This window comes from Rhea pennata, chromosome 2 (genome assembly GCF_028389875.1).
Source record: "Rhea pennata isolate bPtePen1 chromosome 2, bPtePen1.pri, whole genome shotgun sequence".
NCBI lineage: Eukaryota > Metazoa > Chordata > Aves > Rheiformes > Rheidae > Rhea > Rhea pennata.
The window spans coordinates 80,725,252-80,797,340 of record NC_084664.1 but is presented as its reverse complement, the minus strand read 5'-3'; positions in this window follow the sequence as shown (position 1 = coordinate 80,797,340).

The following is a 72,089-nucleotide window of genomic DNA, read 5'->3' as shown; positions in this document are numbered from 1 at the left end:
AACAGAGCTTTTATTGATCCTCACAGTGATTTTTAACAATTAATGATAAAACTCCCCATTTTTCAGAATGGCTGGTAATAAATTTATTTTTTTTTCAGTTAGGGACTCCTAATACTCTTTTCCCTTCCACCACTTCATTTTTAAATCAAACTAAAAAACCAAAAGCACTAAGAGCTACAACAGTAACTGAGATTAGTGGGATTTAAGCAAGGTTTCATGGGAATTAGGTAAGGGAGGAGCTTAATCATAAATATTCCACATCTTCATGTACCACATCTTAAAGAAAGCTTTTCAGCATGAAACAAAAGATACAGCTCTACTACAAAAGATACCATTCTAGTTATTCCAGTACTTTTGGAGAAATAATCCAGAGCTGCAGCAGAAGCAGGGTGAGGTGAAAGCATTACCTGCCACAGGACCTAGATCTAGTGGCCACGTTACCCAGGCCACTGGCATACACCTGAAAAGGTGCACTGAAATAAGCCCTCAGACTGCTCTGAGCTATTTTCTAAAATATGTCAGAAGAGACCACTGTGGAAAGGTTAGCTTAGTTAGCTTGCTTTGGTCTGCAAGAACAAATGGTGAGATTTGTTTCTTTCCTGCACCAACAAAAATGTGAGCCTTACAGAGATCTGTTTTTTAGTATGTCCTAGTCCTGCTCTTCACAGTGGGAACTGTCTGAAATGTTAAGACTTCATGCTTTTGCTGTCCTACAAATAGCACTGTAAACTACAACTTACTAAAAGCAACACAACAAGCTTGTGTTGACCTTGAGATGACCACATTTTTCACGGCATAAAATTGTAAGATTGTGCATAGTGTTAACTTACAGAGTCAGTGCAGCATTTGCACTTGATTTCTGTTTAGGCAAGCAGCTGAGTCAGCCCTTCCCAAAACACTGAGATAGTGCCTGTCATCTTAAGCCTTCAGAAATGCAGTGATAGTCCATGTATGATGCAAGAAAAAGGAGGAACTTTTCTTGTGATTATGTTCAAATTTCCATGCTTACTGAGAGGATTACCTTCCAGCCATGCATAAGCACAGGCACGTATCATGTATTTAAGTCCCAATGGGAGGAAAAATAGCCCTCTATACGCATTTGCTTCAGATATCCCAGAAACGCTGTGAAACCTCTAGATCACAACACTGTTCTTGCAGTTCCTTAACTGAAAATGGTGAAGGGAAGGACATACACAGTGCTAGTGTGGGTACCTGGAGAGAAAGCAAGCTGAGAAATAGAAGCAGCTATGTCTTCAGAGTAGCAGCAATCCAGCAGAGTCCTTGAATAGAGAGGCAAGGCCAGGACGGATGTACCCCACTGCCTGCTAAAGCCATCAGTGTCATTTCTTTTACCTTCAATGTCTGCAGGCAACCGAAATGCCACATGTTGTTTACTAGAAGGAGAGGTCCCCTCCCTTCTCTCAACTTAGTACACTTGTGACGGGGAGACTGTAACAAAGCATTACACAGCCTGAACCTGAAGTTTACTGAAAGGCAGAAGCTTTAAAATAATGCAGTTGGGAAAACAGTGCCCACAACATTACAGGGGGATCATAATACAGACTTATCCAAAACAAACCCCACAAAAAACAAAAAACAAACAAAAAAAAAACAAACAAAAAAAACATGCTGCCTTTAATTTCCTTTTTTCTTGGATACATTATTTCTCCTTTACAATTATGCCACACATTTACAACAGCGACTCATGTGAGAGAATGACAGAAAAACTTGCATTAGGGATATCTGCAATTTGCATAAACATGTCCAGTCACTGATCTGTCTTCTTTTGAAGATAGTTTTCTGGCTTAGCAACAGGGGAAAACACTAAATTAAGAACCAGTTTCAATGTTTTCCTACCATTTCCTACCACTCACAGCAAGAAGGGAGTACTGTGCCATGCAAAAAAAAAAGGGGGGGGGGGGGGGGGAGAATAGGTTTATATGACAGTTCCAGGGGCACATTAAGCCATCTAGAACTACAGGAAAAGTTTAATCAACAGAGAACAGATAACTCTCCTGAGACTCATAATCTCCTAGTTTAAGGCAGGTTATAAGTAGTGATTAAATAGCATCATTAAAATGTGGGCAAATTGTTTGATATAAATAAGCCCTCCAACAAATTACTTGATCTCTTTATAAGCTGTCCAATCAAATTAGCCATAATTTTTCAATAGAATCATCTGTAATGATTAGGACAGTAGCATTTTTATTCTCTGAACTCTATTGTAAGCAGAATTCTTCAGTGAATTCAGACAAAAAAATTGACTTAAAAGTTTAACTTCCTCAAATATTCATTTCCCCACAATATTCAAATATAAACTATTGTCTCAGCTAAGAAAAAAAAATCTTTAGTATATTTGTATTATCTTGAGATTAGAAATTCAAAACAGTGTGGTACGTAGCTGAAAATAGGGAAAGTTAATACATTTTGTATATTCAGCCATATGGAAACCTCTATCTAAGTTTGAACCCTGTCAAAAATGATTTTTTTAAAAAAGCAGAATAGACTACTTTGAAAATATTGATCTAAGCAGGTTGAGAAGTGTACCTTTTTAAAATTTAGTTTTATTTAGTAAAATGGAAAATGCAAGAATTAGTTTTGATTAAAAAAAAAATCCAGAAACCAAAGTACTAACACTACTGAAATAACTAGCACAGGACAGATTTTGGCAGCAAGGGCACCTCTTGCATTTTAAAACTTATCTGAAGCTGCTTTAAAAATAACTGGTCTGTCAACTTGAGTCAATCATTTTATTTTTCAGTCCTCTAATACTCTACAGCATTTCTCTCCAAGGAATGTTTCCGGTGTGCTGTCACATCATATTAGAGGGTTGATATGGAGATTGTATATATTGCTGAAATTGTTAAACTCTGTCTTAATCCCAAGGGAGAATGCAATAAATTCATGAAATTACAGTGTTTTACAGTTTACATTAAAGGTTTGCTCTAAAGATTTATTAACCCTGTTCTTGTTGATTTCAAAACAAAATTTTAACTTTTAAAAATAGCAGCTTTTCAGTGAGCAAAATGTTTTTTTTTTTTTTTTTTTTTTTGATGTAAAAGTTAGCAATTTCGCAACAAACTTTGTATATAAAACACTTTTTCTGAATGCCTCTGATCTGGATATTGTGAACTGCTTAGCTTAATTACCTTTTCAAAATCATGCTAGAAGCATGGTCTTCTCACAGGTCCCATATCTAATCCTTAGCTTGTAAGGATAAACCAAATAACAATTTTGATAAAACGGTTAAATGTCTCCATTGTTTCTTTGTACCAGAGCTCTCACTCTGCTTGGGCTCTTTGGAATTCAGGAGTTCAGGACTTCTTTTTCCCTGCTCAATTTGTACTTTAATCCTTCATATAGGGTGGGAAGAAAACCTAAGGTCTTTTTTTTGCCTTACAAACAACTCCTTTGACTGATCCAGACCTAACTTAGGACTCTCTCCTACACAAAAACACCTCTTTGCTTTCCCCCACCTATCTCAAAGCTATTTTTTTTTAATTCTGCTTTCCCATGTCCAAAATGGGTGTTCACAAAATCATTAATATCCGATTACTATGTTGCTTCTATGGTCATTAATTTTTCTAAACATTTTCAGACTGTTTTTTTCGCTTGATTTCAAGCATTCTATTACTCCTGATCTTGAAAGACATGACTCAGCCCTGGTATATTGTGGCTCATACCACATACATGAGGTGCTTCTTCAGCAAGAACCTCCAAAAAACCCCATATTTATATATAAATATACATATATATAAAACACACACACATATATATATACACACATGCACAAACACACACATACACACTTCCTTAAGCTGGAGCATTGCATTCAGAGGAACCTCAACAGGCTGGAGCGATGGGCAGAGAAGAATCTGGGAGTCCTGGTGGACAACAAGCTGACCATGAACCAGCAATGTGCCTTTGTGGCCAAAAATGCCAATGGTGTCCTGGGTTGCATTAGGCAGAGCATTGCCAGCAGGTTGAGAGAGGTCATCCTTCCCCTCTGTTCAGCCCTAGTAAGGCCACACCTGGAGTGCTGTGTACAGAACTAGGCTCCCCAATACAAGATAGAAATGGAGCTACTGGAGTGAGTCTAGCAGAGAGGGCTACTAAGATGACTGAGGGACCACAGCATCTCTTATATGAGAAGAGGCTGAGAGAGCTGGGCCTGTTCCACCTAGAGAAGAGGAGGTTCAGGGGGAATCTCAGCAATGTGTATAAGTATCTGAGAGGAGGCTGTCAAGAGGATGGGGCCAGACTGTTTCTAGTGGTGCCCAGTGACAGGACAAGAGGCAATGGGCACATGCTGAAACACAGGAAGTTCTGTATGAACATAAGGGAAGATTTTTCCTGTGAGGGTGACAAAGCACTGGAGAGGTTACCCAGAGAGGTTGTGTGGTCTCCATCATTGGAGATATTCTAAGGCCATCTGGACAGGTTCCTGGGCAACCTGCTCTAGATGACCCTGCTTGAGGGTCTAACTGGGGGAGGGGTGTGCTAAAAATGGGTTTTAGACTAAATGATCTTTAAAGGTCCATTCCAATCTCAACCACTCTGTGATTCTGTGATTAAAACCTTTAATTATAATTTGATCCAGTGGCAATAATTATACTCTAATTTCCTTAAAATTGATTAAATGTTTACATGAAGAGCAGATCCGACTGTTGTCATGAACATACAGAAAATATTTTAAGTGACCAAACTCTATATTCTGTAACCCTCAGCTCCTTCCTGATGTAGCTAAGCTTCTTACTGAGTTGTTTGGTCATTTAAGAAAATCTACAGTTATCAGCATGGACTGAAAACCAGACAGAACTGCTAATTCTACTCAGCACTCCAGTTTTTCAGAATAAGAAATTTAATTCTGAATGCTAAGAAAATCCATCTCTAAGGTAAGCTTTCACAAACCACTAGAATAGGAATTAAAAAAAATAGAATCTGAATTTAGATCAAGCAACCTCCATTTTCTAGGCAAGGTTGATTTTGTGTAAGGATATCTCAAACAAAGCTGTTGGAAGACTCTGGTTTTGATAAAAATAATTTTTGAGTTTCTAAACAAGTTTTTTTAAAAAACAACATTTTGACAAGAAAGATATATATATTAGAAAAAAATAAAAACTTTTCTATTTCTATAAGATTTCTCAGGAACAAACCAAACACATTTCCCAAGTGGTACTAATAGAAAGTAAGGAAATCCAGGTAGTTACCTCCATTTCCTTATTTATTTAAATAAGAGGAGGACAATGGTTTCTATCATTAGCTCTATATCTTTTTGTTATAGGATCATCACCAGGCAGTACAAATTTCATGCAATGAGGAAGACTTAAGGATTGTGAAAAATACTAAGATAGTAAGACAGAGTAAAGACAGACACCAAAATTACTCATTTGTTTTAGACTGATGGAATTCTTTAACTTCTGACGTATCATTAGTGAACTTAATATTCACATAGAAAGAGTACTTTGAAGTGCTAGCAGCTTGAATTGCTCAAATAAATACACAAAAAGGTGTTACTGGCTTCCAATCCTGCCTACAAAGTAATAGACCATCTCTGAAGATCAGATCAAGTTTTCATGGGATGTTTAACAGGTTTTCAAGGGTAAAACTTCCAAAGGTAGCTCAAGAACTAAATACACTTCTGCATAGCCATTATACATTTTCTATTGCCATTACTAAATCAGAGATGTTCTTGCTTAAAAAAAACAGACAAACCAAAAACCCTCAGTTTATCTACTTTTCCTGACATGTTCCTAAATTTACATTGACAGCAATGGTAACTGTATTTTCAATTGGGTATAACATCAAACACACTGCTTGAAACTTCACCTCCAATTCAATGGGAGAAGGGAAAGACTGATGCTCAAAATCAAAGTTCTTATTCAAAACAATATTAAAGGTACAAGGGCAGTATTTAAAATGCTCTTGTTTAAATACCACAAGAGTTAATCATTCTTGGAACAACATAGGATTACCTGTAGTTTGGAGTGGTAATGAACAGCTTCCAACTTCTCATCTCTTTTTCCTGCCTCCATTCTACATGTAGGGACTGCTGCAGAACTACTTTACCAACTATCTGATTCTTTGTGGCCATAAATCTGTAAAAGCAAAACTTCTGTTGAAATATTAACCAAAAAATATTTTTTATTCCTCCTTGGTAACCTTCAATTAGTTAGGTTCATTGAAATTACCTAGTTTGGGTGCAATCCTAAAATCTTCATTAAAAACTGCCCAGCACAGCACACTGAAAAGAATACATGCCACGGCAGATTGTATAAGATCTGTTTACAACCCTTCTTACAAATAGAAGCATGCTTGAATTTATTAAAGTCTGAAGTCTGAATAATGGAAAAATCTCAGAATGCGACCTTTACACTATGTTTTGAAATAGGTTGTCACAAAAGGTGAATTAAGGAAAGTAGGAATGCAAATTCACTGGGCTTGGCAGGCTTCCCCCTCCCAACATTTGTCACATAGTGATACAGGGGATTTCCCAAAGAATTTAAAACTGATCCTGTCATTTAATCAGTTGTTTACAGCTTATTGACACAATAGCTTAGACACCAGAGACTTACCTGGGACAGCCTTCACAAAAAGCCCTCCTTCTTCCAGCAAACAACTTTAAACATTCAAAGACAACAAAAGAAACTGTGTAATAGCTCTGAAAAGGTTTAAGGAAAAGCATTTCGAGCTTATATTGAAAATAGATCAACCACAATTCTCTTAACTTACAGTCTTTAATAGGAATGTGCAAGTTGGAGTCACTCATCTACACAATAAAGCAGTATCAATCTGAGAAGTAAAATTTGACCACACTCTTGAAGTCTGGAAATACAGGTCAAGGAAAACAAAGATTTAAACCCCTTCCCCCTTTCTTTTTTCTTCTTTCTTTTTGAGTTGCAGCTGCTATACATTCCATTGTTTTAAGGCAAGAATGATTGAGTCAAGATTTCAATACATTTTCCAATTAATTTTTGAAATATACTTTTTTTCCTGCCCTATTGCTTGAAGTATGAAACAATGTCGGCATCTAAGGTGTGAACCAAGAGAGAATGCCTTTTGTATGTGTGTTCTGGCTTTGACTTTTAAAAATGACAACTTCTGCCTGCAGCTTTTCTCCTCTGTTGGAGGATACCAACGTTGCAGTTAGTTAAGTAGGACTTTGTTCTGTTTTGGCTTTAAACAGGAATGATGCTACATATTACTTTATATATGAATGTTACTGACATCTGAGGTATGGTCCATTGACTACCTTACTCAGCCAGCCTCACTTGTTTTCTGAATAATATCCTAAAAAATGGCAAAAAAAAAAAAAAAAAAAAAAAAAAAAAAAAAGAAAAAAGAAAAAAAAGAAATCTCAAGACCAAATATTTTCAGAGTATTTTTATCTTCTGTCCCCTTTCCTCATTCAGACACCAGAAAGTACATTGGGAAAAAAGTGGAATGAAAATACTCCTTTTTACTGGGAGAAAGTAAGTTTGTCTTCTACTCATGCCAAGAAGAAGAAGAAGAATGGAAAGCTAGCTAAGGGAACTGAAACTGAAAACTGAGTAAAATAGGTGGCTCAGTTCTTTTTACAAACACACAAAAAGACACACAAAAAAGTCTGATTATTTCTTACAAACACAAGTTTTTGAAATCCCACTTCTCCTTTAGAAAGAGAAAAATATGCAAACAAAATAACAAGTTTAGAGACCTGTCAGATCTATAACCATTATCAGCTGCAGCACTGCAGCAACTGTAACTCAAGCTAAAGGGGCCTGCTCACACCATAATGAACCTGAGCCTCTGTATAATTTTTAGGCCAAAGCTAGGATTTTACTAGACAATGCATGAGGGAAACAAATTTAAATTTTATTTCACAATTACTACTCTTCAGAGGTTTGAAAGAATGAAGATAGCTTATTTTTGTATGACTTGGCACTAACAGTGCATACACATTCACCTGTCAAGACACTGAATCTGCATTCAAATTAGGTGCATTTGTGCATTACTTCTCCTAATTCACAGGTTAAGCTGGGCAAAAAGCATTTCTCCTATACTTACTTTTTTCCCGTCCTGAACTGGGATAGCATCAAATACACGCAAGTCAAACTCAAATAAAGACTGGTGCAGGTAGATTGAAGCACTATTGGCTCTGAAAGCATTTTCTTCTAAAGTAAATGTTGTTTCCATTGTGATCATATATTCCTGAAATCAAATTTCACTTGCCAAAACGTTTTCTAGCATCAGAACTTCAGTCAGTTTTTGAAAAGTATTTCAAGCAAAGGTGATCCTTTTATAGGGAATTGAGAAAGATTAAAGTTGATGTTTATCATTTTCAGGGAATGAGAGTTTTGCTGTGTAGGAATAGCCAGTGACTACCTGGAAACGCAGTAAGTTATGTGTTATTTAATATACAAAGCTAAGCAGAAACTGTCAAAAATGGCTAACAAGCCTGAAATTATTTTCAATGAAAAAATAACTGGGTCCTGCCATTATTGAATGTTTCTTGCAAAGCAAGTGTCTGAATCACTGTCTATCATCAAGGGGATTTGCAGACTTATGAAAAGGTGAATGCATATGGGCTTTTCAGTTTCTCACATGTTTTGTAATTTGCTTTGAGGACATACTTACTATAAATATTTGTAAAATCAAGCAGGACAATAGAAGCTTGAAAGCAGGACTGTGCAGTTTAATCAATGCAGCAAGTGCTCTAGTAAAATACTTGCATCACTCTAAAGTTCACTGATTTTTACAAACAAATAATAACTCCAGCACACAAAGGCAATATTAATTCAGTCTTAGCCTGTCACCTCACCAACACTTCCATCAACAACTGTTATAAGACATGACAAAACTTTAGCTACCACATTGCTTCAATCATTTAAAAGACAGCAGGAACATACAGAATCCCACACAGTGGTGTCTCTATTATTACCGAGCCACTTTTCAATAAAGCCCTTCACTTCTCAAATCTGTTTCTATTCTACTCTCTCAAATCACCACTCTAGTTAGACTACCACCAACCTCGAGCACACCGCCTATATATGAGCAAACACAACTGCCCATGTTTTCACTCTTTACATTCACACAATTACAAATTTCCTTGCTATTGACAAAGAAGTAACATGCAATCTGTCCTGTCAGCTGCTTTGATCCTCCACTGGATTTCAAAGACCTTTCTGGAGATCTTTCTCCAGATGGAATTCTCAGTGCTATGTTGTACCCTGGTCCTTAGCCTGTACAAAGAGACCTACTCCTTCCGTCCTCTCCAAAGAGTTTCAGAGTTACAAATCTGTTATTTTATATTCAAGCCCAGTTCTAATGTGAGGTGTGGCTTCAGTACCGAGTGGGCAGTACTATCAATCTTTTATTTTCTCTTCTTCTCAAATTTTCTAAGGCCTGAGCAGGCAAAGTCAGCTAACCAGATCAGGACCACAGAAATTCTACACTACATATAAAAAGACTTGGTTTGTTCACATTTGCAAGAATGTCAGAAGGCTGTCTATAAACAGGCTAGAAGTAATGTTAACATTAGCAAAATAGGAAAGACAATTAAGATAAAGTCCTTAATGGCACAAAAGCTGGCAACTAAAGTACGTAGGCTGTAAGCAAAGAATATTTCTAAACCTCTGGAAAGAGGAGAAGAAGAGATCATACCTACATAAATACAGAAAGTCTTTCATAGGGAAGGTTAAATGAACTGATAACCTGAATAGATCCTTACAAGCATGTATTTTTATGTTCTCTGCTTGCTAAAGCAGGATTGTGTCTATAACTTCAGCAGACTAGAGTTCATTTGTCATTTCTTCCTTTTAACACTATGAGATACCAAGTTTGGTATTGCTTCTTCTTCATTTTAAGATTAGGTGCAAAAAAAGATTCTCAATTTGTGAATCTTCTTGTGAATCTTGTACTTGAGTAACAAACATGAAAAGAGGAGGTGTGAGTAGGCTACTCACAGCAGGTGGCCACGGTGTAGGTGGTCTTCATTTGCATATAAAAGGCAAAAGATATACAAAAATAAATAGAAATCTAAATTATTTATCCTAAGCAGTACTCAAAAGATCAAATAAGCTAAGAAAAATATATTGAACATGACAAGAAAAATGTGCTGTTTTCCCCCAATGGAAACACTGATGCATTTCAGAAGACAGAATTCTGAGAACTGTAAGGACACTACAAGGTAGGAAATTGTACAGCAGGAGACAAGTCACCAGAGATTAGAGGCACTGTTTCTGACGTGTTGCCTACCAAGTGGGTCAGGAACAAGGAACAACCAATGCATAAAGCCTTCAAGAGAGCCTGGTTTTGCTCTTACTCTTATACTACAAAAAGGCTATGAACTTTTATATATTATAACTCTTGGTTTGTTTCTGCTCACAACAAATTCTATTCTAAAATCATGACTGCAGCTAAACATCTTTCAGGAATATCATTCTGTTATAAAATAAGAGAACAACTTTTGAAAAAGGTTTTGAAGAAAAGGTTTAGATCATAGGATTCCACGGAAGTACCAGCATCCGCTTTAGGTTTATCCAATTTATCATTATACATAGGGTCTTCAAGTAATGACTGAATACCAGGCTTTGATTATGTAAAACTGAGTGGTAGCAATGGTCTACCATGGTTTTTTTTGTTGTTTTTTTTTTCCCCAAAGCCTGTTTAGCTCACTTCGAACACCATAATCTCATTTACAACACCATGAAACATGAAACAAGATTCCCTGCACATTGTTAGTACTCTTCTATTAGCAGTCCTTCCCAAAACTGTTGAAGAAGATTCTCTTAAAATTACATTTGCTCCTTGATTGAGGGTGGAAGGGAAATGAGTGAGGAGACAATGAATGAAAACCAAAGAAAAGTGAGAAACTGGACACACACACACACAAATATCTCCTTTTCCACTGCCTCGTACTCTAAAAGTGAGCAGTCAGTTTCAAATACGTTGAGAGTTTTAACTGCTCAGACCAACAGCATATGTAACTATTCTCAGATTTACCGCTGTTTTATGTCTGTCATTAAAAATGCCCTGCTCAGTATCTCAAAAGCAAAAACCAGACCTTGTAGACTGCTTCCAGACAATGCCAAAGACATATTGTGGGGAAACGAGGAAAAGAAGATGCATATAATAGTATCTGTGGCACTTGCACAGGTTCTGTTGAATATCTCTAGGAGCAGTTTATACATGCATTATAAACTCTTTCACTGTAGAAAACACTACAGAGTATCAAGAGAATAGTTTCATATATTTCCATAAAAGCTCGGGTTTTCAAGTTGGTATCTTCTCTTCATGACCCAAGACTGAGTCTCAGTTGTCATTATCCTTTCTTTTGTCTGAAGAGATATGTTACATTCTAATACATATATTACCAAAAAAAGTATGAGCATTTTTAATTACAGAAACAACTGCTAACAATAACATATAATAAAAAGTACTTGACAACATTACTACCTAAAGCTGCTAGCAGTTCCACTCATCATAACAGATTCTACCCTGAAGCTTCCAGGCACAGTAGCAACCATAGTATTTTGCCTGTTAAGATTTCCACTGTTTGAAAAGGCTTTATGAAGAATCATTAACCTACTCATGCTGCAGAGGGGTGTGACTACCACATGCAGATAAGGGAAGCAAATCACTTCAAGCAATTTTCCCAAGTCATGTTAGGACTTTGAGAAACAAAACTATGAAGGGAAGACAGATTCTGATTCCTGAACCTCCCCAAACAAATGAAAATACTCACTCTATGCACCAATAATTTCCTATCTGTTTTAGTATGGACAATTTGGCAACAGAAGACTACAGTTGAGCTGCAGCAAGCAATAGTAGGAGTAACATACTTTTATAAATTAGCACATGCAAGCAGGCAGAAGGAAATAACAAGAACTGGGCAATAACCTAGCCATGCTTGCTGAAAGTACTGTAGCATCTTTAGTAACTGTAGTTAGTAAGAATCTCAACTTCATTTCATCCATATCATTATCTGCAGAAATGCTTTGGTCCTGACCTTCTGAGATACTGACTGGTTGAAACAGCAGTAGCCCTGAGGACTCCCTGCTGTACCCTGATTTCTAATTCCCATGACACCTTGACAGGCAGGTTCATAATTGCACTGTCACAAGTAACAAATCCAAACTTTTCTGAACTTCTCTCTTCTACTCCTGCAGGAGGAACAGGTTCCTCAGCAGTTTGCCACACAAGCGCTTTTCGCTCTTTGTGCATGTTGAAAAGGAGCCCTCACTGCAGTTAATCCAGAACATTAGTTTAGTTGCCTGGCTTCACTGCAGCCCTTCTCTTATTGCTAGATGATAACTGAAACACTTTCAGAGTATGAATGCAGAAGCACAATAAGAGAAATGTTCAGAATTCAGTAGAGCTGTGAAACTGCGGTGAAAAGCCATAGGAAGTAGTCCATTTAACCACATCAAAAGGCGTCATGAATTAAAAGATTAATGAAGCGACCACCGTAAGTTTCAGGAACTGGTCACCGATTCCTACTTCAAGAACTACTGGCCTACATTACGCAGTATTTTGAATATGCTGTTTAGATAAATTAACAGGAGAAATAAGGTACATAGAGTACTAAATGCCATTAGAGAATGATCTAAATCTGGAGAGCCTTTTATGCACTGGAGTGGGGATGGGGGGGAAGAGCATCTGGAATTCAAGATCTCATAAAGAGAGAAAAATGTACAAGCTATATTTAATAGCTGACCCATGGGATCTATATTCACATTTCTTATGTCCTGTGCAACCACAGAAGTCTAAATATCGGGTAAGGACTGCTGGATTACCGTTAGTAACAGTAAAGCCAACTTAGAAAGAATCCAGCTTTTATTTTCTCAACTAAGCTGTTTTTAATATATACTAGGTTTGAACAACAGAAAGTGAGGCAAGCTCATTAGTACTGAAAATGAAGATTGCTTGTTATGTGAAGTAAAAGGCAAAAAGGGACAGAGACCACACAATATACCCCATAATATCATCCATATGCTGAAGTTTTTGTAAACGTAAGCACTTTTCGTAAAGTAATTTTCAATTCTTTTAATGGAACCATTAAAAATGAAACCAGGAAACTCGGTTCTTCCTACTAAGCCATGATAATCCTTTGTAATATACTGAAAATTTAATTTGGCCTGTGCTTGCATTCAACTCAGGAAGCTGTTGATTAGTTCCTGTTGTGGTTTTCTTAACAGATATCAGATGAAGTTTATGGACAGGAACTGATTGTTCAGGCTTAATGGCGATTTCCCTACTGACTGGGTTTGGGGTTTATTTGGTAAGTTCAGCCTACTTCCAAAATGTGGAACTTGGGCACAGAGTTGAGTTTTAGAAATATCACACAACGCTTGTCTACAGTTGTCCACAACTATATGATTTTCTATTATGAAATGTGTATTTTGAGAACTTTGTGATGCCTTTGAAAGGTTACGCTCATCAGTGAGCATAGCATTAGACTTCTTTTTCCTCTTTCTCACTGTTTTACATAGGGGATTGAATTTTTAATATAGATTTTGTCTTTTCCAAAGCAAACATTGTTTTATTTCCCCCTTTATTTTGTTCCTGAAAAGCAGTAACAAAAGCCAGAAAGCAGAAGGCCCATAATATGCATTGTAACAGGAACTATATATATACATATATCTATGTGTGTGTGTGTGTGTATGTATAAATGTATGTATACATATGTATGTGTATATATATATTTATATATATTCTTAATAGATTGCACAGGTATAATTTGAGAAGTTACAGTCACTAGTTATGTCCTTCAGGGGTTGATTGGAGCCAATGCTCCAATGATAGGTCTAAGTGCACTATTGGCAAGTTTGCAGTTACGTTTGCAAAATGGAGGAATGGCAGATAGACTTGATGATTGCGCTGCCATTTTGAGACCTCTGTTAGGCTGGATAAATGGGCAGAGAGGACCTTACTGAAGTTCAGCAAAAGGAAAGGTAAAGCCCTGCTCAGGAATAACCCCTTGCACTGCTGCAGGTTGGGGGCTGACCAGCCAGAAAGCAGCTTTTCAGCAAAAGACCTGGGGGTCCTGATTGACAAGTTGACCTGCAATGCAGCTTTACATTGAAGGAGGCCAACAGCACCCTTGGCTGCATTAGGGAAAGCATTGCCAGCAGGTCAGGGGACACAATCCTTGCCCTCTACTCAGCCCCAATGAGGCCAAATCAGAAGTGCGGGATCCAGTGCTGGGCTCCCCAGAACAGGGAAGACATGGATTTACTGGAGCAAGCCCAGAGAAAGGCCAGAGAAAGATAATTAAGGGCCTAGAGCTTCTCTCATGAGGAGAGGCTGAGAACACCACGACTGTTCAGCCTGGAGAAGACCGAAGGAGGAAATCTTATCAATAGGTATAAATAATTGATGGGAGGGTATAAACAGAATAGGCCAGACTTTTAAGTGGTGCCCAGTGATAGGATAAGAGGCAATAGGTACAAACAAACACAAGAAAATGCCACCTGAACACAAGAAAACTTATTTACTGTGATGGTGATTGAGCTCTGGGACAGATTGTCTAGAGTCTCCATCTTCTAGTGGTGGAGTCTCCATTCTTGGAGTTATTCAAATCCCAACTGGATAGGGTCCTAGCAACCTGCTCTAGGTGACCCTGCTTGAGCAGCGGTTTGGACAGGATGATATCCAGAGGTCCCTTCTGACACCAACTATTCTGTGATTCTGCAAAGTTTTTTGTTGGCAGTGGGAGGCTGTTTTAAATAGTATCTTATGTCTCACCAAGACTTTATTCTAAGAATAAGGTGACTTAATTAATACTTTTCTGTATTGGTTTAGTCTCAGGTTTGCTAAGGACTGAATTTAAAACTCACTGTTTTCCGTTAATGAAGATCATCTACCATCATCTGTGCCACTTAGTCTGAAGTGAACTGGTACAGTTCCTCAGGATGTCAGGGTCTTAAATGCTTTAATGTCATGCTCTCCACTGTAATCCTCAGCTCCTTGATCTGCACTAGAAACACCTGATACAGCCTTCCTTTTCACTAGATACTCATTTACATTAAATTTTTGATTGTCTCCAATTTAGTCAATAATTAATATTCAAAATTTTCAAATTAATACTAATTAAAAAGATATGGATTCAGATACATAGAGAAATTCTTATATAGTTGTCAGCATTTTTTAATCCCCCATACCTGATTTATTCCATTAGCTATTTAAGAACTTAACTTTTTTACCTCATTAGTAGTTCTCCACTTTGAAGAATTCTTATCACTATCACTGCCAGCTGTTACTGTCTTTCATTCCTGCAATTACTCTAAGTAATTATGTTCTCATTCATTGACTAATACATTGTTCTCAAAATTTAGGCCTTTCAGATAGTTGCAGCATTCAATTGCATTTCATTTCTATTGAACCAGTCACTTCACACTCACAAATTTGCTTCTACCCATCTCACTTCAGATGTGCCAAGCACTTCACAAGGCTGTCCCTAACCCACTACTAACAAACATTTTCTCGTCTACTGTACCACATTTATGAACAAGTAGCACTGTTTTTCCCCGAATGACCTATTCTTCAGACAATCACTCTGTTTTTCTTGATCTTTTTCCAGCTTCTCCACAACTGCCTGAGATTTTGCCTTTTTTTTTTTAATTATTGTGCATTAAGTGTATGCTGCAGTGACTTGAAAAAAAGGTGGAAAATGTGACAGATCAGAATTGTACTGATGTTGCCCAGTTATGCCCATATAGATACTTTGCACTGAAAATTCAAACAATGTTAAAATTTCATCTACTTAAAGAGTGAATTGATTAACTACCTGTGTTCTGGTTTCCTGGGGCAGTGGCGGGGGGAGGGAAATAGTGTGAATTTAACAATTCACTGTAGCATGGTAATTAAAAGTTAAATGTGAGAGTGCAAATCTGTACAGTGCTTTCTCACTGTGAGCTTATGATTCAATCTGTAGATCTAAATTCTTGTGAGACTTTATGTATATTACTACAGTACTGGATGGACAGGGCTTATCTAAATTAATCTAAAAAGAGAAATACAAGATTATTACACATGTATCACCTGACTTTGTGTTTCGTTTACTCAGGACATAACTTCAAAGATGCTTAGAAAACAAGACTTTTGGGCACACATCAAGAACACAATCAGCAACAGGGCTAGGGAAAAGAAAATTCTGTAAGTGTGATATCTTTCTAAATATTGCAGCTGCTGCCCTATGTAAAATGCAGAATGTTTCAGAAGAGACTGCTCAAGTAACTCATCACTGCTATTAAATCTTACATTGATTGGGCAAATTATTGATGCCATTTGTTTGCAAAAGTTTTAGTTTGAAGATACTCTTGATAAATTTTTGTTGGCAATGATCACAGAAGAAAAGCACAAAAATCCACTTTAATTTTTAAAATATAATCAAAGCTTTAAACACCATATGTATGGCATAGGGGACAGTCTTATCTTTATTTGAGCTGACCTAATTTATTTAGTTATAAGGAAAAGATTTTGATGTCATTAAAAATTAAGAGAAAGATAATAGTATATTAACATTTAACATTATTGGCAAAACTACATGTAGTAAGAGGTATGCATTTGAGTGGAACCTCAGTTCTTCCTTTTGTTACAAGTTTTCATTACATTATACTGCAGAACAAATTCCTAGGCTACTCTGTTTCTCAGTCACTCTCTAAAATGCATCTAATGCTGCTAAGTCTTTTCTTTTTCTGTCTGTTTTGCCTGGCTATGCTCATACCTATGCTTAACTTTTCATGTTTTCATACTGATTAGTACACAAGTTATTGCAGGTATGGTATTTTTAAATCTCACTGGCCTCTTTGAGTTTTTTTTTTAACCACAATGAGAACTCTTGCTCCCTCCAAATTCCTCATTCCTGCAGCACTTTGCAGGTTTTAAATATTAACAGAATAACTTAGAGAATATTTTATTTGTTTTTGGTTACTGTTTTCATCATTAACATTCTACATAATCACCGTGAATCACTTCAAATCTCCTGTATAAGCTAAAGTGAAAATTGCCAATTAGAAAGAAGAGTTAGAGACTTTATTCCCCATCATGTTAGACAGTCACAAAGATAGTGCTACCACTTTTACTTTGCCTTCTTCACAGATGTTAATTTTTACTCTCTTCAATCTAAGAGACCTAATAATGATTTGTATTTGCTATACAGCTCTCAAGATAAGAAACTCCCTACTTTTATTTCCAGTTTACTAGTACTGTACAAACAACTCCTGAATCTCACTAGCTACAAAATCAGATTCTAGCCACAAGCATAGAGTAGTAGTAAGCAAGCTAGATCAGAAAATGCTTCTACTTCTTTATATAAAAAGAAAATACAGTGCATAGTATGCTAGTACCAGAAATAAATTATTAGGGGACATTTAAATAAATTAGTTAATACATTTAGAAAAAATGAAGACTAAAAATGCATTTCAGAAAAAAAAAATTGCTTTCCAAACACCATTTTAATGAAAACACTCAGATCAGGGCACAAGTCAAAATCCACAACTAACTAACCCTTATGTTTAGGCTAACAGAATTTGTGGTCTTGCAAACAAAGTCCTTTCCATCTCATATTCAGCTTGGATGTAATGTAGACTGGGGTCTTTTAGGAAAAAGGCACATGTATTGTTAAATTCTAAGCTGTTATACTTTCATCACTTTTAACAATCAAAACCAAAGAAAAGTATAAATAATCAATTTGGCTTTTGAATGAGTTCCAAAGAATCTCACATTGCATATAGAGAAGAGACTAAAAAACTTGTGCATCCCTTTTTCACCTAATAAAGGGTTTACAGTTTCACAGTGGATTTATAGAACAATTTAATGATGACTGTAGCAATCATCACTAGAGCAATTATAATAAAGGCGTAACAATAAAATTATGCCTTTATCAGCATGACTATTTCTCAAAACATTCCAAGGTTTCCCACAGAACATCCTGTATTTAACATCAAATTCTTAGTATTCCAACTGCAAAAAAGTGAACCCTAAAAATCAATTTGCATTGCAAGCAGAAAAAAATAATTGATACAACAATTAAATCCGTACTGGGGAGACAGGAAACGAACATGTTAGTCCAATAGCCTGAAAAATTTGCTTGAAACAGTATCAAATAAAGCTTTTCTGTTCATGGCAAAATTGCAGCTGAGACAGAGTTCCTTTTCAAACAAGTTTTGTAGTCAAAACACTTATCTTCGGTGGAATCTGTAACCAATACTGAAATCATTTCTCAGAAGTCTCAGTCTCCTATTGTAAGAGATAGGACTTTGAATCATAGCCAGTCTTTCCACATTTGATCACATTTCGGAAGAGTGAAAAGAGAAAACAGTTCTCAGGAAGGATTCAATCACACCATTCCCAGCAGTAAAAATATTCAAATAATGAGGAAATAAAAACAAGAAGAGATGCAAAAGTTATTGTCCAGATATGGCTAGCCCCCCTCCCCCCCCCAAAAAAAGACACTCCCACATACAAAACTCTCCCTTCAAAATAAACTGTTACTTTAATTTTTGAAATATTCTGTCCTCCCCACATATACACACATACACACACACGCTCACTCTTCCTCCAGCATACATTGGAAACCTTGCTAATGATTCAATTTACAGTATATTACGCACTTGTTCTTAAAATTCATTGTAGTGTGAAAGTTATATATAGCACAGGTATTTTATTTCACTGGAGGGCCATATTGGCAGAGTCATCAACAGTATCTGCCATCAAATGAATCATAGTAAAGGCCAATTCTTTAAGGAACAATTGATTTAGAGCAGAAAAAGGCTGTATGAACTTTTTGCCTGAACAGAGTTTTGCCAATTCCCATTTACTGCTAGAAGTTTTCAGAAGACATAGTTACATAAACGAATAAGTAGTAAGATAGTTCCCCATTAATTCTCTGGAAATTGAATTAACAAAAATTAACATCATTATTGCTACTGAAACCAAAAAAGAGTAAGTTATGCTAAACAAGACTACACTCTACTACTTCATGTGAAAGTACCTTAGAAGAGCTTCTGCTTGGCACTTGCAGGTATTTCTCAAAACAAATATTCAAGAAGGCCAAAACCATTTCAAGACACTACTTGCTCCTACTACTTTAACTAAATTTCAATCTGACAGACTTAACGGATTAAGTTTCATGAGGGCTTGCAGAGCATTCCTTGTAGTAGTTAAAAAAAAAAAAAAAAAAAAAAAAGAAAAAGAAAGAAAGAAAGAAAAAAGACAATTTATACTTTCAAAACACTCATTTCATGATTTTTAATAGTAAAATTCATGCAACTCCAAGAAAAAGAGTATTTCTTACATACAAACAAGTAATTTTTAAATCCTTAAAGGAAAGGCTCTTTTTTAAAGAGGTTACAGTTCTGCTTGTAAAACTAGATGGAGCTCAGAGGTAGCTCAGTTTAAGATGTTATAGCATAGTATTAGACAAACCTTACTCTTCCATCCATCGCTATGAATACAATTTTCTTTACAAAGTGGTCACCATAAGAAGCTTATTTAAAAAAAGAGTATCCAAAATTCTATGGAATTATTAGTTCAGAAAGCTTAATCGCTCAGTTGCCCACCATTGTCTGAAGGAAGAGTCAAAACAGTCCATGACTGTTTTGTCCATGTGCTTTCTAAAAGAAGCACAGAAAGATCACAGAGCATATCTGGTAGAATGCTTCTCCATTCAGCTTAATGAAGTCAGAGTGTAGGTGAAGTAATGCTTGTCAAAGCATCCTCTACATTCAGTCTGTAGCCAAGGAAATGAGGAAATGAAACCACAGCTGTGGTTTGGTCTCTTCAATGCTGTGCTCACAGCCACTCATGTCACAGCTACATCTCTGCTGTAGAGAGTAAAGAGATGTATAGACAAATACTAGATAAATGACACAGCCTTACACTTTGGTGTTAATGTTGCCAAGAAGTGTTGCATCTTTTACTACCTTTTATTTAAAGACAGCTAATATTTACGGAAGGCAGGAGAAATTTCTCATTCTGAAAGCATAAAAGTTAAATAGTAAGGACACTATCTCCCAATCCCTACAAGGACAGAATGCTTGTCCTAAAACCTAAGTCCATTCTGCAAAGAATGCTGTGTATTCTTTTCTCTAATTTTCCCTCAGACTCTGTAAAGAGTATAAGTGCTTCTACATATGAATATAGGTCATTCCCTCTCCCCACACTCCCTTCCTATGGAAATAAACTGTACTAATTCAAGTATAAAAAATGATCTACATTAAGCAGGTAGGCTACAATGGAGTACAACAGAAAATGTCTAGTCTGAGGAAACTGCAAGTATTTTCCCTGGAAGTGGGATGAAGAGAGATCTTAACACTTTTATCTTCACAGTGCTCAGTAAGAAATTCGCATTCCAAGTAAACCTAAAATGTAGTAGGCAATCTGCCCTCAGTTATGCGGTTTCTTTTGAAGCTTCTACAGCAAGTTTCTTAGCATTTGCAGCATGCTGCAACTCAAGGAAAGGGAAGCTACTCACCTTACCAAGACTGCTATCTCTCAAACCACTGAATTCCTTGTCTCATCAAGATAACTTACATCAAACACACAGTAGATATTGTTTTAGAGGAAGAGATTGTGGTTTAAGCAGTTTTCTGTTAAGAGGCTTGCAATAAGCTTGCTGATAGCCAACAACCCCTCTGCTGATTAGCAGAAGTCAATAGAAAGTATCTTGGGATTTACTTTAAGAAAAAATACAATTTACTAAAAAGACATCTGGATTGGAGATGTGTGTCATGACTGTCTTTTTACACTACATTCCTGGTTTTATTGAATGACTTAAAACAATCTTCCTGAACTTTATGTCAGTGAAAGCTGAGATTTCTGGATCATAAAAGCACTTTTTTCCCTCCCAAGAAGCAGGCTTCACCACCTGCAGTTATCCCAGGATTTACATGGAAGGCCATCTCAAGGAATAAAGCAGCCCTCTCATCTGTTTCCTTTAGACAGGTGACAGTGCATGCATGCTAGAAATGAAGTTGGTTATTCTGCAGGAAGTATGTTAATCTTCATGTCATTATGAAAGTAATATCAATATTTACAGCTGAGTACAAGTGTTGTTGGAAGTAAAGAATTTCTTTAGTTTTAGATTTGACACAGAACAGACAAGCTGCCCTTTTACTCTCCCTCTCCTCCATAGAAGCTGTGTTCTCATGTTTTCTGGCTACCTTATAATCAGATAAAGCCCCAAATCATCCCTGAAGCACACTCCCTACTCAGCTCCTTATGGAACAATAGATCAAAGCAAAGTTGCTAAGGTACATCTTTGTCCTGCAAGATTATATAAAGATTACATAAAGGCTACAGGGCTGACAGATTATTTACATCAGAGCTTGAACGACAAGATTTTGAAGAGTGTATTTCATTGCATGCAGTGCTGTCTGGTATACAGTTTAGAACAATGATGATACTCAATATAGAAGATAGGATCATAGCCCTCTGGTTCAAACCAACATTGGAGGAGCTGCTGCAAGTGCTGTAGCATCATACTCATGTCGCAGCCTTAAAGAATAGGAGTGTGACAGGGACAAGAAATTCATGTGCATTGAACAGAATCCTGCACTAAAGAAAGGAAAAGACTGCATTGTTGAGGCCCCCAGATAGGGAACACTAGGGGCAGTATTTAGAGATTCAGTTGAAACTGAAGGCGTTTTTAATGTATATATGCCTCTAATTTACCATTATTCAAAACTGTAATACAGAATATTTTACAAATCTTCTATATTAAGGCAGACCAAAATATATCAACTCTGGTACTTCAACTGCTACTAATTTAACAAGACAATAATCATCATGAATAACCATGATTAAATTCTTTCAATTAGTTCATCTCATTGAATTTAATTAAGCTCAATAAATTAAGCCTGAACTATTGAGGCTGGTGAGGAAAATAACTGGAAGTTCACATTCACACTTGCAGAGTTCTTGATAAGTGAATTTTGAATGAATAAAAAAGATCTTCCTTCAGTTTCATTACTTTATAAAAGGAAGCAATACTGACTTGTAAAAGGCTTTGAGATTAACAGTTCAAAACTGCAATACCTGAGCTAGCCCAGGCTAGCCAGCCATTTCTTCTAGCCCAAAGCAGCCAAGCATTCCTGAACTAGCTCATTTTCTTAATACTTTCTGCTTAAATCCTACAAGCTTTTTATAGACTGACATGGTGCACCCCAGTCATGGCCTCACAGTTTCAGTACATAGGATTTATCTCAAAGTGGGAAAGGAGGGGGAAAAAAGATATTCTTTATTGAACCCTTAAGCAAGGGGATCAGGAAATAAGTGAATAGACAAATCTCAAATGTTCTTCCTGTCACACAGCTAGGACTCCTTTAAGAACTTTACCTTCCTAAATTTTATTGTGACAGAGGTGGGTAGCTTGTTATGGGATTTTTATTATCTCTCTAGCCTACCATCACCTTAGGATGTTTGAAAAGCCAAACTAGGAACTTCAAACCTGCTCTTTGCCACTACTGAAAACACTCTGTCAACAATACTGTACCAGCAACATTACTGCATGACCAGTAATTATTCCTGTCACACATCTTCAAATTTTACACATGCAACAGCTTAGATTTATGTGCAGTTACAGTTAGCTGCTCAATATATAACCTGCTACAAATGATCTATTTTATTTAGGGAGAAATGGTTAGAATCATTTTTTTGAACTATGGCAAGTGTGTAAAGCCATTCTGTTTCTCCAAAGCACCACTTCCTTTTCTTAGGATGAACTCAGTAAAGTTGCCAGTCAGTGAGGAAAAACTGCACTGATTAAATCAACGTCTACAGATTAGAAGAAACATATTTTCAGAAAGGCTTTTATAGACCACAGTTACTGGTGTGTGCCAGAGCTATTACGTGCATTTAATATAGATCACAGAAGTCCCCTTTCATTTACCTAAAGTGTTGGGGCAGATGTAAATTGCTCTTCAGGCTTCAGAACAGAGGTAGGTTCTGACCTTGATTACAGCTGAGGAAACATAAACAAGTCATTTCCTACTTTATTTTCCCCATGATATGCTTCCTGACTTTAAGACCTTTAGGTGAAATATTCTATAGAAATACAGAAAATTGTGACTTGAACAATTTGGTTCCTAGCAAGACTAAATCATTGACAATGAGTAGAGTTGAAACAGGATCACATGATCCCAAATCCTCAGAAGAAAAAATGTGTGTATACTCTGCAATAGGGTTGCAGGAATAAAGCACAATTAGAATACCTTTTCACTCTGATAACAGTTTGTCACATCAGGACTGTTAGGATCGCATTCAAGACTTCTGCCAAATCACAAGTATTACAAAAACCTCTCTAGATTTAAAGTATGCCTTCTACCTGTAGTCAGTCAGAACCTGCTCTCCCGATTCACTGGAGTTTGGGCAGAAGGTTTCTTTCTTTCTTTCATTTAATCCTGTCAGAAGTAAAAATAACTACACATTCATATTTATGTATATAAAAACTCTAATCACAGTCTGATTCCAGTTCTTCCACTAGAGGAGTAAATGACAACTAACATTTGAGGGAAGGGTATTTTTTTATTTTTTGCTATTTTATTACTATCCACAGCATGGTAAGTGTGAAGGAAATGCTGTGCAAGTGATTGTTTAGTTATAGGAGAAACTTGTATTTGCTACATAATCCACAAAACACTCTATAAATAGGAGCATCATAGTGACCTTAAGAACTCTTTGCCGCTCTGTCTTCTATGAAGCAGTAAGTGTATCTCAACCATCTTTCCTATGTACTCCTACATAATTTAGTGGCTTTTCCAGAATTTCTCTCAGAGCTGAGAGATTATAAACTATCTGGTCTGATCAGATTAACAGCAGAGCATCTGCTGAAAAGTGACTATTTTCAACTCTGCCTTAGCCATCAATGGGTTGATGCCATGCTTTTAAGAGTGAGGGAATGGATCTGTGTCACCTACAAGCAGACCTTACACATTTCACAGCAGTAACTACCATTTTTAGTTGCCATGGCTGTAGATTATATCAGCAGCCGTGCAGACAGAATTTCATATCAGTATTTACTGCCCAACAGCGATACTGAGTAAGACTAGACATCTAAAAAATAATGTTCTATCTGTACTCTGACCATGCAAATACTGCACAATTTGACCTTCACTGAAGATGTTTATTATGCCAGACTAAAAAGAGTATGGCCCGGCTCAAAGCTTCAGAAGTTTATCTGAACTTAATTCAAGTTTCCTAGGACTGCAATGTGTGTGGCAAGCTTCATCAAAAGCAAGTCCCATTGTTCTTGCCACTACCTGGAAATACATGGAAAGGTTACCTTCTCATTAAGTTAAAACAGAGGAGCCAAGGTTCAACTGGAACAAGGAAGGAGAGACAAAAAAAGGTGATTTTCCTTCATGCTTTTGTTTCACAAGATTTTATGTAAGATGTACTTATTAGTATTAGTCCTCCTTAGCCCTTGCTGAAAGAATAACCTATAATGTTCTAACATTTTAAAATTCATAGTCAGAGATAAAAAAAATAAAAAAAAAAAACACACTTAAGTCAACTAGTTCAACATTTCTCAAAGTTTCACTGTCAGGGAACTCGATATCACCAGCTTGTATTTTGCTATGCTAGTCTAGCTCTGGGGAATACTGTTAATATTACATTCATTTGGTAGATATATTGCAGTCTCCCACAAAGGATTTTTATTCCAGTAACAATGAACCAAACAAGTTCACCACTGTGTGAACCTGAAGTCCTTTTCTAAGAGAGAATAAGTATATTTATCATGTTTGTGAATGTTAAAACAACACTGGTTATCAAGACATTTCAATCTAGTAGGCTTAAGAAAATCTGTATTTTATTTATTACTGTAATTTGTGGTTTCATAGGTACAAATGCTCCCTCTCTTCTTCTACACATACACTACACTACATGTGTTCAGGTTTTATTTGTACTATATACTGACTTAAAAACCTCAGTAAAAGTCTGCTTTCAAATTTTACTTAACTTCTGATTTTACTGAGAAAGTCATATTAGCTTATAAGAACTGAGATTTGGGGAAAAAAATAGAAACTTTGGTCAGTTTAAGAATTCCAGGCTACTTGCCTAGCATTTTATGAATGGAACAATATAACTCCTGATTACATTAAGTGTTTTCACAGTCAAATGACAGTAGGAGAAAAGAAACAATTACATTGAAGTTGTTAATCATAACACTGTCCAATAAATTTGTATTACTTGAAGACAGTCAAGCAGTTTCTAAAGGGCATTTCAACTGAATGGGTTATCGTATGGTTTGCTGCCAAATCATGAACTCAATGGGAACAGATCAGGATTAATCTAATTAAACCTTTAATTGAATCTCATTTTAGAGTTACTCATTTTCTGAAGTAGAATCTGTACTTTTTAAAAGGAAGATTAATTGTCATGTCTGAGACTCCATTTCTTATACGAAATAAGAAGGTTCAAAAGAAACATGTTGTAGCCAAGATTGGAAAAAATAGTAGTACAGCACTATATCATTTGTTAAAGGAAAAGATATACACTTTTTTTCCCCTATTACCTTGATGGTACTACTAAGACACCTCCTGATTTCATTTAAAGTTTATACCTTAGGAGCAGTGGCATAACCACTCAGTCATTTTCTGTTTGGTTGGCTGGACTGCATTTCAGGGAAAATTCCTCTTTGAGAAAAACTATGTAAAAACTTAAAATTCATATTTTTTTCATCAAAATATATTTTTCCCATTTTTTTCCTAACAATCAAACAAAACAATCAAAAACAGTTAAAAAGTGACATTCACTATTTCACCTGTATTTAGCGAGGTATATGGTAGGAACGGGAGATGCTTCCTGATCAACTGTAATTATAGTACTTTCTTGTCTTGCTTCCCCAAAGTCAGGGAGGTCAATTCTTCCAAAATATGCCCGCTTCCCACTGTAGATGACAAACTAAAGCATATTGCAAAGACAGCTACAGTAGCTCTCATGGATAATTCACAAAGTGTACACTTGAAACTCAGACGCCACTCCCCAAAGTGACTTTGAACCATTGACCATCTCATCATATGAATTTGAACACGAACTTTGGAAATGACAAGCTTAAGGCTTCTTTCTACAACGTTAGACCACTTTGCAATATGCATTTGCTGTAAATGGCAGAAAACACCAAAGTTCATACACCTAGCAAGAGGCCTTCTTTCCCCTGCACTCAATTCATTCATTAATATATTAGAACCTATAACGGAAATAAAAAGAAATAGCCCACCCATACAGCTTGATTATTTCTTAACATAATTAAATCTTGCCTTGATAATTTTAACTTGAGAATTAGATTGTAAGCAACAGTTATAGCCACTTGACTCTTTAAAGTGTCCTGCAATATTTGCCTGAAAAAGAAGATAAGATTTCTCTGCTCTTTTCTACTTTAATTATGGTAGAAAGTGGGAAAACGCCTTGATTCTGTGTTATAATTTTGGATTTTATTCAAATAAGTTTTTGAAATGTCTTTGATTATTTCTCAAAGACTGAGAGCTAGCCTGCTGCTGGGATTGCTAGGAAATACATGGAAGACACGAATGGCTTTCTTTCTCTGTCAAGCCTGTGGCCTAAGTAAAAATAATGAGATTAAGAAAACTATTTTTGTAAATCAGTTATTTTTTTTCTTGCATATTTCATGTATTTCATGTGCTCAGCTGTTTTTCTTGAGCTACTGAGACTTTGGCCACCTATCAATTTTGATAAATACAAAAAAAAAGTATAAACATTTTCCTTTTTCTAAAGCAAAGCATCTCATGTCTCACATATTTGTGGTCTGTGTTCTGCCCTTGTCAGACAGAGCAACACTGCACTTACATAGCGCCATCCTTAGACCGTGGTCTCCTTAAGTTTCCTAAACAAGGCATTGTAAGCTGTTCTTCTGAGACTTGAGGCTGTCACTACAGCCCCACTAACACTCAGAAATCCTAATATGCAGTAGGAGTGGTTAATTGGTTTCTTTGCAATGAAACACAAGTGAAATTATTCATAAGAATTTCTTGAATTTATGATATATTATATTGACAAACTCTCATCAACTGCTGAATGTTGTGAGACAACTTGAAATCAATAAAAGGAATTGCTTTAAATAGCTTCAGAGAGTAAAACAGATGGAACAGGAAAGCAGCAAAACAAAAAGACTCATGAATAAGCAAGCAGTAAATATAAATGAGCCAATGCTTGAAGTAGTTTAGTATAGGCATAAATACACTATAGCATACTGTATCATACAGCTTTGAGATCATTTTACGTAACTTAAGACAGAAGAGCTTTATCTTATACTTCTGCATGTACAGTTTCTCAACATTTAACTCTTCCGTAGAATATATTTAGATACATGAGAAAGAATCTGGAAGGTCCCCAGGCATTAATGAGTCTTAATGAGTCTAGAGGCACAATAAGCTCAAATGCATCAGACAAATTGTCAGTTAGGAGTTAGATGTAGATTAGGCATTGGAAACAGTAAAAGTGCTATAGATTCTTTTAAATCAAGGCTGTTAGTTTAAATACAACTAAGTTCTATATAGACAGAAATTAAGAAAATTGAATTGAAGTTTTACATCTGCCAAATCAAAAAAAGTCTTTCTGGATTCTTGTACAGATTGCAGTATTGCTATAGCCTCTCTTCACCTCTCTTTGGAGTCTCAGAGAGCCCAAGTATCTTAACAGCAAGTAAAGCTAGTTGGTCCCCTTTGTGCTCAATAAAAGAATCCTCCTCATGGGGACTAATGGGGGCTGCCATATTCTGCTTTTTTCACAGAACAAACTGCTGCTGCAACCATCAAAACTAATCAATGTAGCAAACAAGACAGTAAAGGATTTCACCTTGGGCTGCCTGAAGACAGGCTCCAAGAACCGCGCAAATAACACCCTTTCCTTTACTATCTTTCATTTTCCCTTGGCTGCCAGTCAAGTGCACCTCTATATAAAGCCACATAGACCAGTTTCCTTATGCCCAGTCCTTACATTTCTGACTGGGGAAACAGCCATGTCTCTGTAGATATGCATCCATTTCCTCAGCCATCCTGCTGACTACAACAATTTGTCATAGTTAGGTACGCTCTGAAGAAAGGAGACAACATGAATTTTGCTATAACTATGAATGCAGGTTTACCTGGATGGTTGAAATCGCAATCGTGATCTTCTACATGTACTACTTGATTACCATGAGGAAAAGGAAAAAAAAAAAAGGTGTGTGGGGGGAACAAAAGGAGGATTGCTCACAGGAAATTGCTAGTATTACTGGTTTCATCACTCACCTCAACCTCCTAAACAAGTGCAAGGGTTTCAGCCTCCATGAGTCCCACCTCAAGGAGAGGTCCTGCTTCGCAGCCTGCTGCTAGTCAGGAGGCCCTAAAGAAGCTCTCTGCAGACCCCTATTTATGTCTGAGTTGAAGTTTTCACTGTAGTCATATAAGGTTATTGGTTTGATGGGTGGTTCTCTCTGTGTTGGCAAGTTTGCGTACAGGTTTGCTACATGCGCTGTGCAGAATAGGTGTATCTGCCACACAGTCCTGTGGTCCATCTAACACATATACGCAAACACATACCAGGAGCACATACCTGCATTTTTTGCCAAGAAAATAATGCAAACTGTAAATACCAGAAGGGATCCTTTTAAAAAAATTTTCTACCAGCAACTTTACTCCCTCACAATACACTTTTCCTTTAAGTTTGGCGACCTCAGAGTGAATCTACTTCATACTTAAGAGTTTTTCTACTAACTCTATTTCAATCTTTACTTTCTTTTATTGTTTTTCCCTGATGACATCCCATGAAATATTCAGGTCAGTAGAGCAGTACTTACTCCCTGCTCCTTCCCCCATTTATGTTGGCATGATCTAGAGCTAAGATCCAAGATAGTAATGTAGGCTTATTGTTTTCTATTTGCCTTGAAAACTTCAGGGAAGTTGAGCTAGACACTAGACCTGTACCTCCTGTAATTATAAAACACTTCCAAAAAAAAAAAAAAAACAATCAATCACTGACTAGATAATTCTAAGTGTTTTGGAAAACCACAATGTGGATTCAATTTCTACAGCTTCAGATAAGCATCTGGCATTTGAAGTGTTTAATCCCAATTCTGAATTTATTATTTGGAAACCTGGCTGTTACACTCAGACTGTCTCCAGAGATTTCTTCAATGCATCTTTTGAAGATATTCAATTTCAAGCACTACAGTCTCAAAATTTTAACAAGTATGTATCTGATTAGAGCATATAAAAAAGCATGACAGATTAAAGTATCACTCATTTTGTATTTATAACACATTTCAGTTCATTTCAGTTTTAAGGCAAATGTTCTTAAGAAAGCTAAACAAATCTGCAGTTAGATAGTAGCTCTGCTTTTCTCTTATTATATTTGCTTTACGACAACTGCAGTGTGCCACATGTTGTTTTCCTAGAGACATCAGTAACATCCTGAGATGTGGCTTGCTGCAGTGCTTGTGAAGTAAGGAGACTAACTGGCAACATGTGCTTGCATTTCCTATTAATTCACTGACAACAAGCTCCTGCAGTTGTGCATGAAATGGATACAATGATGAAGCAGCTTCTGAATCTCTGTTTTCCACAGGGAGAAAAGAAATTCCCCCCACTATTCAACTACTCTAAGACTGAACAAGTTCTGTATTGCATGCAGAAATGTTTTGCTAAAACTAAAGTAATGAAATAATACAGAGAGAAGTTAATATTATGGAGGTTATTAAATACTTCTGTACATGCAAAAACTTGGGAAATACAAGAATATGTTTTAGGTTTCAGTGCTTTAGCACTATCTGTGAAATAGGCTCAGCAGCTAAGTCATACTGAGCTAAGTCATTTTAGCTTTACATATGCAGAAAAATCAGGCAATTGATGATAAATCCTTGTTACAAGTAAGTATAGTTGAATACCTTTTACTAAGTATATACTACTGAGTCTCAGTCAAAACTAAGTGAAGAACAGGCAAATCAATGAACTATAAAGTAACATCCCTAGTCAATAATACACTTAATGAAGCAAGCATAGACACCAGTTTGGGGGTATATGAATGAGCCAGATATGATAAAGTTTGAAAATATTTATCATTCAGAAAAAAGCCATCAGATGAGAGTATTGATGGAACAATGAAAGCATTCATTAGATATTTTTTCATAGTCACTTTTTGGTTATTGTTGAGTCTAAATATGAAAACTCCAGACAAGGCAGAGCTAATGCTTTCATGGTGTCATCTGCTGCATAGAGGTTGCTTAGGGCAGATGTTTCTTTAATGTTCTCTTTTCACAATATTTCTAACTCATTCCTCTAAATGAGCTTCAGATGCCTTATTACAAGCATCATTAACATACCAGTGGGTGCTGCCTCAAACAGAAATTAAGTTTCTATTGTCAGAGGTTGCTCCATCCATAAGCCTGGAATACCTCTGCCATTCAAATTTTTTTTCATGAATCATTTAGAACTACCATTTTTAGGAGTGAACAGAAAAGAGGAAGTACCATTATGATATTACCTTTTGTTGGAAAATACTATTTAAAAGATACAAGGAGAAAGCATTCATTATGCTTTCTGTTTCTACATAAACAAAGAAACCCTACACTGTGGGTATGAGCTTGCATTATGCTCCAGATAGCACCAGAAAAGCCCAGAAAATAAACAAACTGAATTAAGATAATTCAGAGATGCAATTCTAGCATTTCATGTTAAATTATTTAATTCAGAAAGTGTAGTATAAATAAGCCTCACAATTTTTTGTATACATATCTATGTACACACATACTTCCACAGTGTTTTAACTTTGATTAGCTTAATTAGTTTTCCTTCCCTTATCTAAGGGAAGTAAGAAAAAAGTGCATCAGTAGGAAAAACATCAGTAAGAAAGAGGTCTTGATTTCATTTGTCTTCTGCCAAATTCTGGCAGTAGAAAGTTTATTTGTTTATAAATTTACTTTTTTCTAGGGACCCACTCACAATGTCTATTCCAGACCTCAGGGAATGTCTCCTGATAAATTTCAGATGTAAACACTACGTAAAAAGATGCAAGTGATGTTTCCTGACTCACCAATATATGTTGTCTTTGCAATCACATGCAGCTTGAGCCTTACAACTAAGCCATTGGGCACCCAAGGAATTCAGAGTTAATATGAAGTTCATTTTTTAAGCTCTCGAAAGCCTCAAATTACAAAAATAAGTAAAAAAAGAAAATCAATTCAGATATGGATATGACTTGCCAGATAACCACATGATTTTATCAACCTACCCTCCTCTTGTTTTCATTCCTGACGGCTATGTGTCATGTCTTGTTTGGTTTTGATTTGCAGGTTCTTTGGGGGAGAAAAACTGTTCCTTGGTTTACCTGCTGCAGTCTCTAGCTTCCTTGTTAAGTCCCTAAATAACTACCAAAATAAACAAACAAACTCAACCATGTTTGATTATGACCTAGAAGTTAACCTCTACAGTTTTATGAATGAAGTCTGTGGAACTTTTTTCAGCTATCTTTACAACGGGAAAGACCTTATGTTTGTTTCTACATGCTAACTAGCAAAAAAAAGTTCCAGTGAAAACAAGTGATTTATAGCTTTCACTATAGGTCAAAAAAGCATGTTCCTTCTGTGCAGTCTCCACCACAACCTGCATGTGTGTAGAAGACCAAGTCCCCTTTCTACCACTTTAGCATTTTATCTCCTGCAGGAAATTAATTAACAGAGGTAGATATACTATTTTTGTTAGGAAAAAAAAAAAAAGTTTCTGCAACCATTGACATCATAAAGCTAGCTCACAACAGAGTGAGTGTTATAGCTATATTATAAATAATTTAGATTTTAATACTTGGGAAATAGCTACAATTAGAACCAGACAGATATCAGAGTTGTTAGCAAAAACAGAATTTTGCATTTTGAAATATAGTTTATTTCTATCTTGGTCATCTTTCTGCCCTGCAGCCAGTCTGCTTTGGGCTTCCAGGGCCTCTGCCAAGTAGTCTTTCTGTGAGCCAGGATATGTTCAATGATAGATGTTTAGAATTTATTCCAAACTGCAGGAAATCAACTTAGCCTAATGGACCTTCTTCTGGAAGCCTTTTGCCAAACTAGAGAACTTCAGCGTAAAAGTTCATCATATTGTTCCCACTGTGCTGTGCCCTAAGTGAAGCTCATGCTCTAGAAAGGCTAAACAATTCCTGGGAAGGAACACGCCATGAAGGGTGTTTTTTCCTTTTTTTTTTTTTTTTTTTCCTTCTTCTTTTTCTTTCCCCTGCATATTTGAATTGGTAGTTTTGCATTTTCTAATAAGGAAAAGTTGAAATTTAAGTTCACATCACATTTACTGCCAAATAGATGACCTCTACTTACAAAAGCAGTAGCATCCACATACTGTTCATGAAGGTATTTTGAATTTTGAACAAATGTAAGGTAGCTAGTGCTTAATGGTGGCTCTATAAGTTAAACATATTACCAGCAGCATTTTAAATGGAAGTAGATACATAATGCTCACTATAGCAACCTCACTAACATTTTTGTTTGGTACAAGCATAAGTGATGAATAGAAGTGACTTGCTAATTCCTGTCATATTTTTCCTTTGCTTGAAAACACTATTTTGTTAGCACATCAGCAGGACTGTTTTTATCTCAATCAAGTTAAAGTGTTTAGTTAACAGTGACCTCTCAGTGGTCTCCCTATACCAAACTCCTGCTCTTTTACAACACTAACAAAATTTGGTCTCTTAGTCCACACAGCATTGAGTCACATCTTCACAATATGGTCATGTAATATTTAGACTCTTCACAAGAAGCAGTAATAAAAAAAAGCATATATGGCCAGCACAAGATATATCTGTCCAGGAAAGGGATTTTCAAGCAGTAACATACTGCTGACCTTTGTGTTCAGTATTTCATTTAACTATGGTGTGCTCAGAGTCATTTATCATTTTTCCCCATAGATCAGACCCCAAAGAACAGGTGAGACAAATGCAACTGCAGGAGATTTGAAAGCTTTTGGGTGTCACAGGTGCTTCTACATGTTTTGACTAGCTTGGAACAAAGCTGCGTGTGATCCAGATGACCAATGTAGCTCCAATTAGTTTGGCCAAAATACTAATCCCCCCAAAAATATTATCCAGTAAACCTTCCCCAAACACACATGTGATTTCACCAAAAGAGTCAGAATTTCTAAGAGCCCATACATAGAACAGCTTGAAAAAAACAAGGCTGCTTTAGTAACCACAATGCATGCTATCCCTGACTAATCACATTTGACAAGTATTTTCTAATCTTTAGCTGTCACTAACTGCTCAGCTACGACACATCCCATTGTCTGATTCCTGCTGAAAGATAACTTATCTCTATAAGAAATAGTAGCCACTTGATTGCAAATTCCTTGTTTTTTTTTAAACAGTTTGACTATTCCACTGTCATGTGACAATTCATATGACAATGTAGCTTCTTCCTTCATAGACACATTTAATCATACATACAAATATATAGTTCTATTTAAAGAACAAGAATTTTTTTTTTCAACAAAATAGATTGATACATCCAAACTATTACATCTGAACTCAGGGGGTAGGAAGGGGAACACATGCCAAATCAAAGCAGATTCTTTGCAGGAGTTTTACCATTTTTTTCTTGAGTTTAGCTAAACTTGAGAGGCAGAATTTATTGCTATGTAACTTAAATTATATATCACTATTACCGTAAGACATACCAGTTACATTGCTTACAATAAAGTTGGAATCAACAAGAAAAGCTGATTTATAGCTTTCATAAGATTTTGACAACATGTGTCTTTTCAAGCCATACCCTACTCCCCCCTTTTCGTTGTACCTACTAAGTGGTCTCCTATGCAAGTGAGCTGTTAGCAGTCTATTAATGTCAAAGACTGGAAGGAATGAAACAAGCATTCTGAAATACAAGATTTCTAAGAAAAAAAATGGCATTCAAATATGAGACAAAGTAATTGATTCTTTGCATGAAGATTAATGAACAATAGTCTACATAGTAAAAGGTCAAACACAGAATAAGGATAATTCATTTTAAGACTCGAAGTCTTCCAACAGAGTAACAGTTCATGTAATTAGTTAATAATTGCCTGGATAGCCAATCTCATGCTATAATTACCTCCAGCTAAATTCATTCCATCATAATCACCTTTCACAATCAATTTCATAATTTTGAAAACATTCCATTTCAATTTGGAAATATGAGCGACCAACAGCCATTACCGAGAATTATACCACTGTTTAAAACGCTGAGTATTCTAGAAGTCACCAATTAACGGAAGGCTTTTACAGTCCTAAAAATTACAACTAATTTCAATACCAACTGAACACCAAATTCATCATGTGAAAAATAACAGAAATGGCTTCACAGAGTTTCAGCCTTCCTCTGAAAAGTTTCTAATTAATTAAAAGAACCAATTACAAGAGACAGAAAAATGCTTCATGGAGGCCTGTTTCACAATGTCAATGCTGACTATTTCCCACTACCAAGTGCTTTCAAATCACCAGATTTTCAGACAAGCACTTACAAGTTTGAACTTACAGGGCACCAATAAATACCCACATCCAGAACAGCCTCTTCCTGAGCTGCTTCTGCTATTATTGAAGAGCTGCAGAAGGCAAAGGATCCCGTAACACAACATGAAATTCAGGCACTTAAACCAGCAGAAAGATGACCAAGGACCACTATAATTTAAGTCTCCTTTTAAGAGTGACTTGTCAGGGCATTTCAGAGGAAAGTTTGTATGCCTTTTTGAAGAAACTTTCACTCTTCATTATTGTATTTGGTGACAGACTGTTAGGCAGGTTAGAAGCTTAAGCAAGGTGAAGTTTGTATAACAGTCTCCTTTTGCCAAAAAAAGTCCAAAAAAAGTTTTTCCTGCTCCCCCCTTAAAAAAAAAAAAAAAAAAAAAAAAAAAAAAAAAAGAGAAGCAGCAGCAGCAGCAGCAGCCTGGCAGCTTCTCTGTTTTTCATTCAAGAGCATGCCTGCATTCAGGTTGCTAGCGTTAAGCATGCTGCTAGTAGCAAGTAGTAGCAAGTAAATTTAACTGAGCAATTTAACTGTCCCACATCAGAATGTCTCAAATTGCATTTTGAGGCAGTTGCTCTTTTTATGCAAGAGGCATCACGCCATGGTAAGATGAGATCTTTTCTGCTGTTTCTCCTGCTACTAAACATTGGACATAGGACTTGACTAAAGAATCTAATCCACACTTGCATATGTTTCTGAAGGGGTTTAGATGGCTGTTTCTCAAGGATAAAGAAAAAAGACACTGGACTGAATTAAGCTATTTTAATTGTACCTACTTTAAAACAGAGCAGCACTACTGACCATTGCAGCTGGATGACAAAGAACAGAGGAAAAGCAGTTATTCAGTTGGTGGAAAATGGTGAAGAAGGTGGTGGAAATCCAATACAGTTATACAATCCTGTGGATTATCAGTGGTTTTTAGGTTTCTGTAAACCTATAAATATAATATTCCTTTTCATAACAGAAAAGGAGGGGAACATCTACTTGTATTAAGTAATGGCCTTAGCTGTTACAGGACCCTTCAACAGCTTCAACACACAGACTCAGAATGATCTAACATAAAAATTCATTCAAGAATTACTCACTTTTGTCTTAGGAATATTACTAAAAATATTGCAAATTATCTAGTGTCTAATTCCAAAGTATATTTTTAAGAAAAAAAATATTTTTAGTCCAATGCAACAACTGCTTTGCTTTATCACTGTCTTGCAAAACCACCATTGTTCTTACTGTTTTCATACTGGAAAGCATTTTGTCAAATGTCTCAAAGTATAATATATTGGTATGTAGAGAGTTGGAGACTACAGCTATTTACTGACTTCTTTTCACAAGTAAGTAAAACTAATGACTATTAAATTCCTATAAGAAAGTTATGCATTTTTTTTTATATATTTGCATTCCTGTCTCCAGAGTATGCCATCATAACCTGTCAGAGGTCAAAACTTAGAAAACAAAAACAAAAACCTTAAGCCATACACACAATCTGAATTCCAAACATTTCAATAGCAGAATAAATCCAAAGCACAACCTTTTGTTTTATTATAAGATATATACCTTAGAAATGAGCATTTACCAATTACTAAAATTTCACTGAATAATGAATAATAAATATTGTTTTGATTATGAATCACATTTGACTCATTACTGAATTACACGTCCGAGCTAAAGTAACTTAAACTGCTTCATCAACTGCTGTCCATTCTCTTTCAGACTGAGTATTCAGTAAAAATAAGTAAATAAAAATCCATGTACCATATCCCATAGCTTTTCCAAACCACACAAACATCCATATATCACACAGGCATGAAAATGAATTATAAGCCTGGATACAGAATAGCTACAAAAGCCAAGAAGCTATGTCTGCTGGCTGGATTCTCTTCACATTCTGTGAACATGCAAAGGTATGCATCTAAAGCCATCACTGTTGACCACAGGCCTTGCTGTAAATAAGGTGGAAGGGGGGGGGGGCAGGTTAAGGAATATTTCCTTAAAATTAAATGGCAAATGATGGTGCTGAAAGTCTGAGGTAGCATGAACGCTAACATAGAGAATTTGAATATAGCACAGACATTCTCAAGTCTATAGTTCTGTCAAATGTATTTCCTTTCCAGCTTGTTGAAATAAATCATACAGATAACTTCTACGCAGCTCTTAGCTCTATAAATTATTCAGCTTTTACAGTAAACAATCAGCACTGGAGTCCTTCATTATAAGAGGAATACTTTTTCCTGCTCCTTATCATCTCAGGAAGCAGATAACGAGGTAAACATTGTGGCCCTTGTTGTCATTACTAGGATATTCATAAATCCCAGACAACATGTTTCATGAGATTCTGAAGAAGCACTAAGCAGCCCCCAGGACTGCATGAAGAAATCATTTCTGCTGTAAGAACGGCTTCTGTTGAAGACTTTACTACTGCCTTAAACAAAAACAGATTAAAACATCTGGCCTCAGAGTGTCAGTCCTCCTCTCTCTGAGAAGAAAGCACAGTTTGTTAGGAGGTGCCTTCTGACAGGAAAGAAGGAGCAGCCTCCACTAGGGACATACCTTGCCTACTGCGAAACAAGGCAGGAAGCAGCTGGGGCCTGATCCCACCACCATAAGCTGGGCCAGATACCAAGCTCAAATATGATCTCCTACTGCAGCACTGCAGCTCCCCCTGCCATTTAATATAAACAGATTGTGAAATGAGATGATCTCGCTGACTGAATTCATTAGCTTGAGAAACTGCTATTTCATGAAATGGGCACATGAAAAGCTACCACGGGCAAGACAGTTTGCAGCAAGTCAGCTAGCCTGACATAAAAGTCTCTCTGTCCTCATTAGCTCCTATTTATTGAGGAGTGGGCGTATAGCATGAACTAAGCTGATGCACACAGATAATTCCTGCAGAGAAGTTGTTACCATAGAAGTGCAGCCTTAAACTTACCCTTTATGTATACAGCAACAGCCAACTAGTCTCACATATGTTAAGCATCTTTCAGCAGCAGCAACGTGTTTCACAAACACATTCCTTAATAAACTCACACTGCCCCTGCTGAGTTGGTATATATTAAGGCTCAGGCAGCAGCAAGAATGGCTGCAAAAAAATATTTCTATTAGGGAAAGCACTACATGCAAATCACTGGAAATGAATACTGCAGGAAGCCCCATTACAGAACTCTGTCAGCTAACGTAGCTGCCAGCAGTGCCATGTCACCCTTCCTTTGCTGGTAGCTGTGTACAGCTGAGAATGCTGTACAGAAACAGGAACACAAAGGCCATGTTTTGTAGCCCTCGTATCAAACTTGGTAAGGCAATACAGATGGAATTGCAGTGGGAAGAAAACACCTTTGAAATTAAAGTATTGGTGAGGACTAGGAGTCCTGCTTATCAGTCTTGATAATTCAGTATTGCTAAGTTTCAAAGTAACCATCACACAAAGGTGCAAAAGGTCAGAAAAACTGAAACCAATATTCCAAACTTTCTATATGCTTTTTTGTCCACCTAAAATTTCACATTAGAAAAAAACCCACAAACACCAAAGCTTAAAATAATAACTAAAAAACACTTCTACAGTCAAATATTTGCAGAAAAAAAATCTGAAAATTACTTGTTGATCTTAAAAGAAAGGAAAATTGAGCACAGTGAAAGATTCACATTTACTGCACATTACACATATACATTTTTGTTATGTATAGCTGGAGTATTTTACGTTTTTGTTTAAGTCTGTTTGAATTTTTCAATTTTGCCTGCTCCAAGACAGAAAAAGAACTGATACCAGAAGAAAAGAACAGACTAGCTGGAATATTAGCAGATCTACCCCAAAAAAACCACCTTCAGTCCTTATATGACTGAATCTATCCCCCAGTATTTTGAATACTTTTGGTTTCAGAGCACCCCTGCCATCACTGTTTACTTTATATGTAATGTTATATTAGCTACCTCACAAAGAATTTAACTGATTTCCTTGCTTCCATTTTGCGTGGAACCTTCAGAGAAGTATTTAGTAAAGATTCCTCACACCTTCCAATCTTCCTCTCCCTGTATTAGTTCTTACTCTTCTCTTGTACATACAAGAAAGGCATAAGAAAAAGAAAATACAGGAATGTGCAAAATAAATGGAGATCACAAATGCACAAAACACTGAACTTGTTTGTAGGTGCTTTTTCACTGCAATGAACTTTTATTTGCAGGTACTGCAGCTTCATAGAAAGAAGTTTGACAATGTATGTCTGATAAATAGGGCTAAAAAATGCTTAGATTTTCAGATGGAAACAAGAAACAGCTGCAAGAGGAAAAGCTATAAAGCAGATCTGAATTCTGCCATCAAGGAGTCATACTCTCTGCATACATTACATCTGAATGCATATACTTAAGCCAGGAGATCAGCACAGTAGGGCAGCACATCTCTACAAGCCTTACTCATTAGGTAAGAAATTTTTCAAGCTTAGCTAAACAACATCTCATACTAGAAATCTTTCATGAATTCACCCAGAGACAGGCCAGAAAACCCCTGATACCAGTAAAGCAGGAGGTACTAAGGACCACTGCCTGAAGTACTTCATTTGGTACTGCTCAGCTTCACAAGACTATGTTGCAGAGTACTGGATCACTCAAATCTCTCATGAAAATTCCCTTTCCAAATGAAATATTGGAATATTCCAGACATGGCTCAGTCTAATCCAAGGAGCAGCCCAGAGGTTAATATTTGATGTGCTTTCATAGCTTTGTGGCTCAGATGGCTTTTAGTCTCTTCTCATGGGGTAATGCGTCTCCCTCTAACTCATGCTGGTTATCACAATTCCCATTCCTTATACCAGCTGGCCCTCATCTGCTGCTACCCACCTATCAGCCAAACAGCCACAGCTCAAGTTTCCCTGTCCCCACCTGGCTCCCATTATACAGTGGATACAACACTAGTAGTTACCTTCTGGAACAAGCTAGCAATGGTGCTTAGAAGACAAACTGATTTAAGGGGAATTATTATGCTTCTCTTCAGACTTAGCCTTGCTTGGAAAACAAATCTTTTGAAGCACCATAAAGGTCCAGGTCTCTGCACCTCTTCCAATTACACAGTGCCTTCCAGGAACTATAGACAACCTGTATCAATATAACACACAGAGGGAAGAGCCAAAAGGGAACACTCAGCCAGTGATATAAATGCATGGAATTTCTCTTTCAGGAGAGGCTTCTTTGTGTATGTATTATATACATTAAAATTCACAAGTTAGGCCACTTTTTTTTTTCCTGCTCACTTCAGCTCACTGTACCAAGTAGAATTACCTCAGGAAGAGATAACCACCCATCGCACAAAACAGACCCTTCTTAAAAGGCTTTGTTCCTTTGTTACCAGTGCTGGAAATACATGCAGAGAGGGGGGGGGGGAAATAGTTACACAAAAACAGCTCACAGGCAAGATGTTTTAATGCTGCCTTGAAGGGCTGGTCACAGGAGTCCTTGCATGAGCTTAAACCAAACATTTCACAAGTGCTCAGCAAAAGGCATGTTCCTAGTTGTCTGTCACTGAACTGAGCTTCAGTTTGACGAAGTGCTAAATATTCACTTCTGTATCCAGGAGATACATTTTGAAAGCAGGAAGTTAGATAAAAAGCCAAGTACTCTAGAAGTGGATAAAACCATGGTTTGGAAGCGTCCCGCAGGCATTTGCACAGAGGCAAGGCAACAGCTTGAAGCACATCAGCAACTTCACCCTAAGTGTCCATGAACCTGCACTAGACATAAGCAGCTTATTCTCCAGTAAAAGAGAAAAAAAATAGCTTAACTTCTGCTCGATAAGCACATTTGGATAAGCAGCTACTGTGGAGAAAAAGTGAACAGCAAAATCCACACTCAAGCTACATCTGTTATAATTAGTTCAGTGTCTATGCCTTGGTACAATGGTGCTTACCACAGAAAAGACCCGGTGACATGAAGGCTCACATATCTTCATGCTCACACACTGCCACTGAAATACAGCCTAAGCCACAACACAGTGAACAAAATAAAATAGCTCCTGCTCATTTACTCAGTCAGTACTTTTTTCACGAGCCTTAAAAGAAATGGAGGCTTTAAGCAATATAAACAACCAGAAACCATCGCAGGCTTATGCTTAAGAGAGGGGGGCAAATAAGTATCTCACAGGTAACCTCCTTTCTAGTATTTCTTAAGCAAGGTCTGCAACTGCTCCCTTGGCACTTTTATAGCAGCAGCTTCCCAGCTTTTCGGAGTCCACCCAGGGCACCCTGCCAGCGAGGCAGAGGGGGGCAGGCACCAGCACAAGCACAGCTTCAGCCGCCCGGCCTGTGCTAACATGGCCGCCGTGGGGGCGGGGCCAGGGAGCCCTGAGGGCCGTTGGGGGCTGTTGGGGCGCCTTAGGGCCATGGGGGTAGTGCCAGCGCCTTGCTCCCCTCACCCTGTCCGTGAGGGACTCTGTTTCACACTGTTTTTGGTGGGTAATGGGTGTAGTGATAACTGCAGTTATTGATTATTCCCAGTGAAGTAGTACCAGACAGGAAATGTCAGTCTGTGCCCATGATGGTGCCTCCTTCGTGAGGGTGATTCTGCCTGATCATTAGTATGATGGCTGTGCTTTTCAGACTTCTTTTCATGCTTCAGGTTTTCATCCCCAGTGACTCTCTTTATATAAACACCTATAGCATAGAAACAACACAGAAGACCTCCGTAATTTACGCTGTATGAGGATGTAATGAGTCAAGCTTTATATAGTATTAAAATACTATATACATAAAACAGTGATGTCAAGACTGGCACCTATAAAGATGTTATGGGTTTTTTTTGCATGCTCACAAACAGTAATATATTCTATATGAAGACTAGTAAATTCTGTTAAAGTAGTCCTGTAAATGTGATTTACCCTAAAACAAGCTGTAGAAAAGTATTTATTGCTTCTTCATATGTTCAGCTATCCAGCTGGTTTTACTCTACTAGTTATTCCATGTATACTGCCCTTACTGTTTTAATCATTTCAAAATTCTGCTGGGATATTATTCTGGAAAGGCTGCATTAACAAAAATCACATGTCATAGCATTCACTAAGATACATTAAAAAGTACTCACAAAATAGCCACAAAAATAATATGAATTCTCAAATATGTTGTTCCTATAATTTATTAGACCAAAGGAAAATTATGGTTATTTATTGGGTATCAATATCGGTCAGCCTGGTACTACAATCCAGTTAGTCAACCCAGTACTGCAAACACCCGGATGATCTCAGCTATCAATAAAATCAAAGAGTGCTCAGCACCTCCAAGCAGATGACTGACAACCTTCAGAATTAAATGATCATTTTCTATTTGAAGTCCTGTCGGGGGGTTTAATAGCCCTCGGGATGATAGGAGGTAGAACTGCCTGTGACTTTCTCACTGATTAGCAGATTTATATACTACATTATTTAGTATATGCATACTTTGAGGTTCAGCACATTAGTCTACCAGATGCTATTTGCAGTGCTACAAAGCAGATGGACAGAAAAGCTGTTGCAAATATTACTAACTTGTTATGAGGCAGGTGCAGTTTTTCAATATGTATTTACTTAGCATTATAGTTTAAAAAATCCCCGATGAATTATTACCATATTTGTGCAGAATGGAAAAAGTGGAAGATGCTTGTCAGAAACCTCCTTGCTATGGCAGTAAGAGCATCTTCAGAATACTTTTTTTGTTCAAATATATACCTGTAACTCCACAGGCAGCCACAGGCAGCCAGTGTAGAAGTATGGCCAATATACTGCAACCTGGTACCTCAGCTGAAAGAAAATAGTGCCTGAATGAGAGAATGAATAAGAAATAGGCGCTTTATTTTAGAGAATTAAATGACACTTTGCGTAGAAGAGACAGGCAAATCTGTCAAAAGACAGCATTCAAGCCATTGCACCACAGTGTGGTCTGTATTAGCCATAATATTAAAGGAAGATTATTAACATTTCAAAAATAGATCCCCAACACTTTTTTTCTTCTTTTTTAAATCATCAACAGCCAGAAATCTACATGTATTAGTTACTACAATGGCAAAAAAGACATATAAAAGCCTTGAATAAACTGCCTCCCAAGTGCTTTTGCTGTAACTTTGAAATCTCTTCAGAATTCAATATAATTCTCGGTCCCATGGGATAAAAAAGGAAATTGCTAGCATATATAAGAACAATATATCAAAATCTCCTTTATTCTGCTCAAAAAGAATACATAGCAGTGCTTTGTGTCCAGTATGTTTCCCTGAAGATGTCAACTTTCCAGTCTGTATGATGCTACTGCAAGAAACCTAAAAAGAGAGGATGATGCTTTGTGCAGGAGCATAAACTTTCTGCAAGTACTTGGTTTGTAGTCAGTGTGTTTGGCAGAATCTTGATTTCTTTTGAATGTGTTCAGCTTTTGCTTGGGAAGAGGGCATTTTTGAAAATAACCAAAACATACATCAATGCTTTGATGTTGTCACTTCAGATACAGCAGTCCAGCAATTTCTCCAGTCCAAACAAGTTCCTTTTAGAACTTGAATTTCATCAAGTGTATCTACAGATTGATTCCATTCAAGGGATAAGATACCAAGATCAAGATGAAGTGCCCCATTTCACTTACAGGAAACAATTAATATGGGAAAATAATTATAAAAATGAATTCTAATTTTGAACTGATTTTGTTTTACAGTAAACTAAAAATAATGACTGAATAAATATATGTGCATATTTAATTTGCTGTCTGGACTGAAATGTTATTTAAACTAAGAATCAGAAGAGAATTCACCAAAGTTAATACTTCTTTTCCAGTTCATAAATGCCTTATATTAGTACTGATTTGCCCAAAAGCTCTGTAGGTGAGAACAGAGGAATTTATCCATTTTTAATCACTTTGATCTCCAGGCTTCTTACACAAGATCTGCTAATTTCAACTCCATTTTTATTTTAGTCTTTATTTACTGTCTTATTAGGAGTTCATTGCAATTGAGGGAATGGAAATTCCCATATCTGAAGCAAGAAACCATCCCTATTCTTTAATGCAACTCAAGAAAAGAAAGAAAAAGTTCTGCCTAAAACAAGAATTGGATTTCTACTTGCCAAAAATCCCTGGCAGCTCTCAACAGCTTTTGAAACTTCTTGGTTGAATTACAGATGGAAAATCTAGCAAATATTGCTAGTGCAGTTATATACCTAATAAGTTAGTAAGACAATGCAGGACTAAAAATGCTGTTTTCTTTTCTCTGTGGATTTAGTTAATTTGTTATTTCTACAAATGCTGCTTTTTCAATTAAGTGCAGATTCTCATGGCTTTGTGAAAGATAATATTGAAGTCTTGATGTTACAGTTGCCTGCATTTGATTGTTAAAGTGTTTCCTCCTGAAGAAATCGTGAATTAACTCAGCAAATAATAACATGCTTAGACTCGGTGTGGTAAACTCATTTTGGCATTCTTGTTTTGGCTAAGCATAGATGTGTAGGTTAACGTAATAAAGATTAAACTCTTGCAAAGACTGCCTCCATGTATTTGAAGGTAATATTTTCCAATAAATATAAAATGAGTCTTTCCAAGAATCACAAATAGAAATTCAGGATATGTAAACATGCCATATTACTTAAACTAGCAAACTCACAAACATCTCTACAGTGAAAAGAACAAAAATGAATGATTAATCAGTGATTTGTCAGTACTCTATTCATATATATAACTATTTTTTTTTCTTTTCTGGTATCCACTGTCCTCTCCATCCTGCATTAACTAAACAGCCACATATATTCTTCTCAGAAACACATTACAAAGTGCAGGATGCTTCAGGGATGAACATATATAACATATGGATGTAATATGGAGACATCCATCTAGCTTATTTATAAGAGCAGAATAGGATTTTGCTCTACCTCCAGCATTTTGAGACCATAGTTTCTCTTTTCCATAGTTCAGTCATAGATTTTAGACTTGACTAGTCATTGTGTTTGGCATTATATCCTGGTTTTCTTTCTCACATCAGTGTATATTCACAAGAACGATTTAAAAGCAAATTTCCTGCGTATGGATCTATTTAAGATGAATAAAAACATGTCTGTCCTTTTGTTTCTTGTTCAAGAAAGCAATTATTTAATTAAATCTGTTATTTTTTTCCAAGTTTCAGCCTGAATCAGCACCAATAACTAAAATATACTGTAATTACTAGTGCTTGGCTGAAGAACAGAAGATTAATAACTTCCAGTGATTTAAATTAAATTTAATCATACCCCAGATTTGGATGTTACCATGCCCTAAAAGAAGACAAGCTCCTGAAATAAAACTATACTTTCACTGTTCTGCTGAATATTGCAGTAGCATGAAATCTCTGAAATCTTGTGCTAGAATGAGAAAATATAGCCCGTTAGCCCTTTCTAGTGCCATACAGTCCAAGAATGCAATCAACTATTTGGGAGACAGCCCAAAGAGGAATTTTCATCAGGAACACTGTGTTAACTTAAGCAGCAAAATTATTTTTAAATAATGTATTCTCCCATTGTAAATGCCTATGAAATTTGAAACAAGATGATCTTTTCAATATAATTTGTTTAGATGTTTTTATACATCACAATGGAAAAATCTATTATGGCTGTAGAATTCTACGAAATGATTCCTTACTATAGAGGTAAAATTTTTCTCTACACTCAATTTAATTTTTTAAGAGTGGATTTTGTGGAACCATATAAAAACCTTGATGGCAACCTATTACATCAGTATGAAATTACAGAGAAAAATTGAGATATGAGATTTTGTAAGTGAATTGAGAGACAAAGGTGAGCCTGTACAACCCTCGAAGCGCTATGATGGCGAGCACCAGTTCAGTTGCTGTCTCCCATGGCACTCACGTTTTTCCTGCAAAAACTATCCATTTTTGGGAAATGCCATGCAATTAACCATTCTGGTGTCCTGCACTCTCTCATCCTGCACTCCTTCACCATGAAATCAGCTGTCATGGACACTGTCCCTAATTTATTGCCAGCTAGTGTAAATCCTATGTACCTGTTCCTCTTGCAAAGGTAAATCAGCTCTTAAAATAACATGATAAGCATGCCTCACTGGCCTTCCCAATGCGAAAGAGCATTGCACCAGACTTGGGTTACCTAGAAGATATGCAAAATATCCTTCTACAGCTGAAACACATGGACTGGAGGAACAAAAAGGATGAAAGAGAAAAAAATTGAGCATTATATTCTTTAACTAGAATAATAAGGACTAAGCAGAGTGCCTAACATAGCAGTGCAGTATGTCTCTATATGGAGAACAGGCTTGAAATAGCCAGTCATTTGTATTTGGCCCCACATCTATAGTTTTTTCAAATGTTGCCTGACCACTTCCACTTGCATAATTTTTAACTGCTAAAGTTAGATGTGGCCTTTTAATAGGCATGAAGAAAATAAATAAAGCTGACAAAGTAAATCTCACTACACCTTCTGATACCATTTTCTGTCCATACTTCGCTTCTATGTTAAAGCCAATAGCACTGTCCTGCCTTTAGACTATGAGACTAGCAACTTGTAGCAGGTACAGGGATGGTCAATATAACCGTGCAAGCTGCTATAGTAGCAGCTATTTTAGCATGTCTTGCTTATGGAGATGGTACACTGAAGCCCTCTGCAGTCAATAATAAGAATAAGGCATTCATCTTGCTTCAGAAAAATACTAAGGGAACACAGCATAGTTGCAAAGCACTACACACACATACGGCCTAATTTGTCCTTTAATGGGAATACTAAGCAATGAAAACACAGTCCCATGATAGCATAGAGGTTAAATTAGGGAGACAATGTTTCTTTTGCTAAAAAAAAATAGAACAGATCAAATAATTTATAAATCATTTATAAACTGTGCTAATCATGACTGCAATTTCTAATATCTGCCCAAAGGGTCAAACATTTACAGGAATTTATTTTTCCAGCTCAATATGCTGAGAATATCTGAATAATTACAAGGGATTAGCCTCTCTGAGCTGAGAACCATGACAGCCAGCTACCTGTTGACTGAAGTTAAAATAGCCTGATGTTAGAGTTGAGGTATTGTTAGGTACTCATTAGTATTACATTGTTACAATTTTCACACACTGAAAATAATTTCTGGCCTGTAGTAAGACATAATATAAATTTTTCCTCTGCTTCATCTCTATTCCCATGTTTACTAAATTTACATTTCAGCTCTAATTAATGCCTGAAATAATGTAATAGTATAAATTATTTAAATAATGTAATACCTGAACAATTTACATTGCAAGCCTCCCAGTTATAAATATCATAATCTGTGGCCTCTGATATAATCAGGTTAGCTGGAAAAAGATAATCACCTTCACCTTCTGGACTGTATTAATATAATCTCAAACTTCTGAAAATTCTTACCCTATGTAGCCCCACATGCATTTCAAATATTCAGAGAGAGATTTTTCAGCTTAAAATTGACTTAACTCAATCCACTGAGAGATAAACGTGCAGAGTATTAAATGAACAGCTCCACATTGCAATGAGGAAGAATCATAAGGTACTGTTTGTCTCAAATGACATTTAATTCTAATGAGCAGAGTCCAGGTTGTTAGCAGAATATTTCTTCATGTTTGCTATTTAGTGAAATGTATTGAGCTGGAAAACATTTCAAATTTTATATAACTTCACAGAAATAAAAATCTTGAATTGAGGCTTTCATGTGAAATCTTAAGACAGTGAATTAGTATGTAATTCATTAACCAAATTTCTCTTCCCCCACTAGAGCAGTTTTGAATATTTCAAAAGAATTGACCTTCATTACCAACATCAGAGTCAAGGATTTGGAAGTGAAGAAAGTACTGGCTCCAAAACATGTAGATCTTGTACTTCATGATGTTCACTCGTTAAGTGTAATATAAGCTGACACTGCGAGCCAGAAAAGAAGCTTCTTTCGCCGTCTGCCATACCACTGTTATGTCACCAGGCGCCCCGCTGAGTCACTGTACTTTGCAATCTACTGAGGCTAAACCTCAGAGTGTGCCCCAGGGAAGGCAGCTTCCTCCTCCCCTGATTCCAGTCTTCTTTTTTTTTCCTCTCTTTTGCATTTGAAGTTTCTTTCTACAGACCCGTCCTAAAAACCAGGCCTAATACTACATTTTGTAAACCTTTTGAGAGGCTTTCCTCCATCTCTGTCAGAAATAGGTTGATAGCTCACACGTCTGGAATGCCGGCTAGAATCATTCTTTTCTCTTCAACAGCTGTTATAAGCTGTTATAAAGCTAGAAAAGGACATGTTCCTTAAATGTGATAACTCACATGACATATATCACAACAGTCAATGGTTTATACAAGCAAAAGCATAAGAAAATAATCAACTTTCCTATCTTAAAAAAGGGAAAGAGATTTTTATCGAGCTATTATAAAACAAATATAAATTGTTTCATGGTTGGTGGCACTCATCCTTCTTTATTTCTAATAATTGTCAAGCATTAGTAAAATTAGTGAAAAGTAATTTTACTGAATTGCATTATTGAGTACAGTTGTTGATTTCTTTTTAATAATTGATGTCTGAAAACACAATTTTGCAGTTAAGTCCTATGATTTTCTCTTATTGCCTAGCAACCTGTGCAAATATAGAACTGCAGATGCAAAACTAGTGACCTTTCTTTCATGCCTGCTTTTCAATGCTTATTATTTCCATTCTACACACCAAAAAATAAAACCAGAAAAGACATTTCAAACACTGAACTCTTCCTTATATACTTAATATTTCAGATAATAAAATCAGGACAACACTTTTAATTAATAGAAAAAGCCAAAAATTTACCTACGCTCATGATACTGCTTACTGGTTACTATCTCACTGATCTTTCAACACAAACAGAACAGTTACCCTACAATATCTGCAGTTCTTGGAAGGAGTATTACACACATATTCCTTTCTTAGTGTACATGTGCAGTGTGTGAGATTATTTTTTTTAATCTAACAAAATCCCCTGAATCTATTCCGGCACTTAAGCGTACCTGCATTCAGCCAAAGAGATAAGAAATGTGATGGGTTGATTTCTTTTCTTGGTACAGAACCTCTTAAGAAGTAGACTTATTCAGCAAAAGGGAAAAAGACCAAGTTCAAAACACAAGAGCATGTTTGTTTTTGAAGTATGTACAGGTAATAGCCCACCTGTCTTCTCATAGTGAGTAAGTAAGATTTCCTTGATTATATAGCAATACGTATGATGCAACGCACATGGAGATGGAGTTGAGCGAGACACCTTTTACCTGTTCAGCTGTGATTGGAACTAAATAAACAGGAATTAATATGACTTCAATAGGCCTCAGAGAAATGGGTGGGGAGAGGGGAAGGTGAAAAAAAGAGAAAGAGAGGATAATAACTACAAAATGCTGAAGACCAATGTCCTGAATCTGGAATCTGTAGTGAGAGGCAATACCACCTTGGAAGAAGTTTTTAAATTGTTTGCTTAATTTGAAAAGACTGTTCTACTGAGCTTACAAATGACTGACTATCCACTGTTGGCAAAATGGACAATACTGCAAATACCATACTTCTCAGGATTCTTTTTTCTAGAAAGATAAGGCCATTCAAACAAAACTGAAAAGCCTTTGGCAGTTTATACTCAACTGTTTGGACCCTTCCCAACTTAGGGTTCTCGAGTCGTTTCTCTTTTTGTTTGAAGGTTGACCTTCCAAATCCTGCAGGAATACAGGCCCATCATCTTATCTGGATTCCACCAGAGACTCTCAAATGTTCGACATTTGCTCTATGCAGTCCCCTGCTGTTTCCCCAACTTGGTTTTACTTCCCCTTTTTATTTTCAGTCTCAAAAGATTTTCTAATTTCATTTCCCACAAGTTATCCAGATTGTACACGCACGCGCGTGCGCGCACACACACACACACACACACTGATTCTCAATTTGAAAGAGAGTTCCTCCCTTTGCAGAAATATTTCACATATGATGCATATCAGAAACTACTATTCCAGGAATGGAAAGGAAGAGGAAAGTGGGAAATAAGAGAGGAAGTACATGGGTCCCAGTGGATGGCAACCTATATGCAAATTATTACTAAGCACTAATTCTCCTCAACATCTACAAATATCATCAATATGCATATTTTTCCAAGTGATAGACATGTTTGGAAATATCACTTCATTACTGCTATGAAGTGCACTTATGTTCTGTGGATAAAGATTTATATTTCAGAAGAGTGTTGTGAAGAAGTATTAGAAGAAGTCTTAGTAGCAGCAGTAGTGGAAGGAGTCTTGATGGTTTTTACATTAGCTTTTGAGCAATAGGAATACATTTCTAGTATTCATTCAGTGCTTTATAAGTTTCAGATACGATGGCTATTAATGCTATTTTTTATGTGAAATAATCAAAATTTCGAATAGCGAAGAGAAATGCACATTTACCTTGAGAGTGGGAGACTGGTACATGCATGTAGGAGGAGATAGTCTACAATTAATTGAAGAGGTGGAAGTACCTTTTTAAACCAAAATAGAACATAAGAACAAGGAGGCAATCAGATACTTCCCTTCTTCTTGTCACAGATGGAAGTAGATAGTCATTAAAAAAAGATCAGATCTCAAAACATTCAAAAAAAAATCACTACGGCATATGTAGACATCCAAGAATGAAGATGCAAACACAAAGCTAATGCTAAAACATCTTTGAATTTTTCCCAGTCCAATTTACTTGAGCCATATCGCCTACAAAACCACACACACAAAGTAGTTTAAGACCAGACTGCAACTGGGTGAGACAGTCCTATAAAGATTCCCAAATCCTAATGAAAATTTGGCTCAAGTTCTAGACATTCTTTTTATACGATAATGGATTTAACAATCTCTAGCAGGAGGCAGTGTACATTACAGTATATACAGTATTTACTGTAAGCTCAGACTCATATTTCTGCATACCTCCTTCAGTTGCCCTTAGCAGCAATCATTATAGTTGTAATATTGGTTTCACACCAGTTTTCAATGTGTAGAATTTGTCAAGCAACTGCCTTCAGAAGTACATGGGGATCAAATCTGTCATTCCAGAATCCTAGTTTTGGGGAACTATTATCAAGTTTGGTTTTAGTTCCCTCCTAGACACATATGAACCAGAATCTAACAAAAGACTCATACGGGTAATTAGCTTGCAAAAAATATAACCACTTTTGCAGATAAGGAAAGTCACTAGAGCTTTGTGCTGTCCCTGCTGTCATAAACAGAGAAAGCTCTTCAAGGGACTAGAGGGAATAACAGTTTTGTTTTTAGTCGCACTGCTTGTCTAAAAATATCAATTATTAGACATCCTAAACTACAGAATTACTCTTCCTTTCTTGCCTTTACGTCTTTGATAAGTTGCAAAGGATTGCAAAGGATAAAGATTCAGAGCTCTGAACAGAGAAAGGAAAGCCTCACAAGCCACACTGTTTTCAAGAGGACAGTAGAAGATAGGCAAATTGCCTAAAGGGTGGAGGTCAGAATTAAGACAAAGTGTTGCACTTGTCCTTTGTGAAGTGTGCATCTTCTACTTAGACTGGTAGAATAAAACTAACGAAAGTTGCATACTGTTTTTTTTAACCAAGAAGTAACATGAAGAAGGCTGTTTGTACTAATGAAATAGTAAATATCCTATGGGCATTTTACTGTCTTTGCAGTCAGGTTTCCTAGCATCCAGCCCCAACAAATGCAGGTGACCGCAGAATATTATCTACACAATCTAAAGGAAAGTTCTGAGACTGATGCAGGAATAGAAGAAGCAGGAGATGAAATCTGAGTTGCCCCAAATAAGATGGATTATGACTCTGGATAACAGATTGGAGTTAAGAGGAAAATCAAAGACGGGAGGTCTTAGTGTGACTATCCATTCTGCCAGTCAGAGGAAAGATTGCCTCTTGGTACAAAATCTTTCTTTCTTTCTTTTCCCTCCTTTCTTTTCCCCCCGAGGTAACTCAACCTCATCTTAAAAAGATTGTATTTTACATCAAGCAGTAAAGTCCTTCTATCCACCGATGAAATAGCCCAGGTGGCCCCTCTATGTCCTGTGTGCCTGTGTCAGACTCTTGAGAAATGCATACAAAACCTTCTGACACTTTCCCATCTGCATGCCAGTTTGCATCTGCCAGCAAGGAATTCCTAATATTTTGGAGAAGGCTAAGATACTCTTCAGGAAATCAAAGGGTGCTATTGGAATAGGTGATTGTTTCCATAAAATTGTAAAATATTTATGAGCTTAACTATAGTGACCAGGTACAACCAAGTCCTGCAGAAGTGCATCTACCTCCATTCTATCCACATATACTGCACTCCAACATCTCAGTAAGGCATTCCCATCTCTTAAAACCCTTTCTCTCATACTACCATGAAGTATTTGAACAGTTCAGATAACAGTGATCACTGCTTATTCATTTAAGGCACATCCTTCATTGCGTTATGCTCGAAAGACGGAGTGGCAGAAGCAAACTGAGTACCAGCCAAAACTTTTGTAGGTCTTTTTGTAGTTTTATTTTGCTGTAAAGAAACAGAAATGAACATCAGGCCATATTAACAAAGTAAGGTGGTCCTATATCCTGGGTACTGTCTCCGTTTCTTGCCATTCACTTAGAGAAACCAAGAAATCTATCTTCCAGCATGACAACATACTCAAACTGGGAGTAAAAATAAGCATTATGACACTGTCCATTCTACCCATATGAGTCCGTATTGTAGGTCTTCAACACCTCTTTTCTAACACAAATGTCAAGTAGCCCATGCTGTCAAGTGTTTGATTAGGTCATAGACCTATCTTTTAAATTTATGTTTTATAGAAAGTTTTTGTTTGCTTGCTTGTTTTCTTATATGCACAAACACTTTTAAAATCAAGTAAGAAGTTTTAAGTAACTTTAGGTGTTATATAAGTTACTGATTCCTTTAGATAGTTACTGTGGCACTGTCTCTGAAATGTTCCCTATCTCAGTTCATCCCTTCCTATTGGTTTAATATTCTATATGTACATCAAGTCACACACTATTGTCACCACTACGGTACAGGACAGATTTTCCTTTTAGAGAACTGTAGATGTTAAAGTACTCCAAAGTCAAGGAATTTGCATCTAAAATGCATCGCTAAAAGTGAGTAATAGAGATAATCAAAGTGAGTAGGAGGAAAGTGAAGAAAAGATCCAACTTAGTCATTTTTTTTCTTTGAAATTAGGCACTTCTAAAACATTTTGACAACTAAATATGATTTTTTTCTTTTGTAGGAGAACAAATTTTATTCATTTTCTTCAGTTTTGATTTGGGCATACAACTCCAATTTTATTAGCTAAGTACAGCTTTTAGTTAAATACAGTTCATCTTTGAATTCTGAGCCTTAAAATAATTAAGTTTTTTTTGAGTTTTTCAAGACTGGACCTGATCTGAAAATTATTTCCTTAAAGTGTAAGTGCCTGCAGAGTTTCTAAGCAAACTAGCCTCAGCCTTTGTATATCCAGAACTGTGTTATGACATGATACAAACTTGAGCACGCAAAGAGGTTTTGCATAGTTACAAACAAGGATTTTATATTTTTTGCTGTTTGTTAGGATGGAACAACCTAAAAGTCCTGTTGCCACACTATTTGATGCAAAATATTGCTTGATGCTTGAATATCTCTGTTTAACAAATACTTTCTAAAAGTAGTTACAAGAATGTTGTTCAAACAGACACATAGAAAGCAAAGTAAAGTTGCTTGATCTGGACCAATAACCTCAACGCATTTTTTTTTTCCGTTTCTCCCGTGCTATTTCATACACAAACTTTTAAATCCTACAGGATTATTTTAACACCTTAGCTGTGTTTCAAGCATGCTTATTAAAAAAAAAAAAAAAAAAAAAAAAAAAAGTAAAGATAGTGAAAAACTTTGTATACCACTGATACAATCATTCACTTTGCATATTTAAGTCTTTTTCTGAAGATCAGATAAGCAATTTGGGAAAGTTTTCATTCCTAGACTAGGGATGTCGGGTTTTTTCCCCCATAACTAGTGATCTATGCTTGTGACATGTATTCTTCTTTGTAATGTCGAACCTAATGCTTTACCTTTATATATAGCCTCTGACCCCCAGTCAATAGAAGACTTATAGATATGCCTGTGTGCAGGATTATTTCTCCTGCTGTTTCAGCTATTTTGAGTATATGACCATTGTTTAGCAACACCCTACCAACAGGAACATAGAATATGAACTCTCCTGGGAGAGAAGGAAGGCCAAAAATCATATAGAAATTGAAATGATAAAGAGGATAGCAACCTTGCTTTACTGAATTGTAAATAATTAAATATACCATCTAATTTTTCACAAGGTAAAAACCATACGTAGTGAGAGCATTACTCTTACAGAATAGCAGAATACCTTTCCCCAATACCATATTACAGTCTTGATCCACCACAGAGTGATAATGAACAAATCATTGAGATTACTTTGTAGGGCAACAAATATTTACCTTGTACATCTCTGAATTTCCTATAAGTATTTGTCATATTCAAAAGCCTAAGAAAGAAATGAGACCATGGACAATGACAGTGTGCTTTTTTAACAATGTTTCTTCCCTACCTCAGTTAGCTTTATGGGCTTCTGAAGTAATATAGACAGTGAATCTCAGTTTTCTGTAAGAAAGATCCAAGTATCTCTATTCTGCCATTAACATTTCATGAAAACTGCCAGGAAGATTAAAAAAGAAAAAAGAAACAGCTATCATATTTAATCTTTTATTGATTGTAACAGAAGACGTTCACCAGTTGGCCGCAAAATACTCTAGAAAAAGTGAAGAAAAAATCAATATGTTTTAGCTGCCAGTAGAGCTCTTGATGAGGAACTGTATTATGGAAGTCTTTGCCAATATATGTCAGACTACGTCATTCCATTCTTGCCTCGTTAGTCGCAGATATAACAGAATTTCATGTCTGGTATGTTGCTCTCAAAAATTCAGCTCTTTTGATAAGCTAGCAGATTAGTAACAATGCTGCCAAATAGTGACCTGCCTTTCAGCAATCATATGCTTGCTTGTCATAGTTAGTGATACAGACTAACATCAATGGAAAGAGAAGCTATATTTCTTCGTTTTTTATTATGAATAAAATTCAATATCTTGTATGTTGAGAAAAGTAGTTCTAGTCCCTCCAGCTGTTTACTATGATTGTAAGATACTGAATACTCAAGTTGCATCAATCTGTGCTCAGCAAAGAATTAAATGAAGAAAACCACAAAATGTTGGACTAATTTTAAAGAAACCCAAACAGTAATTGCAGTTGAAATTTGATCTGCAAATTAGCTCCCTTTTTTCTGGAAAAAAAAAATATATATATATAAGCATGTACAAGTTTTTAAAACAATTCTTATCTTCCTTGGTAGCTGTTTTAGACTTGCCAATAAAGATTTTTAGGAGCAACAAATGATGCTGGTCATGTAGAAAAAGAAGCAATACAGTTTTAAAGAACTTGCTTTTTAAAAAATATTGAAGCATCCCTTTTTTAAAAAAGTTAGATTTCATTGAAATTTCCAGCCTTTTTGAAATGCTAAGAGATTCCATTTTACAGACAGATTATCGAATACAAAGCCATTAGTGCAATTAGCCCAGTTTTTATTGTGATTTAGTGTATCACACTATTTTTATAAGTAACTACTAATTCCTTGTTTTCTTGCTAAAGTTACATTTAAAGGCTCTCCAAACTAATTTGTTCTAAAATGTATAAAATAATATTTTATTATCATTTATCTCTCTTAAAATAATAAATGCTAGTAATCAAAATCTGAGGAATTCTATTTGCTTTTTTGGGGTGAGATTCTCTAATGTGGGCATGCAATAAAGAAAATAGTCAGATAATCTCTTACTTACAAATTTTTTGCTTAATAAAGAGATTTCAAAAATAAACCCAATTTTTATAAGAATTTTTCTGCAAAAAAACCTCTTTGATCAAAAATTTTACACTGGGTTGTTTCATTTTGATTTTAGACAAAAATCTTTTAGCTGTACTACTCAAATCAAAACATTGTACTGCACACATACTTCTCATTTCCTCCTGTCGGAAACATATAGTCTCCAGTGACATTTTTAATGCAACAGTTGAAAATTCTCAAGTATCCTAGCAATAAGGATAGAGGAATTTACATTAAAAAGTTATATTACTAAAACACCACAAATTACTAAGCTATGTTTTAGTCTGACTGTTGATATAAAAATCTCAGAATATTAAAAATTGCTTCAGATCTGCACATCCATCTGTGTACTTATCAAAGTTACTCATATTACATATTATGTGCAAATTTTGCCTAGTCTTTGCAAGTTTATTAGCTCTGCTTTCACATTCCTGAAGAATGTATTTCTTACATTTCTCCCATAGAACAAGAATACGGACTCTGCTGCAGACCCTCCCCCCACCAAGAAGTTTTCTGCAGTGCAAGGTTAGAACTGCTTCCTGGTAAGCCAATTTAAGTAAAAAACAAAACAGTTGCCTACTCCTAGTCTTTACAGAACTCCGTGGGGTGATGCAAGCTCATGCTCCCTATTATCTCGGATGGAAGCAAGACAAGCTTGTCTGCAACTTATGTAGCTGACATGTCAAAGAAAGTCTTATAGACATATCTTTGCTCACCCATTCCTCTAATATAGGGCATTATGGCTATAATGTGGAACCAAGAATCAGAAAATGGAAAAAACACACCTGCAGGGGTTTTACGCATTCAACTCTGTTGTGGAGAGTTTCCACGTGTTAACTAGGGGCTGAGAGCTAAGAGAAGGCATATCTTCCCCTCTCTTTCTTCACTTTGGTGGTCATGAATACTTTGCCACAAACGCTTAGGATACTTTCTTCCACCTTTGTACCAGCTAGCTTGAGGTAATTCCCATCTTTCACTGATAAAAATCTCAAAGTTTCTAACATAAGTAACTCAGAAATGGAAACTTGAGCTTTATAACACGATTCACATAATGTTTCCCTTCATCATCATGAATAGCTTTCAAAGCAGGGTTTTTATAGACCTACTATTCATTTCAGTAAACCACATTTTATTTAATTAAAAAAAGAGAATATTTTGGGGTAAAAATATCTTCTTTTTTTTTCCTTTTTTTCCTTTTTTTTTTTTCTTTTTTTTTTTTTTTTTTTTTTTTTTTGTGCTGCTATTCTGGCTTAAGGTGGCACAAGTGTTCGAACTGGTTCAGAGAAGATAGCTTTTTAAATTTATTTGTTATTCCAACAAAACTCCTGAAAGCAACACCATTGATGTGGTTCAAGTATACACAACAGGAGTGTGTGTGCACGCACACATATGTGTACACATTCCATTTTATGAAGACTTCAGTCTTGAAAGTACAGGTGTTGTGGATACAAAGGAAAGCTAGCAACATTTTAGGTTGAATAAATCAAAAATGTATTAGTTTTTGTTTAATAAACAAAGGTTTTCTGCTTACAAACACTAAAATGTTAAATATAGTGCTTCTGTAAATTCTCACTGATCAGAAGTCCTATATTTCACCTACTTTATTAAACTCAACTTTTTTCTTTAGTACAACACTGACAGAGTAACATTTTATCTGCTTCTTATAGCTAAATCTTTAAAGCTTGACTGACTGAAATCTTAAAGGAATAGTTAGTCATCTCCATATTCATGCTTCAAAGTATTTAAGTAATCTAAGATACCTCAGCTTCATTTCTATAAATTAAATGTCAGAATTTACAATTAAAATCCAAAAAATAGGTTAGCTATAAAAACAGAATTTTTTTTAAAAAATCTATTTATCAATACTTTCTTTGGGCCGTATCCCTGGGAAGTTTTACAAACAGCTTATATAGTACATCCACCTAAGAAAGAAAAGGGGGTTCTGGGAAGCTCTAATACCATGTTAGCTTAAGAGGGCTATTAGGAGCTAAACGAACTGTTATTCCTTAGAATTAAAGGGGAGGAGGCATTTGGGGAGAGCTAATATGCAGGAGTCTCAGGTAAGGAGTGCCAGAGACAGCAGCTCTGAGATACAGCTGCAAGGATGACCAATGGGAGCCTGTAGAGCTTTTCTACTTTTATAAGCAGGAAGAGAGGGAAATTTCTTGAGACTGTGGGCTGCATATTGTAGAAATAGAAATGAGGACAAAAAACTCCCTATTTGCATAAATGAAAGTTAACTTTATTAACACACAAATGTATGGCCAAACTAGTTTTATTTAAACAAATCTTAAAAAACCCTGAAAACCAACAACTAAGAAAGGGTAAAAGTAGTCAATTTAAGCTGTTTCTTAGATACAAGTCAATATGTTACATGTCACAGATAATTTTGGTTTTTGAGGCCCACTGAAGGAGAGAGGGCAAGATTGTCTGCTTAGCTCTGAATATGTACTTGTTTGAGAATTTAGAAACTTCTTTGGGACTGGAAACCTGAGGCATGTGCCAATAAAGATGTATTTTGTGACAGGAAGGAACAGAGGTAATGTACAGCAACACACTGTTTTTGTGAAAAAACACAAGCATTTAATTAAGACAGGACCAAAAGGAGATCAAAACAAATACAAAAATGTATATCAGATTTGTGAATATTTTCCCCCTTTGCAGTCTAGGATCCAGTCCTGGCAATGCTACATTAGAAGCAGCCTGCAACAGTTATGTAAGTGACATGAATAGAGAAAAGTCATTATATAGCTAATGTAGCCAAAGAAAAAGGCAGTGAGTGCTATGTCAAGTCTGATTGTGTGAAGAAATTCACTAAAAAGAGCTTCAATTTTTTTTATGTATTTCTATATTTTATTCTAAAACAAGATGACTCTAACCGTGCTGTCAAGCTTCTACAAGAAGCAGCATGCATAATATAACATGGATGCACTAGGTATTTTGTTTTGAAGGTTTCACTTATTTCACTCCAGGCACCTTGTACATCACAAGATAGACTGGTGATATTACTTCCCAATAACTTGCTAATAAACTAGCTAAAGACGTGAAGAGCAAGCCAAAAGCTTGTAGGAAAAAAGAAGTGTAGCAGTAGGAGAATAGGAATAACCAAGAATATCAGTAATCTAAGAGCTCTCAACAGTTGGGGAAAGGCAGAGAAAAACTTCAGAAGGCACAAAAAGTGAATGCAGAGAGGCATATAATATCTAATATGAACTGGAATCATTCCCTCACAAATAGTAAAATAAAAAAAATTTATTCAAGCTGCAAAGGATGCAAACTCCTTGATTCTAACAGAGTAGGAAAGATCTCAGACTTTCCGTATTTCTTGAAAGAAACTCAGGTAAAATCTTAACAAAATTACTGATGAAGCTTTGCAAATCTATAGCTATATTAGCATAGCATAAAGAGAGGGAGATTTCTCGTGATCATGAACTGTTAAGCTGCTTTCGACTTGTTCCTCCCAAGAATCATATTCCCATGAAATGCCCAAATGTTCTCTTTTAGAATATGGAACTGGTTGGGGAAAAAAAAAGTTTGTCTTTCAATATAATCTATTAAATATAATCTATTAAATTTTTCTGGCTTTTTTTTTTCTCTTTTGGCGGTTAATCATCTCAAGAGAAGTTTGGATTTTTTTTTTTGATGGTTGTTTCTTTCCATAACTGCCATGGACTTCAATAAAGGCTATGATGAGAGGATTGAAATGAAAGTTAGAATAAAATAATTTAGAAAAAAATATATAGATAGATACATATATATACATTTTCATATATATAGAGAGAGAGAGAAAGAGAGAGCACGAGAACACTAATTTCTGGGCAGCATGACATACTGCTGTATACACATTCCTAATTTTCTTATCATTTATCCTCATCTCATTTGCAAATCATAAAAATATGTTTATATATTGTGCTTTGTGTTCTTATTCTGATTCCTATAACCTTTTCAACATTCCATTCTTGTTTCTTGTATGTAGGAAAAACAAAAATGCCCAGACAGTGCAATTATAGTACACTGAAAAGGTCAAAACAGTAAGAGCAGTATACAACTCTTTCAATTTCATGACAGTTTTAAGCTACTGATAATTGTATTTTGTTAGTTTAGATACACTTAATGCTATCATTAGAAGAAAGCTGATACCTGGTTCTTTAAGTTATTGTAATTTAATTTCTATTATTGTACTGCTATTAAGGAATATGCTTTTTGAAGAAATTATATCTATTTTGGGAACAAAACAATCAAATGTATTGTCACCTCTCTATAATTTACCATACAGCACTATATGCTTTCCTTCCAGTTACTGTACATTTACAGTCACATGTATCATAAACAATACAATATTATATTCCAAAAATAACCCTAGCTGTGTCAATCATTTTCAACTTACTCACTAGAAACTATCAACTGGTAATTTCAAAGGATATTTCATATGCTCACTTCCAGGAAGAAAGCCTACATTTCTTCAGTTTTATATTTTTTTTAACTCTCTGACTTTCATATATGAGCCACAGATCATTAAGTTTTGTAAAACTTTTGATGTAATATTTGCAAATCTCAGCAGACATGTTGGTCCAAAGCTTGAGCACATACAAAGATAGCTCACCAATGATGACTGCACATCAAAACCAGAAAATTAACTGCCAGTTATCACAAAATTAGAAAATGTTAAAATCTTAATTTAATATTGTTATTTATAAAGCAATGTGAATTGCATTGTATTCCTCTTTAAAGAAATTTTTTAAAATGTCATTTTTAAAAAGCAAAAATCCTCAAATTTCTTCTTTTCTTGGAAATGTATAAGAGACAGTTGTACTCATTCCTTTCACCTAAAAAGACCATTTAACTTGCTTCTATGTTATTTCTGCTTTTAGCTGAAAAGGTGATGTCGTTTTCAAGCAGTCTCTAATGTGCTTATAAACTTGAGCCCCAGACATAGCATGCTTTTGCTTGCTGTACCAAAAGCTTCCATGGGCTTTCAATGATAGCTGTGTATACACAATATTTCCACAATATTTAACTTGAAATCTTTGGAAATCTTCAATGAAGAGTTTGTGACTAAGAACAGATGTAATGTAAAGCCAGACTTCCTTACGGCTAGTACAAATCAACACTAATCAGGTACTTTAAGATGAAGTATACATTGACTAATAAATGTATCTGCCAATAAAAACACAATACTTAAAGATTTGCTAATGTGTTTTTGTATTATCACCTTCTTCCTCAATTGTGCATCAGTCTTTTACAGCTCACAGGTTGTTCTCTAGGTTTACTTCATACAGATGTGACTTTCTGACATGGAAGCACTGCTTTCATAGTAATGTGACTAAAAACCTATTTTAGGAGATTTGAGACTTAGTTTCTAATTTCAACTCCATAACTTCCAGTAAATAATTTCAACACCCTTTACTTCTTTTGTTCCTTTATTCATTGGAAGATGAGCTGCAAATGAAAGGAAATAAATTGTTACAGAATGCAAATCTTAGATTTTTGCTGGATCCTCAAGGTACTCTTGAGAATTTCAGTAAATGACCATGTTTTAGACAATACTTTGATTAACAGTAGTTTTACAATTGGGAATGTGGACTTTTTAAAATATCCAACTGTATATTTAGGTTGCTTTGAAACCTCAGCTGACCATGAAAAATCTGAAAATTTTGCAAACCACATCACCTTCCCTCTGTGCCTACCTTTAGCAGGTAAAATTCTTCCTTACTCGTAAACCACAGAACCAGTTCTCCTCAAGCACCATCTGATGTATGCAGAAGAGACAAAACAAAGGCCAGATTTCTCTTTCTGTATGAGCTTCATAAAAACAACTGATGTGGCATACATACTTTGCATATGTGCAATGAAGCTTGTGGAGAAGAAAGAGCAAAAGGAGACAGAAAGGGAGTTGAAACTACCTACTGTGGTCTGGAGTCACTTCTGGTGAAAATTAGTGTAAACACTTACTAAACTATGTTATAAAGAAAGCATTCCACTAGTTTCACAGTTTTCCTCTCATCTTCTTCAGCTCCCTTGAGGGCTATAATAGGCCCAGATGCATAAAGAATGAAGAAGTCTGGCTGTGGCATTAGGTCTCTAATCCTCTTCCCTATATTTCTGTTGACATCAGGCTAAGAAATAACAGTGAAACAAATCAAATCATGGCAAGTTAAGTAATTTTGCTAGAGCTTCGTCTGTTGTTTTAAATTTTTTTAAAGCTCAAAGCTGTGAGCTCCTTGAATAAGGTACCTAAAAGAAGAGAAAGCCAGTTACAGTAGAAAAATGCAAGCATTGGAGCATAGGCATTTTGGAATGGGGATCCAGTTGATTTGTTGCTTGTTCAGAGAAAAGAGAAATTTTCACTTCCAGCCACACCCTGAACTAACTTTTCTATTTAGAATTTAACCAATTGCAATTATTTGGAATAGCATATTAATACCAGATTGACCCAGCTGAAAGAAGTGCAGGAATTTAACAAATAGCACTCTTTCCTCACCTCAGAAAGGAAAGTATTCAAGTCCTAGGGAGCTGCTATCTTTTTTATGCCTGAGAAAATCAAAATTTCTTTGTCGTCCTTACCATGCATCATCAGTCAATATTAAAGGCAAATCTGGCACATAGTCAAATATAAGTCAAACTTTAGAATATACTATCCATCAAGAAATGTGGAAAGAATTTTAGTAACCCATAACATTGTTTATTAACCTAGTATTTTATGCTAATATTTAAAACTAAAGCTCAAGCAATAATATACAGAATCAAAATTCAGTGCAAAATTGGTTAAAGAAACATGTAGGATCAGATACAATTAAAGGTTTGGACTATAGAGTAGAGCTATTTGAAGTACATACTTTTTTGTTGTGGCCTTCATTGGCCTTAATGTCCAACAAATAACATCTATATTAGGAAAAAAAAAGTGCAAGTGGTTTTGTTCATTATAACACAGGCACTGCCCAAGCTAAAAAGAATAAACATAATAATAATAATAATCAGTAAAGAAATCTCACATTAGGAAAATTTATTAAATAGATATTAGAATCATAGCTAAAGGTCTGTATGACAAGCTGATATCAAGGTTTTTTGGAAGCTAAAAAGAAGACTGACTACAGCTTATATATTTTGTTTTAACATAAGCAAGCTTTCTGTCGGCATGTGTAATCTAAAATACCTAGATATTCATATTACAAAATAGCATGTTCTGCCTTGTTCCAATTGTTGAGGTGGAAGTGAAATAGCTAAACAGATATTATTTTGTATTCAACATTTTTTTAGAACAGAGTTAATAATCTAACATTCTAATTCACCAAAAAGGGGGAGGGAGGAAGGGAGCCAGGACAAGAAAAACAAAACAGTTTTGTGGTTTGAGCCTGAGAGCTTACATGCCTCATCACTCAAGAGAAGTATCTTGAGTAAGCAGCCAAAAATTGCTTCCCTCTACACTATGCATTTCTGACGCAGGGATCTGAAGACTCCATGCCTGAGGTAGCACAGATATTAGCCATCTCTGCCATCTGCCCCACAGTGGGAATACCAGATGAAATCAAACGAGTTTGCTGAGTTCCCTACAGCTGATGAGCTGTGCAAAGATTTTTAAAGTTGTGTATTATCCATTAACAAAGGCAAATATGTTGCACTTCTAAAGCTGAAAAGCATTTAAATGAAGAAATCCAATGATAACAGTGCCCCAAGGAAATAAAATTCTGCCCCTCAGTCATGCAATGGGAATTAGGTAAAAAAAAAAAAAAAAAAAAAAAAAAAAAAAAAAAGTGTGATTAACGAAGATAAAGAAATAATCTTGAGAGTCATTAGTTGTCAGTGAAAAGTGATATTCAATTCATGACAACACTTCTGTGATGGAAAATAACTGCGTTCACTGTCAGCTTTGGAGACTTGGGTGCTCCTGGACTTTACGCAGTTGCTGATTCTAGTTTCACTTTGTGGGTGTTCACAGAACCACTGAACAGGGGAGACTGGAAGGGACCACTGGAGAAAATCTAGCCCAAACTCCCTGTTGAAATCATGGGGTCTACTAAACAGCTTGCTCAGGACATTATCCAGTTGGATTTTGAGTATCTCCAAGGATGGAGACCTCACAACCTCTCTGGGCAACCTCTCTGTTCTGGTATCTGACCATCCTCACAGTAAAAATGTTTTTTCTTCTATTTCAATGGAATTTCTTCTACTGAAGATGAAAAGGGTCAGCATATGGAATTTAATAGTTGAGATCTTGGCATTTCTGACCTGTAAAATGTTATATAAGATCTTTTCAGATTGTGGAAAGGGATATTTAGTATCACAAATGACTGAAAAGGTAGATTAGATTTATGAGACATAACAGGGAATGATTTTAATGAGACATGGGAATACAGTTAAGATTTTCAATTTTCATTAAGTAATAATGTCTGAGTCTTAATTTCCATCTGAAAGCGTTATCACCAAGAATGACATTTTTCATTAGCGGCTTCTGAAGGGGAAGAAGGATGGGATGAACTCTACGTAGCAACCTAAATTGACACCTCTACTTTATAAATTTATGAGGTATCCAGTTTGCTTGGAGGTAAGACTTCATCAGGACTGGAAGAAAAGGATGAAGTTGTGCAGGTTATAGCTTCAGAAATTAATATATTACAAAATAGTGTCCTAAGCTTCTTTGAGATACATTCATTCCTCTTTCAGAAGTTACTTGTTAGCCATATTGGCTTCCAGCAGAGATAGCAAATTCCTTAAATATAAGCTATGAGAAAGCTCAAATATATAGACAACTAGATAAACAAATATATAAATACAATATAAGCAAATAATACACAAATAAACAAATATGTTTTCAATTATGCTTTAAAATTATTTCCAAATTCAAATTTTCAAAATTTTTTCAGATATTTATTCAAGAAACCCTTTAGTTTCTTGAAAATAAATATTTCATTAACTGATTCTGCATAAAAGCATGTTGCTGGTATCTCACAATTTCTATTTCCAGTTTAAAAAATTACCTAAAAAAATTCACACAGAGGCTCAAAATTTTGTATTTAATAATCCAAACATCTAGCATCTATTCCTAATGAAAACAATTCTGCTTTTCTGAGAAAGCTCAGATAAAGTTTTTATAAAGCTTTGACCAAATAAAGCTTTAAGCCAACCCAGGGATTGATTTGAGCTATGATAAGGCAAACCACAGAAATTTTCCCAAAAGCAAAATAATCCTCATGTATTCTAAATCTGATGTTGAGCAAGACACCTCCGATTAACCAGAAACTTAAAAAAATAAAATCATCTAGAATGCATTCTCCAGCCCAGGGGTAGAATTGTCCCTTATCTAGACAGGAGGGTTTGCGTAACCCCCAGCTCTGATTGCCTCATGTAATATGGGAGCTTGTACTTCTCCTGACACTGCTTACAAGCATAGAGACATATCTCCTAACTCACAGGAAATCTGCATTCATTTGGTTTCAGTTGCAACCAAGATATTTCAATTCAACAAACTAGAATGGGTTAAAGTTTTACTGATGCTGTAAATGCTTGTAGTCATAACATTTTTTTTCTGTTATTGTTCTCAGACATGCAAAATCCACAGACACACTTGCATTCCTTGTAACTTCTGCAAGACCTCAAATGGAGCTTGTAATATTCACTGAGACATTCCAAGAGCTCCCTGAAGTTCAAGCTTTCACATCTAATAACTCCAAAACTTATAAAACCATTCTTAGTAAAGCTGTCTTGTACTCCTGCTTTAATCGATTATCGTCTTTCTTGTCATATGCATTTGTGAGGAGCATTATGGGGAACTGGTCAGCTTTTAGTTTGACCAGCTCCCTTCCTACACACCAGGCTTTCAAAACAATGTCATAGACTATTACTCAAGTGGCTCACAAATCACTTCTGGGACACATTAATGGTTCAAAATCCTAGGAAAGAAACATTCAGTCTCCACGGGTTTTCCATTTGCTGCATCCTAGTAATGAGCCTAAAGAACTAAGCAAGCTGTGTTTTTGTCCCCAAAAGTACACAAAAACTTTTAAAAAATGGTGAATATGCAACTACGAAAATTTAGTAAAGATTATTAAATCCATATCAAATGAACTAAAATCTCCATAAAATTAGTGTGGATAGCTTGTTTGGCTATTAGCACCAAAGTGAAAAACAAACTGCTTTTAATGCAGAGAAAGAGATTACGGTCAAACCTTTCATTCAAACCTGGTAAAATTACTCCTTAACAGAAATTAATTGGCATCTTACATGTTGCCCCCACATTACAATTGCTTCACCAAACTATTATTGATTAGATGATGATCAGCTCTTCTTAGTTTCAGAACAAAGGATTATATAAATTTAGCCCATGCCAGCATAATTCAGAACAGCACAGCTTGTTAAATTATATGTTGAACTAACAAATATATGTGGAAAACAACATGGTCCTGGCATTAAAAATACAGAATTCAGAAAACATGAAACACAGGGTATAATATCCACTTGGTCTGAACTTCTGAGGATTTCCTCTTTCTTTGTCATTCTCAAATTCAAGAGGTTCCAGGCAGATTATTCTCCAGAGCAAAGTGAAGTGGCAGATTATGTTTCCAAAATTTGACCTGTCTGAAACACAGGCCTAAATAAAAAACAATGTAAGGGCAAAGAATCATAGTTGTTTTCAGAAACTGACCATTTAAAGTGTATTAGACGGCCGTCAATGTTGTGATTTCATTCATTTGCAGGAAGACTTAGTAGAAACTATGAGCTAGTGGTCCTTTTGGTTCTGAAGTTTAAAGTCAACAAAGTCAACACATCTATTGTTTATGGAAGTTTACTCACTTGTTGGTGTTGTACAATAGATGTTATGATATTCAGGTTCTCTGCAACTCAAGTAGCAAAAGAGGAGAGTGATGACAGTACAGTCTTCTTTGTCAGTCAAGATACCAATGTTTAGCCAGAAACTAACAGCAAAAGCTATTGCAGACAAGTAACCAAGAGAAACGACAGAGCAGACAATCAGCTCATGAAACATTTTCTTTCTAAATTAGGCTTTTACAAACAGGGTCTTAGGAATCTTAGAAATTCCTAACTGAATCAGAACATGGAATGAGACTTCCAAAAAAACCTCAGAAATGTTTCATCAGGCTACATTCATAGAAAGAATTGCCAGTGAGGAAGAAATTAAATGAAGTGTGTGGTCTAGGTCTTTTAGTTGATTGTATTAATGTAACTTAAGTAAGTAAGTAATAGAATCTGAATTTCCATATCAAGATATTTCCTAGCTATGATGAATTAAACGTTGGAAATACAGTTTCCAAAATAAATTCATAAATGTATGCTTTGGGACAAATTTGGGAACAGCAGATTATAGAGATCTTCAGCAGCACTGATAACCTGTATCTTGCTAAGGTAAGAAGGCTTGAAAGTCTGTCTCAAGCAGGGAATGTACATAAGAAACCAGGAACAACTGCAGAAAAAGGAATACATAGCAGATGCTTTAATTTGTTACTATGAACAATACTTTATACTAGGACTCTGTGTAATGTAGGTAAGTGTATTACACGCTTCAATATAGTTTTTCCAACTTTGACAATTTAAAAGAAAGGAAAAAACACACCAGCTCCCAAAACACTCATTTTCAGTTATATATACCTATTGAATTCCTTCGTATTTCCCTTTTGGCTTCTGACAATAAGTTGTACTCAGATCACTTGTAAAGCTTTTGTTGTAGAATTGTGAGAAATATGCAAGTTACTTTCTAGGAAAAGTATGCAGGTATACCATATCACCCTAAGAGTCAATGCTTTAGGAAAAAATAAAAAAAAAAATAAACAGAAAAATCACAAAAAGTGCAAATAAAGCTAGGAGGATTTGCAGTCCTGAGAAATAAGATTAACTATAGACTTCACCTTGACTTGCAAAGCAAGCGCTTCCTTTCCTTGGAGCTGATCTCAGGCAGTGAGATCCTTTTCAAAACTGCTGTTGCAATTCAATTTTAGTTTCCATCTTACCTCTCAGAGGTTGCATGGAATAACCCACAGGAATTTGCCAGTAACAAACATATATATACTATCATAGTTACACATACACACAAACATGTATACACCAACACTGAGGTATAGCCCTGCCAAATAAGGGAAGGAAATCACAACTGAAAGGTACAAATAAGTCCATACTGAAAGTCAATTAAACATTGTCTATATTGAAAACTTTAAGTTACTCTTCCCATGAATTAAGAGTATTCTAATGTGTTTTTCAGATGGGCTTTGGAAAAAAAAAGAGAGCTGGTACAAAGAAAAGATAGAAAAAGAGATCTTGCCACTATTTCCATTTTTATCTTAATTATTCTGTACATATAGAAAGTATAGAGAACAATTCCATTTGAGAGGCCAGTGGAAATATTGTGTTCAGTCCTTTGCCACAGAGCTTTTCAGAGTTAGAAACAAGCACAAAGTATGTAAGAGCTGTGAAGCAAGGTCATATAATTATGTTACCTGACTAATAAGAGCAATTAGCCTTGTAGTACAGTTTGAAAACTCTGTAAACAAAGGAACAGATATGCGTTACTATTAAGTGTCCATATAGCATATTAATATCATTGGGCTATATTTCCTAAGTACCTCTACCGCTGGCTGTAATGGCACTATGAATCTGATCTTGATAGAGGGGAATTGTCATATTAGTTAGCAGAGTAAGATATATTAGGACATGTTCACATTAGTGTTTTAGTTGAGATGGAGAGTACACTTTTGTAACCAATCTCTGATTATCCCATTTTAATGGGCTTTGGTTCATGTAGCGGAATGGTCTGCAAGTGCTTGAACTGGATTTGTTTGGGGTAACACTAAACTGAAAGATGCTCTCCAGAGGTGTCTAACTATTACTGATAGTCCACAGGATTACCAGGGTTTACCAAAGTAACATGCCATTAAAATGCTTGTAGTATGTATACTCGGTCCTCAGCACCACGTGTTTTTTTAGCATATCTGATCCTACGGAGCTGTAACATTTGCTTACATAGACAGAGTCTTAAATCTTGTTAATTATCTTAGTAAAAAGGTTTAAAACATATTTAGGAGTCATAATTCAGAGAGAGAGAGAAAGGAGAGAGGCAGAAGCTGCCTTCCTGAGAAGAAATAACTCTCTGTGCCAACAAAGTTCTGGCTTTGTTATAAAGTTTATGATGTGTACACCTAAATGGGCCTCTCCAGTAAGTGTCCGGTGCCTGATGAAGCTCCTGTTCAAAGTGTTTTGGTGGCCTCTTAGCCTGTTGTGGTTATTACCTTCAACTCCACCTAGCAAGTATGAGGACAAGCAGTCCAGAGAGGAGCTGCTATTACATTTCAGAGAAAAAAAAGTGAATGTTAATGTCTCTGTCTCCCAGCAACCCTTGTTAACCCTTAAAAGTATGCTTCTACTGCACTCCTTCCAAAGTGTTTGCACTGCAGTTTCCTGATTTCTAGTTTCTTCCTGTAGAGAGAAATCCAAGCATGAAGGAGCTTCAACATGGCAGCAGAGAGCATAGTATAGTTAAACTTTCTCTTCTAAGAAGTTAGAAATGCTACATAAAAAGTTATTGCTGTAAGAAAAAAGTGAGTTTTGCTTTAAAGTACACAAATTTTCAGCTTCTCCTGGCTCCTTACTTAACCATGAACCAACCAGCTCTAGTATGTCACAAGATTTATTTTACAATGTGTTTTACTTCTGTAATTTCACCCAAGTCCGATATAGCACTCTAATACAGGATATGCAGCTGCTGTAGCAAATAATTTTTTCAACGTATTTACCAGATGTAAAAAGAAGCCTTTTACATTTTTGACCTCACAGGCTTCCCAGATCTTCAAACAGATCTTTCTTTTTCACAGTGCCACACATCAGTCTATTCTGGAACCAGCTCAGCTTTATCATCCAGCTCAGATTTGCTGTAATCCTCTATCTATTTAATCTAATTGCATTTAACGTTTAGATTGTGTCCCAAGGAAAGAGCTAAGCCTCTTGAACTTTTCATTCCTTCATCTTAAAGAATGGTTAATAGACAAAACTAAAAAATTCTTGGGTCATTGTACAATGGCAGTTTCTTTATGAATGTTTTTGCACAACAAAATACATCTGGCTAATTTTAAATATTCAATTTAAATTATTTTATGTTTTGGAAAAAACTCTTGTTACTAGCAGTTGAACCAAGATAGCAGATTCTACTACAAAGACAGATATTTTCCTTCATAGCCCTTCAGCCCTAAAAGGGCTAAAATATAAAATCGCTGACACAATTTCAGAATGCTAGATCATAATGTGTCTTTTTTAAGCATGCCTTTGAGTTAATGCAGACATTACGACAGCACTACAGCAGTCCTGGGATTTGAGAAGCAGCATTTTAACAGCATGCTGCCCGTCTTCTCATGCTGTGAGCATATTCATAGTAGCTCCATGAAAGTCCCAGGACTGCTGGTGTAGCATCTGTTCACTACCAACAAAGACTTCGTTATTACACAAGAGTCTGTTTTGTATTCATAAATTGTCTTTTCATAAATACGGGACTTCTTTTGCAACAGGAGAATATTTTATCTGGATTTTCTCTTGCAAATGCACAGATCTACTCCTTTTCAAACATATATCTTTACATTTTCAGACATTTATTAGGTTTCAGCAATACTCAAGATAAATAGAGACTCTTACATTTAAATGTTATCCATATCTAAAAAGAAATACATATTTCCTAAGATATTAACAAGAAATTGTGATCCTGGAACAAATGAATTTAAAAAAAAAATGTCCTTTGCTCAGCATAACTGAGTTACTAATGCTCCCTATTCTCAAAATGGCAATTACACTTCAATTCACAATTCAAAATACTCGAACTGACACTGACATTTACCATCACAGGACCTGCTCAGTGATGAAGAGTATGTCTGTATTGGCTCCTTATGCAGATTCAAATTGTGGTCTCTTAGACATATAGTCCCATGAATTTCAGTGGGATTTTGCAAACAAATAATTTTAACAAGAATCATCCCATGATGCTATTAGAGCTGAGTGCATCATTTGTGCCAAATTATTTAATTCTGTTGGTGTTTAGATGTGCTTATGGTGTCAGTTAGGCTCATTTCATGAGTGGGTTCAGGATCACAGTCTCCTGATTACATTACAAACCCACTGGCCCTCTCCTAAGCTCTCTTCTGGAGCAATGTGTTCAGCTTCCTCCAAGCAAGGGACGTGAGCCCCGTTGACATGATAGTACACCCCAGAATCTCCTCTAGACAGACCATATGGATGAGAAGAGGGACAACTATGGACTTCTCTGCTTGAGACAGACTTTCAAAGCTTTCCTTAATTAACCTCAATTCCTATCTTATCCTTGGCCAGATCTCACACATTCTTCCTCCTTCACACCAGGGAGCTACAAAATTTACCTCTGCTTACCTGCATACATGCAAGCACACACAAGACAAGCATCACTGGGTAAATGCTTCATTCTAGCAGGCTGTGATACAACCCACTTATTGTTTCAGGAATTCTTGCAAAAAAACCTCATGAACAAAATTATTACACGTCAAGTGAGGCCCCAAGGAAGTCTAGGCCAAGTGATATTGGCCTCATGAGAACTGCTGTCTCTGGGTAGAGTGGACATGGGTCAGTGTGCACAAGGAAACCAGTGAACACACTCAGCTGTGGGCCACAATAACAGATCCAGAACACAAAGCATCCATAATCAATTCATGATTTCTGTGAATAGCCTCAGATGGAGGATGTTCCTGCACCTTTCCTCAGCCTTCAGCTCTGTAGGAAACATGCAGTAGAATAGAGTGGAGCTAACTAGTCATTTTACATGGAGAAAGCTGAACAAAAGATGCCAGATCTGTACAGGTGAACTTTCCGCCAGAGTCCTGCATAGCAACAGCGGTTGTGCTCAGTAAAATACCCAGAGCACTAGGGGCTGTGGAGAAGAGGCAGAACTTCAGTTACTTCTGCTCCACCGACCTGCCTGTTTGCTGCCTGCAGAGATGCCTGAGGGCCCTCCAAGACTAACCCAGACACCGTTCTGTAACCACGCCACTATGGAGCTTAATGAGACAGAGTAAGGGAGTGTTTTCCTTTTTCATCCCTCCACCCCTGCCTGGCCTTGTATTCTTGACAAGAAAAGGCAATTCAGTTGAAGTGCTTGCTTTGTTATCTTTTCCACTTTTCTTGTTTTGCATCCAGACGAATTTTCTTGGTAGTTGTGACCAGCCGTCACAACTACGCAGACGGTGCATAGAGCTTTCTGTATGTTCCTGAAATGTAAACATGTCAAGACTATGCCAGCATCAAGAATGATAAGTGATAACCTATTTGGTGTCTGCTTTTTAATAGAATTCTACAAGCTCATTTTTATTAACTGTTCACATTTGAAAAAATACGTAATTTTCTTGACCAGTCTGGGACCGAAAATGGATAACTGGTCAGTAACCCCCTTTTTTAACCTACTATATAGATGTAGAAGATAAAAGTTTTCAAGGTAATAAACATCCACACATTCCCACGTATGTGTGACACACACAAGCAACTGCATATGCATGCTCTGTACTTCCACAGCCAGATCTCTGCTCACCAGCATTGAAAGTACCAAGAACAGTGAAGCAACAAGAAATGTGTTGGAGTGAATTTTTAAATTTTCTTTCTCATTCGCATGTATTCTGGTCAATGAATGCTTCAGTGGGAAGGAGACAGGAAGCTGAGCTAGGTACCTTTTTCACTGGCAACCTGCCTGAATGTTCTCAGGCCAGGAGGCAATCAGGTTAGAGGACTCTGTACCTTCCTATTGAGGTTATTGAGAATAATAGTGTAGTGGTTTCAAGAAATCA